A 72,089-nucleotide genomic window follows, 5' to 3' on the forward strand; every position below is an offset into this window, starting at 1 on the left:
TTAAAGTCATGATACATAGCCAATTATTCTTGAAAAATGTAATATATAACTGTCTTACCCCATCAGAACTTGAAATACAAGCTTATTTTACCCCTTTGTTTGTAAACAATGCAATTGTAAGCAAACACTGTATAGTCTCAAACTATAAATGTGATATCATGGATGGTCAGTCCTGGCATCCATAGCTCTGTCTATGAATTTCAGAATGGTCACATTTCTCCAGTCCAATCCCTCAGCTATTTAATCAGTGGCAGAGTACCCACTTTGTTGTTGTTGTTTGAACTACAGATTTCCCCTTTAAACAGTTTACCACTCAGCTTGGAGGGTAGTGTTTCAATAGTATTATTTTTTTAGATGGATTGTCAAACATTACGCCCATGTATCATTAACTCAAATCAAATTGTGTTTGTCACATACACATGGTTAGCAGATGTTAATGTGAGTGTAGCGAAATGCTTGTGCTTCTAGTTCCGACAATGCAGTAATAACCAACAAGTAATCTAACCTATCAATTTCACAACAGCTACCTTATACACACAAGTGTAAAGGGATGAAGAATATGTACATAAAGATATATGAATGAGTGATGGTACAGACCGGCATAGGTAGATGCAGTAGATGGTATAGAGTACAGTATATACATATGAGATGAGTAATGTAGGGTATGCAAACATTATATTAACTGGCATTATTTAAAGTGGCTAGTGATACATTTTTCACATCAATTTTTCCATTATTAAAGTGGCTGGAGTTGAGTCAGTATGTTGGCAGCAGTCACTCAATGTTAGTGGTGGCTGTTTAACAGTCTGATGGCCTTGAGAGAAGCTGTTTTTCAGTCTCTCGGTCCCTGCTTTGATGCAGCTGTACTGACCTCGCCTTCTGGATGATAGCGGGGTGAACAGGCAGTGGCTCGGGTGGTTGTTGTCCTTGATGATCTTTATGGCCTTCCTGTGACATCGGATGGTGTAGGTGTCCTGGAGGGCAGGTAGTTTGCAAACCTCACTACCCTCTGGAGAGCCTTACAGTTGTGGGCGGAGCAGTTGCCGTACCAGGCGGTGATACAGCCCGACAGGATGCTCTCGATTGTGCATCTGTAAAAGTGTGTGAGTGCTTTTGGTGACAAGCCGTATTTCTTCAGCCTCCTGAGGTTGAAGAGGCGCTGCTGCGCCTTCTTCACCACGCTGTCTGTGTAGGTAGACCAATTCAGTTTGACTGTGATGTGTACGCCGAGGAACTTAAAACGTTCCACCTTCTCCACTACTGTCCCGTCGATGTGGATAGGGGGGTGCTCCCTCTGCTGTTTCCTGAAGTTCACGATCATCTCCTTTCTTTTGTTGACGTTGATTGCGAGGTTATTTTCCTGACACCACACTCCGAGGGCCCTCACCTCCTCCCTGTAGGCCGTCTCGTCGTTGTTGGTAATCAAGCCTACCACTGTAGTGTAGTCTGCAAACTTGATGATTGAGTTGGAGGCGTGCATGGCCACGCAGTCATGGGTGTACAAGGAGTACAGGAGAGGGCTCAGAACGCACCCTTTTGGGGCCCCAGTGTTGAGGATCAGCGGGGTGGAGATGTTGTTACCAACTCTCACCACCTGGGGGCGGCCCGTCAGGAAGTCCAGTACCCAGTTGCACAGGGCGGGGTCGAGACCCAGGGTCTCGAGCTTGATGACGAGTTTGGAGGGTACTATGGTGTTAAATGCTGAGCTGTAGTCGATGAACAGCATTCTCACATAGGTATTCCTCTTGTCCAGATGGGTTAGGGCAGTGTGGTTTCGATTGCGTTGTCCGTGGACCTATTGGGGCGGTAAGCAAATTGGAGTGGGTCTAGTGTGTCAGGTAGGGTGGAGGTGATATAGTCTCTCAAGCACTTCATGATGACGGAAGTGAGTGCTACGGGGCGGTAGTCGTTTAGCTCAGTAATCATAGCTTTCTTGGGAACAGGAACAATGGTAGCCCTCTTGAAGCATGTGGGCTGGTAATATTATGTATCACTATTATTAGTAAGATGCAATACTCTTTAACCAAGAACAAAGAGGATGGAGTGTTAAAACGGGCAAGGTGTAAATATTCAAAAAAAATCGATTTGGAGGGTTTTGAGAAGATGAAGGTAAAAGTTTAAACTACTGGAACACCTTTTATACACTCTGTTACACCCACTTTCTCTCTCTATCTCTCCAAGCACTCTCCTTGACTTGTATTTGTGGCTCCGTCTGTCCATCCTCCTTCTCTCCTCACCTCAAGGCATCCCTCTATCCTCCCACACACTCTGCATTCATCCCACCTTCTAAGGCCCTTAAGAACACTTGAGCACCTTGTGTTCGAGCTACAAAGACTCTCAACTACAAAGTGGTGGAGGAGAGAGAAGTGGAAAGGTCTCGAGATTGACTTGCACTTTGAGTGATTAACCCTTTCATTATCACACACACACACACGCACGCGCGTGCAAGCAGGCAGGCAGGCACACACACACACACACACCCACACACATACGCTGTACCAGCACCGTATCTGATCCATCAAGCTCCTTTGACGCAGAGCAAGAAGAATCATATGTCATAAAACATTCCGTGTTTTTTCAGTGGAGCTTTAATAATCCCCAAGTGATCAGTAGTTAAATTGTTCATTGTTCTATCGTTCCATTTGATAAACTCTGTAATACAATAGAGGATAAATCATAGGGAAAAAATCAGGCTACTTGAAATGTCTTTATCTTGAAAGGCTTTTGATAAATGTTGAAAACTTCTGACAAGGTGTTTGTCCCTGGTGATGTCTGATATCCATTTATCATGTTAGATCTGATGTGTCTTCACTGTACAGTACTGTTCAGTTAGACTGAGTTGGTCATAAGTTATCTGAGAATGTGTATCAGGTATCACACTCCTTATCTTCCTTCCTCATTTCCCAAAGAGAGCAACAGGAAATTGCATCTGTTTTTGAAAACCAAAATACTCAAAACAGACAGTAATTAAGTGTCCATCCATCGTTTTTAATCAAGCAAAAAATGTATATAAAGATCACGACAGCTGTGATGGAAACAGGAAGTTTCGGTGCAATTTTATAAACGCAGACAGATCATTTGTTCGGTTGACATGGTGTGATCTTTTTTGTCTAAAATTAATTAGGAGGAAAATGGAGGTGGAAACGCCTTTGTGAGCAAATATTGTTATAATAACCATCATATCCAAGAAAATTTGGAGTCACGCGATGATATGGTGTGTGGTCCTCCCACCACGACTCAGGAAACCACGCAGTTTATTAGGCTACAGATTAAATAAATGATTATGAATTTCACAGGGTGGTGAAAGTGCACAGTGAAGAGCTTGATTTTGCTTTCCAATAAGAATCTTATTCTGGTTACATGATGATTGATGCTTGACTGACGTTTGACAAATAAAAATATTCTCGCTCTTAACCATAATAATCTCATCATGTAGATAGCCAACCCGCACAGCCTGCCCGCACTGTATCAGGAGCTTCTTGGCTAGATCACAGGTGCCAAGACCAGAGTAGGCACATTTGCTATTTAACGCAACAGTTTTTGTGGCAAAACTATAGGTAGAGTTGAATATGCAATCGAAACACATAGAACTTTTGATTATTTTTGAAAAAGTACATTTTGTGTGCACTACTTCATTGCGCACTGATTTGTTGTTTGGTGTCTGTTTGGTGGAAACACCACTGGTGGGTGTATTTTCTTCATGCATATTTTTGAATATTCGCATGAAAATCTGTTGCCAATTGGATGGAAAACTATCTAGTGTAGACAATATTTTAACCATTTAGTGACTAACACGGAACCCAAACCGGCTGCGCACATGCGCAATCGTGCGCCATCGTGCAAACATTTATTTTGTCCCACCACACCAAACGCGATTACGACACGTAGGTTAAAATATCAAAACAAACTCTGAACCAATTACATTCATTTGGGGACATTTATGCCAATTTAGCTAGCTAGCTTGCACTTGCTAGCTAATTTGTCCTATTTAGCTAGCTTGCTGTTGCAAGCTAATTTGTCATGGGATATAAACATTGAGTTGTTATTTTACCTGAAATGCCCAAGGTCCTCTACTTTTTCTTCTCTTGACTTTATATTGCGATTGGCAACTTTCTTAAATTAGGTGCATTACCGCCACTGACCTCGTTCGACTTTCAGTCACCCACGTGGGTATAACCAATGAGGAGATAGCACGTGGGTACCTGTTTCTATAAACCAATGAGGAGATGGGAGAGGCAGGACTTGCAGCGCGATCTGGGTCACAAATAGAACTTACTTCTATTTTAGCCCTTGGCAACGCAGATGCTCGTTGGCATGCGCGAGCAGTGTGGGTGCAATGATTGAATAATATAGATTTCAAAATTTATTAAGAAACGCTCTCGCACGTGACGCGAGCGGTGTAGTCAGGGTATAAATCTACAAAATAAGTGGAAATTCAGTCAATGACATGCAGTTCGGTCAACAACCTCTAGGTTAAAACTAAACTGTCCAGGGCAACAGGAGGACATTGACAATATGTAATTAACCATATGTATTATGTTATTATATTTTTGTCTCTGTTCAAACAGTGTATTTCTTAGTCTCTCACTCTATGACCAGAGTTGCAGACTAAGTTATGTAACAGTTAGCCCCTGAAAGAGCTGTGTTTGAATGCTCTCTCTCCCCGTTTTCTAAACACTGTGCCTCTGCGTTCTCTTTACCTTACACTTAAAGTGATGTAGCCAACATTTCGGTCTCGGTAACTGCTCCAGTGGAATGCAGGGAACATGAGCAGGCCTTCCAGACACAAGCACACAAACGCGCTCACATCAATGCACACGTACGCATGCACACACATACTGTACATACATCCAGACTGGTTGCGCTATAGCCAGCCTCAAACTATCACATCATCCACAGCCCAGCACTGGACTGGGTAAAGACAAATCAGAAAGCAGACAAAGAAAACATCAACCTGTGAACAACAAATTTACAAACATACTCCATATTGAAGTCACAGGGCACTAGCTATTAGCGTTAAACTTTTAACCACCATTTGGCACAAACTTGCAGACACTTGTAATGCCCCGTATTGTAACTCCAAAGGACCGGCAAAGTCGGGTGGCACAGATAGCTCTGTGCTCATATAGCGTGGCGTCCAGTCTGCTAATAATCACACAAGGAACTAACATCGTTGAAGAGAAGCAGTTTGTGTGTATGTGTGTGTGTGTGTGTGTGTGTGTGTGTGTGTGTGTGTGTGTGTTGTGTGTGTGTGTGTGTGGTGTGTGTGGATGTGTGTGTTGTTGTGAGTGTAATTTTCACCCCAGTCATTGCCAGTCGGTTTCTTGTCATTAGCGCTATAGTTTTGTCTTCTAGTTCGCTCACTGCCTTCACTTCAAGACCCTTTTCTCTGTGGAGTGGTTGCTATCCTCTCTGGGGTAGGTGGGACGGAATCGGACAATTTCAAATGTTTTACTGAGTAACAGTTCATATAAGGAAATCAGTCGATTGAAATTAATTAATTAGGCCCTAATCTATGGATTTCACAACTGGAAATACAGATGTGCATCTGTGAGTCACAGATACCTTAAAAAATGGTAGGAGCGTGGAAAACCAATCAGCATCTGGTGTGACCTCCATTTGCCTCATGCAGCTCGACACATCTCCTTCGAATAGAATTGATCTGGCTGTTGATTGTGGCCTGTGGAATGTTGTCCAAATTCTCTTCAATGGCTCCACAAAGTTGCTGGATATTGGGAAAAAAATTGAAAACGCTTCTGTACACGTTGATTCAGGGCATCCCAAACATGCTCAATTGATGACTGGTAAGTATGCAGGCCATGGAAGAACTGGGCCATTTTCAGCTTCCGGGAATTGTGTACAGATCCTTGCGACATGGGGCCTTGTATTTTCAAGGTGGAACAAGAGGTGATGGCGGCGGATGAATGGCATAACAATGGGCCTCAGGATCTCATCACGGTATCTCTATGCATTCAAATTGTCATCAATAAAATGCAGTTGTGATTGTTGTCCGTAGCTTATGCCTACCCATACCATAATCTCACTGGCACTATGTTCACAACGTTGACATCAGCAAAGCATTCGCCCACATGATGCCATACACGTGGTCTGCGGTTGTGAGGACAGTTTGACGTACTGCCAATTTATCTAAAACTACGTTGGAGGCGGCTTATGGTAGAGGAATGAACATTTGATTATCTGGCAACAGCTCTGGTGGACATTCCTGCAGTCAGCATACCAATTGCACGCTTCTTCAAAACATGAGTCATCTGTGTCATTGTGTTGTGAGACAACATTTCAGAGTGGCCTTTTATTGTCACCCAGCACAAGGTGCACCTGTGTAATGATCATGCTGTTTAATAATCTTCTTGATATGCCACACCGGTCATGTGGATGGATAATCTTGGCAAAGGAGAAATGCTCAGGGTTGTTATTTGTACACAACATTTTGAGAGAAATAAGCTTTTTGTGCATATGGGAAATTTCAGGGATATTTTATTTCAGCTCATGAAATATGGGACCAACATTTTACATGTTACATATATATTTTTGTTCAGTGTAAAACAAAAGGGTAGACAGTTAATGTGAGATTTATTCTTGATGTGATATCCTGGATGTGATGTACTAAATCAATTTGTTTTATTTCTTCCTCAATTGGAATAGATTGTGTAATGAAAAATGTTTTAGTCAATACTATACTGTTACAAGAAGACGTAAACTGTGTTTGTCATTGATGTTGCTGGCTGTTCTTTGAGTGCTAACCCAGCTAACAACAAATGTTCCTAAACATTAGATAATGTTACCTTAAGATTCTCATTAGGTCATTACCTAATGTTTTCATAGGAATGTTACAGTGACGTGCAAGGACGGTTTCTAAGAGACTATTCTCTTAACACCTAATCATTCAAGGGATTTTCTTTATTTTTACTATTTTCTACATTGTAGAATAGTGAAGACTTCAAAACTATGAAATAACACATATGGAATCATGTTGTAACCAAATTTATTTTATTTTTTATATTTATATTTATAGCCACCCTTTGCCTTGATGGCATTCTCTCAACCAGCTTCAGAAGAATGCTTTTCCAACAGTCTTGAAGGAGTTCCCACATATGCTGATCACTTGTTGGCTGCTTTTCCTTCACTCTGTGGTCCAAGTCTTCAAAAAAACATCTAAATTTGGTTGAGGTCGGAGGATCGTAGCAGGCGCTCCAGCAGGTATATCTCACTGGTCAACCCCAAAGCCAATTCCTCCTTTGGTCGTCTTTCCTTACAGTTCTCTACTGCCAATGACTGGAACGAACTGCAAAAATCTCTGAAGCTGGAAACAATTATCTCCCTCACTAGCTTTAAGCACCAGCTGTCAGAGCACCATGGCCTTTTTTTGCCTTTACCTCCCTTATCTCAACTAATTTGCTCACATTGTATATATACTTATTTTTCTACTGTATTATTGACTGTATGTTTTGTTTATTCCATGTGTAACTCTGTTTTGTTGTATGTGTCGAATTGCTATGCTTTATCTTGGCCAGGTCGCAGTTACAAATGAGAACTTGTTCTCAACTTGCCTACCTGGTTAAATAAAGGTGAAATTGTGGAGGTCAGGTCATCTGATGCAGCACTCCATCACTCTCCTTGCACAAATAGCCCTTACACAGCCTGGAGGTGTGTTTTGCGTCATTGTCCTGTTGAAAAACAAATGATAGTCCCACTAAGCCAATTAATCACGGTACTCCATTCTGTTTATTTATTAATTTTATTTTTATTATTATTTATTTTTTATTTGTCGGCCCCAGCCGCGAACTCGGGCCCTGTGTGTAGTTAACCGACCCTCTCTGCCCATTCATCGCCATTTTACCTGTTGTTTTAGCTGGTTAGCTGTTGTTGTCTCACCCGTTGTTGTCTAAGCTAGCTCTCCAAATCAACACCTTTGATTACTGTATGCCTCGCTGTATGTCTCTCATATGTCAATATGCCTTGTATACTGTTGTTTAGGTTAGTTATTGTTTTAGCTTACAATGGAGCCCCTAGTTCCACTCATTATACCTTTGATACCTCCTTTGTTCCACCTCCCACACATGCGGTGACCTTACCCATTATAACCAGCTTATCCAGAGATACAACCTCTCTTATCATCACTCAGTGCCTGGGCTTACCTACGCTGTACCCGCAACCCCACCATACCCCTGTCTGCACATTATGCCCTGCATCTATTCACCCACGCCCAGGAGTCTGCTCCTTTTATTCTTTGTCCCCAACGCTCTAGGCAACCAGTTTGATAGCCTTTAGCCGTACCCTCATCCTACACCTCCTCTGTTCCTTTGGTGATGTGGAGGTAAACCCAGGCCCTGCGTGTCCCCAGGCACCCTCATTTGTTGACTTCTGTGATCGAAAAAGCCTTGGTTTCATGCATGTCAACATCAGAAGCCTCCTACCTAAGTTTAATTTACTCACTGCTTTAGCACACTCCGCCAACCCTGATGTCCTTGCCGTGTCTGAATCCTGGCTTAGGAAGGCCACTAACAATTCTGAGATTTCCATACCCAACTACAACATTTTCCGTCAAGATAGAATTGCCAAAGGGGGAGGAGTTGCAATCTACTGCAGAGATAGCCTGCAAAGTTCTGTCATACTTTCCAGGTCTATACCCAAACAGTTTGAACTTCTAATTTAAAAAATGTACCTCTCCAGAAATAAGTCTCTCACTGTTGCTGCCTGCTATCGACCCCCCTCCGCTCCCAGCTGTGCCTTGGACACCATTTGTGAATTGATAGCCCCCCATCTAGCTTCAGAGTTCGTTCTGTTAGGTGACCTAAACTGGGATATGCTTTACACCCCGGCAGTCCTACAATCTAAGCTAGATGCCCTCAATCTCACACAAATCATCAAGGAACCCACCAGGTACAACCCTAAATCCGTAAACATGGGCACCCTCATAGACATTATCCTGACCAACTTGCCCTCCAAATACACATCCGCTGTTTTCAATCAGGATCTCAGCGATCATTGCCTCATTGCTTGTATCCGCTATGGGTCCGCGGTCAAACGACCACCTCTCATCACTGTCAAACGCTCCCTAAAACACTTCTGCGAGCAGGCCTTTCTAATCGACCTGTCCCGGGTATCCTGGAAGGATATTGACCTCATCCCGTCAGTTGAGGATGCCTGGTCATTCTTTAGAAGTAATTTCCTCACCATCTTAGATAAGCATGCCCCGTTCAAAAAATGCAGAACTAACAACAGATATAGCCCTTGGTTCACTCCAGACCTGACTGCCCTRGACCAGCACAAAAACATCCTGGATCGGACTCCAATAGAATCGAATAGACCCCGCGATATGCAACTGTTCAGGGAAGTCAGGAAACAATACACGCAGTCAGTCAGGAAAGCAAAGGCTAGCTTTTTCAAGCAGAAATTTGCATCCTGTAGCTCTAACTCCAAAAAGTTTTGGGACACTGTAAAGTCCATGGAGAGCAAGAGCACCTCCTCCCAGCTGCCCACTGCACTGAGGCTAGGTAACACGGTCACCACTGATAAATCCATGATAATCTAATATTTCAATAAGCATTTCTCAACGGCTGGCCATACCTTCCTCCTGGCTACTCCAACCCCGGCCAATAGCTCCGTCCCCCCCCGCAGCTACTCGCCCAAGCCCCCCCAGCTTCTCCTTCACCAAAATCCAGACAGCAGATGTTCTGAAAGAGCTGCAAAACCTGGACCCGTACAAATCAGCTGGGCTAGACAATTTGGACACTCTCTTTCTAAAAATATCCGCCGCCATTGTTGCAACCCCTATTACCAGCCTGTTCAACCTCTCTTTCGTATCGTCCGAGATCCCTAAAGATTGGAAAGCTGCCGCGGTCATCCCCCTCTTCAAATGGGGTGACACTCTAGACCCAAACTGTTACAGACCTATATCCATCCTGCCCTGCCTATCTAAAGTCTTTGAAAGTCAAGTTAATAAACAGATCACTGACCATTTCGAATCCCACCGTACCTTCTCCGCTGTGCAATCCGGCTTCCGAGCCGGTCATGGGTGCACCTCAGCCACGCTCAAGGTACTGAACGATCTCATAACCGCCATCGATAAAAGACAGTACTGTGCAGCTGTCTTTATTGACCTGGCCAAGGCTTTCGACTCTGTCAATCACCGTATTCTTATCGGCAGACTCAATAGCCTTGGTTTTTCTAATGACTGCCTCGCCTGGTTCAACAACTACTTTGCAGATAGAGTTCAGTCTGTCAAATCGGAGGGCATGTTGTCCGGACCTTTGGCAGTCTCTATGGGGGTGCCACAGGGTTCAACTCTTGGACCGACTCTCTTCTCTGTATACATCAATGATGCCGCTCTTGCTGCTGGTGAGTCTCTGATCCACCTCTACGCAGACGACACCATTCTGTATACTTCTGGCCCTTCGTTGGACACTGTGTTAACCTGTCTAGCCCCAGCGTTCCGCTAGCGGAACTCCTCCCACATTCCACTGAAAAGGCAGAGCGCAAAATTTAAAAAATATTTTTGAGAAATATTTAACTTTCACACATTAACAAGTCCAATACAGCAAATGAAAGATACACATCTTGTGAATCCAGTCAACATGTTTTAAAATGTTTTACAACGAAAACACCACATATTTATGTTAGCTCACCACCAAATACAAAAAAGGACAGACATTTTTCACAGCACAGGTAGCTTGCACAAAACCAACCTAACTAACCAAGAACCAACCAAACTAACCAAGAAACAACTTCATCAGATGACAGTCTTATAACATGTTATACAATAAATCTATGTTTTGTTCGAAAAATGTGCATATTTGAGGTATAAATCAGTTTTACATTGCAGCTACCATCACAGCTACCGTCAGAAATAGCACCGAAGCAGCCAGAGTAATTACAGACACCAACCTGAAATACCTAAATACTCATCATAAAACATTTCTGAAAAATACATGGTGTACAGCAAAATTGAAGCAGGCATCTTGTGATTCCAGCCATATTTCCGATTTCTTAAGTGTTTTACAGTGGAAACACAATATAGCATTATATTAGCTTACCACAATAGCCAGAAACACAGCCATTTACCAGCAGCAAAAGTTAGCGATCGTAACAAACAAGCAAAATATATATAATGTTTGACTAACCTCGATAAGCTTCATCAGATGACAGTCATATACATCAGGTTATACATACACTTATGTTTTGTTCGAAAATGTGCATATTTAGAGCTGAAATCAGTGGTTATACATTGTGCTAACGTAGCATCTTTTTCCCACAACGTTCGGATATATTTTCTGACACTCACATATTCTGACCAAATAACTATTCATAAACATTACTAAAAATACATGTTGTATAGGAAATGATAGATACACTAGTTCTTAACCTTTCACGAGCCTCTACCCCGGATCCGGGAGCACCCCCACACCCCCCCACACTAATTAGCATACCTAGCATAGCTTCAAAAGTAGATAGTAGCATCTAAAATATCATTAAATCACAAGTCCAAGACACCAGATGAAAGATACAGATCTTGTGAATAAAGCCACCATTTCAGATTTTTAAAATGTTTTACAGGGAAGACAAAATATGTAAATCTATTAGCTAAACACGTTAGCAAAAATACACCACTATTCTAACTCCATCAGTTCTTTACTCTTCAGGTGCTATCACCAATTCGGCTCAACTAAGATATTGATATCCACTAACCAAGAAAAAACCTCTTCAGATGACAGTCTGATAACATATTCATGGTATAGGATAGTTTTTGTTAGAAAAAAGTGGCATATTTCAGGTAGAAATCACAGTTTACAATTGCACCCACCATCACAAATCGACTAGAATTACTAGATAGAGCAACGTGTATGACCAATTTACTCATCATAAACATTTCATAAAAATAGACAAAGCATAGCAATGGAAAGACCCAGTTCTTTGTGATTTCAGACCATATTTCAGATTTTCTAAGCGTTTTACAGCGAAAACACAATAATCGATAAGTTAGCATACCACATGAACAAACGTTACCAGAGCATCGATTCCAGCCAAAGAGCGCTATAACGTAATCACCGCCCAAAATATATTAATTTTTTCACTAACCTTCTCAGAATTCTTCCCGATGACACTCCTGTAACATCATTTTACAATATACATATACAGTTTTGTTCGAAAAGGTGCATATTTAGCCATACAAAACCGTGGTTACACAATAAAAATACTAGGAAATCAAGCCTCAATATGTCTGACGTCATCTATCAGAGTGATCTAGTTTAATTGAAAGCTAATCATATACTTGACTAAAAAATACAGGGTTGACAGCAATCGAAAGACAAATTAGTTCTTAATGCAACCGCGGATTTACATTTTAAAAATTATCCTTACTTTTCAATACAGGTGGTTGGCCAAGTGAAGCTATACCAAACAAAATGGCGAATTATGCGTTTAAAATATTTCGACAGAAACACGGTTTATCAATATTAAATATTGCTTACTTTGAGTGTTCTTCCATCATATTCTTGGGCATGTATCCTTTCTATGTTATAAACGTCTTTTGTCGATAGATGTCCTCTGTCCTTCGAAATGTCCACCACCAACGACCGACTCCCTAAAACGTGTGTCCAAACTTTCAGAACGCACAACAAAGAAATTCCTAAAATCGCACTAAACGGATATAAATTGATATAAAACGGCTCAAATTAACTACATTATGATGTTTTTAACAACTATAACGACTGAAAACATGACCGGAGAAATATTGCTGGTTAGAAAAGATTTGGAACGAGGCAGGTCCGATGGCCTTCACGCTTGAGGCGCACGTTGAAAAGAGGGGTCTCTGTCATTTTTGTCATTTATAATGGCTGTGAACGTCCCATCGACTTCATTGAAAACGTGATGACGTACAGACACCCAGAAGGAAGACGTAGGCAGTGTCGGTTTTCTTATAGCATTCACTGTGGCCTTATAAACAGACCCCAGATCAGAGGTAAAAATTTCTGAAATCTGAACCCTGTCATGAAAAGTGCTGTAGAAATTGTTCTGTACCACTCAGAGACAAAATTCCAACTTCTATAGAAACTAGAAGGTGTTTTCTATCCAATAATAACAATAATATGCATATTGTACGATCAAGAATTTAGCACGAGGCAGTTTAATTTGGAGACACAAATATGCTAATGCGGACAGCACCCCCTATAGTTGCAAGAAGTTAATGCAATCGCCGTGTTAGAATTCTAAAATGAACTTCATTAGGACATGCAGTTTACGTTATGGCGAGAGCGTGCCCAAAATCTGGGCGCAAACTACTAGTTCACATGTTCTCATGCTCTCATCCAACACTTCCCACACTGCCCCTACTCGGATGGTATCCGCGCCGTCCCAACCTTCGCTCTCTCTCCCCCGCTACTCCTCTCCTCTTCCATCCTATCATCTCTTCCCTCTGTCAAACCTTCTCCACCTATCTCCTGATTCTGCCTCCTCAACCCTCCTCTCCTCCCTTTCTGCATCCTTTGACTCTCTATGTCCCCTATCCTCCAGGCGGCTCGGTCCTCCCCTCCTGCTCCGTGGCTCGACGACTCATTGCGAGCTCACAGAACAGGGCTCCGGGCAGCCGAGCGGAAATGGAGGAAAACTCGCCTCCCTGCGGACCTGGCATCCTTTCACTCCCTCCTCTCTACATTCTCCTCTTCTGTCTCTGCTGCTAAAGCCAATTTCTACCACTCTAAATTCCAAGCATCTGCCTCTAACCCTAGAAGCCTCTTTGCCACCTTCTCCTCCCTCCTGAATCCTCCTCCCCCTCCTCCCCTCCTCCCTCTCTGCTGATGACTTCGTCAACCATTTTGAAAAGAAGGTCGACGACATCCGATCCTCGTTTGCTAAGTCAAACGACACTGCTGGTTCTGCTCACACTGCCCTACCTGTGCTTTGACCTCTTTCTCCCTCTCTTCCAGATGAAATCTCGCGTCTTGTGACGGCCGGCCGCCCAACAACCTGCCCGCTTGACCCTATCTCCTCTCTTCTTCCCAGACCATTTCCGGACCTTCTCCCTTACCTCACCTCGCTCATCAACTCATCCTTGACCGCTGGCTACGTCCCTTCCGTCTTCAAGAGAGCGAGAGTTGCACCCCTTCTGAAAAACCTACACTCGATCCCTCCGATGTCAACAACTACGACCAGTATCCTTCTTTCTTTTCTCTCCAAAACTCTTGAACGTGCCGTCCTTGGCCAGCTCTCCTGCTATCTCTCCTCAGAATGACCTTCTTGATCCAAATCAGTCAGGTTTCAAGACTAGTCATTCAACTGAGACTGCCTTTCTCTGTGTCACGGAGGCGCTCCGCACTGCTAAAGCTAACTCTCTCTCCTCTGCTCTCATCCTTCTAGACCTATCGGCTGCCTTTGATACTGTGAACCATCAGATCCTCCTCTCCACCCTCTCCGAGCTGGGCATCTCCGGCGCGGCCCACGCTTGGATTGCGTCCTACCTGACAGGTCGCTCCTACCAGGTGGCGTGGCGAGAATCTGTCTCCGCACCACGTGCTCTCACCACTGGTGTCCCCCAGGGCTCTGTTTAGGCCCTCTCCTATTCTCGCTATACACCAAGTCACTTGGCTCTGTCATATCCTCACATGGTCTCTCCTATCATTGCTATGCAGGACACACAATTAATCTTCTCCTTTCCCCCTCTGATAACCAGGTGGTGAATCGCATCTCTGCATGTCTGGCAGACATATCAGTGTGGATGACGGATCACCACCTCAAGCTGAACCTCGGCAAGACGGAGCTGCTCTTCCTCCCGGGGAAGGACTGCCCGTTCCAATGATCTCGCCATAACGGTTGACAACTCCATTGTGTTCTCCTCCAGAGTGCTAAGAACCTTGGCGTGATCCTGGACACACCACCTGTCGTTCTCACTAACATCAAGGCGGTGACCCGTTCCTGTAGGTTCATGCTCTACAACATTCGCAGAGTACGACCCTGCCTCACGCAGGAAGCGGCGCAGGTCCTAATCCAGGCACTTGTCATCTCCGTCTGGATTACTGCAACTCGCTGTTGGCTGGGCTCCTGCCTGTGCCATTAACCCCTACAACTCATCCAGAACGCCGCAGCCCGTCTGGTGTTCAACTTCCCAAGTTCTCTCACGTCACCCCGCTCCTCCTCTCTCTCCACTGGCTTCCAGTTGAAGCTCGCATCCCGTTATAGGACCATGGTGCTTGCCTACGGAGCTGTGAGGGGAACGGCACCTCCGTACCTTCAGGCTCTGAATCAGGCCCTACACCCAACAAGGGCACTGCGGTCATTCCACCTCTGGCCTGCTCGCCTCCCTACCTCTGAGGAAGTACGTTCCCGCTCAGCCCAGTCAAAACTGTTCGCTGCTCTGGCACCCCAATGGTGGAACAAAACTCCTCACGACGCCAGGTCAGCGGAGTCCATCACCACCTTCCGGAGACACCTGAAACCGCACCTCTTTAAGGAATACCTAGGATAGGATAAAGTAATCCTTCTAACCCCCCCCCCTTAAAAGAGTTAGATGCACTATTGTAAAAGTGGTTGTTCCACTGGATATCATAAGGTGAATGCACCAATTTGTAAGTCGCTCTGGATAAGAGCGTCTGCTAAATGACTTAAATGTAAATGTAAATGTAATGTTCGACAGATATATGACATAGCATCATAAAATGATATTTACTTTTGATGATCTTCCATCAGAATGTTGTACAAGGGGTCCTTTGTCCAGAACAATCGTTGTTTGGATTTAGAATGTCCTCTTCTCCAGTCAATTAGCACGGAAAGCTAGCAAAGTGGCGCGAAGCTCTCCTTCCTGAACATACGCAGACAAAGCAACACGCCTAACGTCCCGAAAAAATTTCAATAATCTAATTAAACTATATTGAAAAAACATACTTTACGATGATATTGTCACATGTATCAAATAAAATCAAAGCCGGAGATATTAGTCGTCTATAACGACAGCTTTACAGAAGGCAATACCAGGTCACTTCTCGCGCGTTCCAGAAAACAGGAAATTGGGGTCACGTCATGCCAAGGGCTTTTATTTGACCTCAGATCATGTATTACACTCCATTTCTTCTCTCACTGCCTGTTGACATCTAGTGGAAGGCGTATGAAGTGCATGTATACTAATAAATATCAAGCACATTTATAGGCAGGCCCTAGAACAGAGCATCGATTTCAAATTTTCCACTTCCTTTCAGGAAGTTTGCTGCAAAATGAGCTCTGTTTTACTCACAGATATAATTCAAACGGTTTTAGAAACTAGAAAGTGTTTTCTATCCAATAGTAATAATAATATGCATATTGTACGAGCAAGAATAGAGTACGAGGCCGTTTAAATTGGGCACGATTTTCCCCCAAAGTGTAAATAGCGCCCTCTATCCTCAACAGGTTAACTTCTTATGGCTGCAGTCCTGTTAACGGGATCGATATGACAACAGCCAGTCCAAGTGCCGGGCGCAAAATTAAAAAAACAGAAATCTCATAATTAAAATTCCTCAGACATTCATATGTCTTATATCATTTTAAAGGTAATCTTGTTGTTAATCCCACCACAGTGTCCGATTTCAAATAGGCCTTTCAGCGAAAGCACTACAAACGATTATGTTAGGTCACCACAAAACCACAATAATCACAGCCATTTTGTCCAGCTAAAGATAGCTTCACAAAAATCAGAATAGAGATCAAATTAATCACTAACCTTCGATTATTTTCATCAGATGACACTCATAGGACTTCATGTTACACAATACATGCATGTTTTGTTTGATTAAATTCATATTTATATCAAAATATCTGAGTTTACATTGAGGCGACTAGATTCACTAGTGGCAAAAACATCAAGTGACTTTGCATAGCCACATCGTTTCAACAGAAATACTCATAAATATAGATGATAATACAAGTTATACACATGGAATTATAGATATACCTCTCCTTAATTCAACCGCTGTGTCAGAATACAAAAAACTTTACGGAAAAAGAAACCCACGCTATAATCTGAGACGGCGCTCAAAAGTAAAACACCACAGCCGCAAAGATGGCGTCAACATAAACAAGAAAATATATGATAAATATTCCCTTACCTTTGATGATCTACATCAGAAAGCACACCAGTAATCCCAGGTCCACAATAAATGTTTGTTTTGTTCGAAAAAATCCGTTATTTATGTCCAAATACCTTCTTTTGTTAGCGCATCTGGTTTACATATCCAAACGCTAATTCTGGTCAGCGATATATCGGACAAAAACTTCAAAAAGTGATATTACCGGTCGAAGAAACATTTCAAACTAAGTACAGAATCAATCATTAGGATGTTTTTAACATATAGCTTCAATATAGTTCCAACCGGAGTATTCTTTCTTGTCATCGTGAGCAATGGAACGCAAGTGAGTACCATGAGGAAAAAGCATGATCAGAAAATGGCTGCTTGATGGTCACCTGACTGATTCTGCTATCATTCTCTCCCACAACATCATAGAAGTCTCATTATAATTTATATTGATGGTTGACATATAGTGGAACCCCTAGGCAGTACACAATCATTCATATCTCAAGGGGATTTCATTAGGGACCCTGGTGAATACAGACAAGCTCAGATTTCTGACTTCCTGTTTTGATTTCAACTCAGGATTTTGCCTGCCACTATGAGTTCTCTCACAGACATAATTCAAACAGTTTTAGAAACTTTAGAGTGTTTTCTATCCAATAATAATAATATGCAAATATTAGCAACTATGACTGAGGAGCAGGCCGTTTGATATGGGCACCTTTCATCCAAGCTACTCAATACTGCCCCTTCAGCCATAAGAAGTTAACCTCTCTAGGGTATGTGGGACGGTAGCGTCCCACCTCGTCAACAGTCAGTGAAACTGCAGGGCGCCAAATTCAAAACAGAAATCCCATAATTGAAATTCCTCAAGCATACAAGTATTTTACACCATTTTAAAGCTACTCTTGTTGCAAATCCTGCCAAAGTGTCCGATTTCAAAAAGGTTTTACGACAAAAGCACACCAAACGATTATGTTAGGTATGAGCCAAGTCACAGAAAAAGACATTCATTTTTCCAGCTAAAGAGAGCAGTAACAAAAAGCAGAAATAGAGATAAAATGAATCACTAACCTTTGATAATCTTCATCAGATAACACTCATAGGACTTCATGTTACACAATACATGTATTTTTTGTTCGGTAAAGTTCATATATATATCCAAAAATCAGAGTTTAGGCAAGATGCTACTGTATCACTTGGCAAAAAGCCTGAGAAAATGCAGAGCTCCAAATTAAAATGAATTACTATGAAAATTACTATAAAATCAAACTTTCATTAAATCACACATGAAAGATACCAAATTAAAGCAACACTGGTTGTGAATCCAGCGAACATGTCAGAATTCAAATAGGCTTTTCAGCGAAAGCATACGATGCTATTATCTGAGCATAGCTCTTATAGTAAACAAACGAGAGAAAACATTTCAGCCCAGCAGGCGCGACACAAGACGCAGAAATAAACTATAATTCATGCCTTACCTTTGACGAGCTTCTGTTGTGGGTACTCCAATATGTCCCATAAATATCACAAATGTTCCTTTTGTTCGATTAATTCCGTCGATATATATCCAAAATGTCCATTTATTTGGCGTGTTTGATCCAGAAAAACACCGGTTCCAACTTGCTCAAACGTGACGACAAAATATCTCAAAGGTTACCTGTAAACTTTGCCAAAAAAATTCTAACTACTTTTGTAATACAACTTTAGGTATTTTTAAATGTTAATAATCGATAAAATTGAAGACGGGATGATATGTGTTCAATACAGGATTAAAACAATATGTAGCATGCCTTCTGTTTGATTGAAGCGCATGTCCAGGACACCTGGAGTGCCTCGACTTCAAGATGGCCGTATTTCTTCATTACACAAAGGAATAACCTCAACCTATTTCTCAGGACTGTTGACATCTAGTGGAAGCCGTAGGAACTGCAAGCAATTCGCTTAGAAATCTGGTTTCCCAATGAAACCTCATTGAAAAGAGAGTGCACTCCAAAAAGAAATTCTGAATGGTTTGTCCTCGGGGTTTCGCCTGCTAAATAAGTTCTGTTATACTCACAGACATGATTTAAACAGTTTTAGAAACTTCAGAGTGTATACTTTCCAAATCTACTAATAATTTGCATATCTTATATCCTGGGGATGAGTAACTGGCAGTTGAATTTGGGTATGCTTTACTTTATGGATTACTTTAGATTTATAGAAAGTATTTTAATCAGTTATTTCGTTCAATGGTGAGCTCACCCGTGATGTGATTCATTGTAAATAGTAATTGCTATTAGCTAATTCATAGTGTAGTTTATGTAAGCCGAGAGTTATACAAATATGACCGCTTGTGTTATGTCAATCTTTCCTCAGTTAGCGCTAGAACGAAATGTAGCTTACATTTTTCCTGTTTGGATGATATTGTTATGCTGTAGCTAATTCTGTGAATGTCTGAACATTGCATCCAAAAATAAACTGCTCACATTCTGGACATAACTTTGTAAGGACTGTGTTTGTGCAAAATGTTTTTCAGAAAAAAGTGTGACCAGCTCAAATGCTGATTGTTGTGTCATACCGAAACTGGACATTCTAAATAAGTGTTCTAATCACACCGGTTTGATCTTACGCTACAGGGACCACTGTAGAATGATCACACTGGTGGGTTGGTACATCTGAAAAGGTTAATGTGTTTTTACAAGTGTGTCCGGGAGAGAGGGAGAGAGAAAGTCGAAACAGCAGGTCTGGGACAAGGTAGCATGTCCGTTGAAACGGGTAAAAAAAATCAGTGGAAAAGCAATTCCACACCGATTCCATTTATGGATGGGTGTATCTTTGAATTCTCGGGAACACCAGCCCGCTCCCGCAAAGTGACCGGCACTCTCTCTCTCTTTGAGCACTCAGGAGAGTCGGCTGGGATGGTCCTGGAGCCAGTTAGAAGTTACACAAATCATTGTAGGTAATCTCTCTCTATATGTCTACATGCCATTATCTAGTAGACTTACCATTGGCACAGCGGTCAACGATGCCGTGTAGGAGCTCAGACCGGAAACACCATGTCTTCTCCTCCTTGATAGGTTTCACCACAAACACCCTGGGGGTCTTGGACAACTCTTGCTTGAAATGGAGCTCTCCCTCCTTTGTTGCAGCCTGCGGTCTGTCCACTGAATAATTGTGGTCCAAGGCAGCTACTTGGAGTCTTGCGACCATCCCCTGCTGGCTGAACTTGTTCCTCTTGGGCATGTATTTAGTGTACAGGGCATGTACACTCTCGAGATCACCTGTCTGTACACACTTCGTCAACTACAAAAGAAAATATTGAATTAATGTAACTCGAGATGAATAAGTAGGCTACTACAATTATACTGTTACTGATTTTATTAAATCAATTGGTTGTTTTTATTCACACAGGAATGCAGGTCCTGCTAGCTCGAGCTGACACACCCTTCCTCTTAGGGACATGGAGCCACTTCTTCAAATGTTGTGGGTCCTTGGGCAGCCGATGGTAGCTTGTCGAGGAATTATTTTGTAGCCAATTCCTACAGCCTGGTGCTATACAGTTAATGTTGAATTACTACGTTTAGTTGCCGTCTTTGTTGTCCTAACCTCACTCTCTTCGATTCACTCTCTGCGCAAAGACTCAATACCACAGACAATTTAATGATTCCTGCCAGGGAAACACTGGCATCAGTCATTACTATGGCAATTTAAAATGGCGCTGACCATAGCTCAAATAACCCTGGTCGACAATAAAAATAGTAAATATAGAGATTTCTTATATTAAATGCACATGTTTAGTATTAGTGGATTGAATACATCTCTTTGCATAGATGTACTTCGTAAGGTGTTTCCAGTCCCCTTTAACTACCAGCAACGTGGGAAGGTCTCATTGCCAACAATAGCAAAGCAGGCATTGTGACAACCACAGGCTGGGAATAGAACATTCGGAAGGTGAGTTGGTGCCACGGTGCTCAAAATAACTAATACGAGCTGGTAGAGTGAAAAATGCCCTAAAGTAAGGCCAGTTTTTTGTGATTGCTTCAAATCTACGGCATGCAGCTGGGACATATGGTAATATACACAGCAGATGCAATGATCTAGTTTTTAACAGAAAAAACACACTGTTAAAAATGTCCAGCCTACCATTGCATGCTTTGTAAGGTAGCAGTGTGACAATTTGCTCATAGTTTGGTGTTGGTTTTGAACTGATGTAGCTAGCTAGCTAACTAGCTATGTTTTGTGGAAAAATGTAGGACTGGCATTTGGACGTTGCTTGACCCGGCGTTAGAACTCTAAGCTTCAGCTGAAATAAATGTTAGCATTTTTACAAACTTTGTCAATCTCAAGTCCAATGGTCACTTTATGGATGCTATAATCTCCTTTTAATCCGACATCTAGAATTTAAGGTAGGTAGGGGCAGAAAATACCTTGACAACTAAATTGCTAACGACCCTGTAAAAAAATTTATGTAGTTTTTGGTAATGCCAGGCGGCTCATGACGAGAGGTGGGGGTGAGTGTGTTGTGTACCTTCCAATCAAATTGATTTGCAAATTTTCATCAACATTGCTGTTGGCTAAGATATGAGCTTGACTACGGTAAGTAATTATGTCTAGCAGAAGTAGCACCACTTCCATTCACCATCATTACCTCACAAATTAGTGGCAGGACCAGCAGCAAAACATTTAAGATGAGTCACATATACAGGATTGCAGGGTACATTGGAAATCTTAGGCTTTGAACTCCAACATGCAGGACTAGTGAAATAACATTATGAAAATGGTAATACAAATAGAAATAGCACTATATACATAAAAACAACTGTGGCAGTGATGAATAAATACATTCCAATTGGGGTGGAGGCAGACTAAAGATTGTTGAGGGGGTGGGGTAGGATGGGGTGGAATGACCATAGGGGGAGCAGCAACATGACCATTGAGTGAAATAAAAACAAAAAAAGTAATAATATACTAATTAACAACTGCAACAGTAATTAATGTCATTGTGTTGGTGTCAGAGTAAATTATTTTGGGGGTCTGGAATGTCCATATGGGGAGTAGAAGGGGGGGGGGCTGACTAGTGGTGTCTATTCAGCAAGCTGATGGTCTGAGGGTAGAAACTGGCCAGTTTTTCAGTTTTTGCCATGAAGCTCCTGTACTACCCACGTCTGAGTGATTGAAGTGGGTGTTCTGTAGGGCAGGCAGTGTGCACCCAATGGTGCGTTCGGCTGCACGTATCAGCCTCTGAAGAGCCTTGTGGTCCACGGCGGTGGAGTTGCTGTACCAGGCTGTGATGCAGCCCGACAGTATGCTCTTGATGGTGCTCTTGTAGAACACTGAGGGCCCTCAGGGACAAGCCAAATTTCTTCAGCATCTGAGGTTGAAGAGTTGCTGTTGTGCCTTCTTCACTACGGTGTCCTGGGGGTTAGACACTACGGTGTCCCGTGGGGTTAGACATTTTCAGCTTCTCTGAGATGTGTACGCCAAAGAATTTGAAGTTATTGACTGTCTCCATGATGGCCCCGTTGATGAGGATGGGGGCGTGTCCAGCCTGGTTCCTCTTGAAGTCTACAATCAGCTCCTTTGTTTTGCTAATGTTGAGGGAGAGGATGTTCACCTGGAACCACACCGTCAGAGTGCCTACCTCCTCCCTGTAGGCTGTCTCATCGTTGTTGATGATCAGGCCTACTACTGTCATGTTGTCAGCGAACTTGATGATGGAGTTGGAACTGTGTGAGGCCACATATTCGTGGGTATAGAGATAATAAAGGAGGGGACTGAGGACGCACCTTTTTGGGGCCCCCGTTTTGAGGATCAATGTCGAGGAGGTAATGTTGCATACCTTACCGACGTGGGGGGCGGCCCGTCAGGAAGTCCAGGACCCAGCTGCATAGGAAGGAGTTAAGACCCAGGGCTTAGAGCTTTGTAATGAGTTTGTAGGGCACTATGGTATTGAAGGCCGAGCTGTAGTCGATGAACAGCATCCTCACATATGCATTCATTTTGTCCAGGTGGGTAAGGGCAGTGTGTAGTGCAATGGCGATTGCGTCATCCATGGTTCAGTCAGGGCGGCACGTGAATTGGAGAGGGTCGAGTGTGTCGAGGAGGGAGTAGATTATATGGTTTTTGACTAGCCTCTCGAAGCAATTCATGATGACGGAAGTGAGTGCTACTGGTCGGTAGTCATTCAGATCAGTTTATTTTCCTTTCTTGGGCACAGGGATAATAGTGGACATCTTGAAGCAGGTAGGTATAGAGGCTTGAGCTAGGGAATAATTGAACATGTCAGAGAAAACAACAGCCATTTGCTCTGCACATGCTCTGATTATCATGACACAAGGCGAGACCCAGATGCAGACACAGGAGGCAGATGGTTGGAGTTTAAGATGTTTAATAATGCAAAAGGAGTAGGCAAGAGAATGGTGGTGGACAGACAAAAAGTCAATACCAGTTCAGAGTCCAGGAGGTACAGAGTGGCAGACAGGTTCAAGGTCAAGGCAGGCAGAATGGTAAGGCAGACGGGTACAGAATCCAAAAACAGGCAATGGTCAAAACTGGGAGGACAAGAAAAAGGAGAATAGCAAAGGCAGGAGTACGGGAAAAAACGCAGGTTGACTTGGAGCATACAAGACAGGAAACACAGGGATAAATACACTGGGAAAAACAAGCGACATCTGGAGAGGATGGAGACAATAACAAGAACAGGTGAAACAGGTGAAACAGTACCCACCCCCCAGGGGCACCACCTGGCATCTTAACTGGGCGCATACCGGGGTGTCGGCGGTGAAAATCGGCAATGAGGGCCAGGTACAGGATGTCTTTAGCAGGGACCCAGCACCTCTCCTCCGGGCCATAACCCTCGCCATCACCAGGTACTGGAAACCCCTGCCCCGTGGTTGAACCCTCAAGAGGCGTCTCACCGTATACGCTGTCTGGCCATCGATGACCCGGGGGGAGGGGTGGGCCTGGAAATAGAAGACAAAGGACTGTGAGACACAGGCTTAATCCTAGACACATGGGAAGTAGGGTGAATACGGGGGGTCCGGGGTAACACAAGATGGGTAGCAGTGGAACTCAGGACTCTGGAGATAGGAAAATGACCAATGAAATGGGGAGACAGCTTGCAGGACTCTACCCAAAGGGGCAGATCTTGAGTGGATAGCCATACCCTCTGCCAAATGCAGTGGCGGGGACCTGGGGTCCGGCGACGGTACGCTTGTCGACGATACCCTAAGTTGGTCTTGAGAATAGCCACCCTGGCTCTTCTCCAGGTATGTCGACAGCGGTGGACAAACATCTGGGCCGAGGGTACGCTGACCTCCTGCTCTTGTTCCGGGAAGAGTGGAGGCTGATACCCCATGGAACACTCGAAAGGGCAGAGTCCGGCGGCAGTACAGGGAAGCGTGTTCCGGGCATACTCCACCCAAACCAGTTGACGGCTCCAGCTAGTGCGATTGGTTGAGACCAGGTATCTTAAGGTGGTCTCCAGGTCCTGATAGCTCACTCCGACTGGCCGATTGGGGGTGGAATCCGGAGGATAGACTGGCCGATGCCCCAATAAGGGTGCAGAATGCCTTACAAAACTGAGATGAGAAGTGATGACCCCGTTCGGAAACCGTATCCACCGGGAGACCATGGATCCGGAAGACGTGCTGCACCATGAGCTGGGCCGTTTCCTTGGCAGAGGGTAGTTTAGGGAGAGGGATGAAATGAGCAGCCTTAGGAAACCAATCCACCATTGTCAGAATGACGGTTTTGCCATCAGACGGGGGACCCCAGTGACAATGTCCAGAGAGACATGGGACCAGGGATGATGAGGGACTGGTAGTGGCTGAAGAAGGCCAGAAGGAGCTTGCCGTGGAGTCTTGTTCTGGATGCACACCGTGCATGCACCAGAGATGTCAGAGATGTCAGAAACCATTGTGGGCCACCAGAAAGATTGTCGAAGGAAGGCTAGGGTATGGTGGGAACCAGGATGACAGGTTAGCCTGGAGAAATGAGCCCATTCATGGACCAGGGACCGGACTGAGTTAGGGACAAACAGCCGGTTGGCCGGGCCCCCTTCAGGTCCAGGCTGGGAGCATTGTGCCTTGCGAACCAGGGTCTCAATACCCCAATCCACAGCGGCTGCTAGGCAAGAGGTAGGGAGAATGATTTCGGTGACCGAGGGTGTGGCAGAGCAACTGTATAGGCAAGAGAGAGCGTCAGGCTGCACATGGACTCTGGGCGTTAGGAAATGGTGAAGTTGAATCTGGTTAACAACAGAGCCCACCGGGCCTGCCTAGAGTTAAGGTGCTTAGCTGTACGGAGATATTCCAGGTTTTTAGGGTCGGTCCAGACCAAGAATGTCTGTTCTACTCCTTCCAGCCAATACCTCCACTCTTCCAACGCCATCTTGACCACCAGGAGTTCTCGGTTACCTACATTGTAGTTACTCTCTGCAGAATTGAGAAGATGGGACAGGAAGGCACAGGGATGAAGGCAGGCAGAATGGTCAGGCAGGCGGGTACAGAGTCCAGAACAGGCAAGGGTCAAAACCGGGAGGCCAAAAAATAGGAGAATAGCAAAGGCAGGAGTACGGGAAGAAATGCTGGTTGACTTGGAGCATACAAGACGAACTGGCACAGAGAGGAAACACAGGGATAAATACACTGGGGAAAACAAGTGACACCTGGAGGGGGTGGAGACAATAACAAGGACAGGTGAAACAGATCAGGGTGTGACACTGAGGGCACGGCTGGAGATGCCATCTGGGCCGGCAGCCTTGCGAAGGTTAAACAGTACAAATATGACTTACGAAAGATCGATCAAGATGGTGAAACACAAGTATAGAGACAAAGTGGAGTAGCATTTCAGCAGGTCGGACACAAACTATGTGGCAGGGGCTCCTAACGATCACAGATTACAGAAAGAAAGCCAGCCACATCAATGTCACCAACGGCACCTTACCAGACGACAAAACTCATTTTTCTTAAGATTCGAGCACAATGACCCTGAGCTGCTGAGGAGAGCCCCTGATGACAATGTGGGCTACACACCGTCTCCACTGAGGATGTATGTAAATTGGACTTGTTCCGCTAGCGGAACCCCTCGACAACATTCCGCTGAAATGGCAGCGCACGAAATTCAATTTTTTTTTCCCGAGATATGTAACTTTCACACATTAACAAGTTCAATACAGCAAATGAAAGATAAACTTCTTGTTAATCTATCCATCGTGTCCGATTTCAAAAAGGCTTTACAGCAAAAGCACAACATATGATTATATTAATTCAGAGTCAAAAAAACACACAGACATTTTTCCAGCCAAAGACAAGAGTCACAAAAAGCACAAATAGAGATAAAATTAATCACTAACATTTGATGATCTTCACCAGATGACACTCATAGGACTTCATGTTACACAATACATGTATGTTTTGTTTGATAAAGTTCATATTTATATAAAAAGATCTGAGTTTACATTGGCGCGTTACATTCACTAGTTCCAAAAACATACAGTGATTTTGCATAGACACATCGTTTCAACAGAAATACTCATCATAAATGTAGATGATAATACAAGTTATACACATGGAATTATAGATATACCTCTCCTTAATCTTGTCAATAGGGGGGTGCTGTTTTCAGTTTGGGAAAAATCGTGCCCAATTTAAACGGCCTCGTACTCTGTTCTAGATCATACAATATGCATATTATTATTACTATTGTATAGAAAACACTCTGAAGTTTCTAAAACTGTTTGAATTATATCTGTGAGTAAAACAGAACTCATTTGGCAGCAAACTTCCATACAGGAAGTGAAAAATCTGAAAACGAGGCTCTGTTTCAGGGCCTGCCTATTCAAATGGCTTTTATTTATCGATATGTATGCACTTCATACGCCTTCCACTAGATGMCAACAGGCAGTGGAAGGTMGAATGGGGTGTCTAGCTTGATCTGAGGCCGAACAAGAGCTTTTGGAGTGACAGGTCCGGTATTTTCTTTGTCTTCGACGGCGCGCGAGGGACCTCGACATTTTCTTCTGAAAAGCGTTCGGTATACACGGCGAATATCTCCGGCTCTGATTTTATTTGATACATATGATAATAACATCAAAAAGTAGTTTTTTTCAACCGAGTTTTATCAGTTTATTCAACGTTTATTGGGACTTTTGGAGTTTTCCGTTCTTTGCGCCAAGAGAGGATGGGAATGTTAGCAACCTTGGCTAGCATTGTGGCGCGAATTCGACAGAAGAAATGGACATTCTAAAACCAAACAACGATTTATTCTGGAAATAGGACTCCTTGTACAACATTCTGATGGAAGCTCAGCAAAAGTAAAACAACATTTATGATGTTATTTCGTATTTCTGTGTAATATGTTGATGCCTATTCTCCGCCGTGTTGGTGAGCGCTGTCTCACAATAAGTTATTTAAAAAAATCTAACACAGCGGTTGCATTAACCTCTACCGCTTCTCTCTCCCGGATCCGGGATCCTCCTCATCAAAAAATTGACTAGCATAGCCTAGCCTAACGGGACAGGGATATCATATAATATAATTTTCATGAAATCACAAGTCCAATACAGCAAATGAAAGATAAACATCTTGTGAATCCAGCCATCATTTCCGATTTTTAAAATGTTTTACAGCGAAAACACTATGTATTTCTATTAGCTAACCACAATAGCCAAACACACAACCGCATATTTTCACCATGTTTCCACCGCATAGGTAGCTTTCACAAAACCGACAAAATAGAGATAAAATTAGTCACTAACCAAGAAACAACTTCATCAGATGACAGTCTTATAACATGTTATACAATACATTTATGTTTTGTTCGAAAATGTGCATATTTAGACCTGCAAATCGTGGTTATACATTGTGAATACGTAGCAACATCTCCGGACATTCTGGGGAAATATTTTGGACACTCACCTAATCTGATCAAAGAACTCATCATAAACTTTACATAAAAATATTTGTTGTATGGCAAATGAAAGATACACTGGTTCTTAATGCAACCGCTGTGTCACATTTCAAAAAAACTTTACGGAAAAAGCAAACCATGCAATAATCTGAGATGGCGCTGAGAACAATAGTCAAATTGGTCAAACAGAAACCAGAAATTACATGATTAATGTTTCCTTACCTTTGATGATCTTCATCAGAATGCACGCCCAGGAATCCCAGGTCGACAATAAATGCTTGATTTGTTCGATAATGTCCGTTATTTATGTCCAATTAGCTACTTTTGTTAGCACGTTTGGTAAACAATTCCAAAGTCACGAAGCGTGTTCCCTAAAAGCTGACGAAATGTCCAAAAGTTCAGTAACACTCAGTAGAAACATGTCAAACGATGTATTGAATCAATCTTTAGAATGTTGTCAACGTAAATCTTGAATAACGTTCCAACCGGAGAATTACATTGACTTCAGATGAGCGATGGAACTGAGCTCCCTCTTATGTGAACGCGCATGGTGAAAGCATGGTCAGGTCATGGCAGACTTGACTAATTCCTCTCTCATTCGGCCCCTGTTCACAGTAGAGGCATCAGACAAAGTTCTACAGACTGTTGACATCTAGTGGAAGCCGTAGGCAGTGAAAACGCACTCACTCGCTGTAATTGCAATGGGATCTTGGTTGAAAATCGACCAGCCTAATAATCTCCACTTCCTGTTTGGATTTTTTCTCCGTTTTTTGCCTGCCATATGAGTTCTGTTATACTCACAGACATAATTCAAACAGTTTTAGAAACTTCAGAGTGTTTTCTATCCAATACTAATAATAATATGCATATATTAGCAACTATGACTGAGGAGCAGGCCGTTTACTCTGGGCATCTCTGTGTACCTTTCATCCAAGCTACTCAATACTACCCCTGCAACCACAGGAAGTTACCCAAACTATTGTCCCCGGTCACCTTTCCATGTTTATAAGCAGCATCTCTCTCTTTCAGTTTTCCTAAAAAGATGCTATCAATCCAAGGTTTTTGGGTACAAAAATGGGTACATTTTGATGTAAATATTGCACTTTTTAAGGTTTCTACTAGATGTCAATAGTCTTTAGAACCTTGTTTGACGCTTCTACTGTGAAGAATGAGGGAAGTAGAGCTCTTTGAGTCAGGTGTCTGGCATGAGCTGATCACGCGCTCTCCCATGACAGCGACCTTTCTGAAGACAAAAGAATTTTCCGGTTGAAACATTATTGAAGATGTATGTTAAAACCCTCTTAAAGATTGATTCTATACATCGTTTGACATGTTTCTATGAACTGTAATGGAATTATTTGACTTTTTGTCTGACATGCGCGTCATCAATTTGGATTTTGACCTAAACGCGCGAACAAAAAGGAGGTATTTGGACACAAATTATGGACGTTATCGAACAAAACAAACATTTATTGCGGAACTGGGATTCCTGGGAGTGCATTCTGATGAAGTTCATCAAAGGTAAGTGAATATTTATAATACTATTTCTGACTTCTCTTGACTCCACAACATGGCGGATATGTGTATGGCTTGTTTGGGCTCTGAGGGCTGTACCCAGATTATAGCATGGTGTGCTTTTTCCGTAATTTTTTAAAATCTGGTTGCATTAACTTCTTTAGGGTACGGGGCAGCATTTGGAATTTTGGATGAAATGCATGCCCAAATTAAACTGCCTGCAACTCGGGCCCAGAATATATTTCATGCATATAGAATCTGGTAGATTTGGATAGAAAACCCTCTAAAGTTTCCAAAACTGTTAAAATAGTGTCTGTGAGTATAACAGAACTGATTTGGCAGGCAAAAACCTGAGAAATATACTTCCTGAATGGATTTATTTTTTTGGTTTTGTAGTTTTCTATTCAATGCCAATACAGTATCCATTGACTTAGGACTCAAAATGCAGTTTCTATGCCTTCCACTAGATGTCAACAGTCTTCAGAAAATGTTTCAGGCTTGTATTCTGAAAAATGAAGAAGTAAGAGCAGTCTGAATGAGTGGACCCTGCCGTGTCACAGAGCTTTTTCCTGCGCAAGACCGAGAGAGTGTTTCTTGTTTACATTTTATATTGACAACGTTATTGTCCGGTTGAAATATTATTGATTATTTAGGCTAAAAACAACCTGAGGGTTGAATATAAACATCGTTTGACATGTTTCTATGAACTTTACGGATACAATTTGGATTTTTTTGTCTTTCCGTTTTTACTTTGTTTGAGCCCGTGGATTACTGAAGAAAACGCGAACAAAACTGAGGTTTTTGGGTATGAAGAGACTTTATCGAACAAAAAGAACATTTATTGCGTAAATGAATGTCTGCTGAATGCAACCATATGTAGATCATCAAAGGTAAGGGATACATTTTATCTCTATTTCTAAATTGTGTAACTGTTCTACCTGGCTGGCTACTGTTTGTAATGATTTGTCTAGTGGCTATGTTCTCATAATCGTAATGTATGCTTTCGCCGTAAAGCATTTTTAAAATCTGACACCGTGGTTGGATTCACAAGCAGTTAATCTTTAAACCTATGTAAAATATGTTTTGTTTTCTGAATGTTTTTAATGAGTATTTCTGTATTTGAATTTGGCGCCCAGCAGTTTTACTGGCTGCTGTAGAGGTGGGATGCTACCGTCTCACGTGCCCAAGAGAGGTTAAGGAGAAGTTTATCTAAAGTTCCATGTATAATACTTGTATCTTTTATCAATGTTTATTAGGATATAAATATGAACTTTATCAAACAAAACATACATGTATTGTGTAACATGAAGTCCTATGAGTGTCTTCTCATCAAAGGTTAGTGATTAATTTTATCTCTATTTCTGCTTTTTGTGACTCCTCTCTTTGGCTGGAGAAATTGCTCTTTTTCTGTGACTAGGTACTGACCTAACATAATCGTTTGGTGTGCTTTTGTTGTAAAGCATTTTTGAAATCGGACACTGTGGCTGGATTTACCACAAGTTTATCTTTAAAATGGTGTAAAATATTTGTATGTTTGAGGAATTTCAATTCTGAGATATCTGTTGTTTGTATTTGGCGCCCTGCACTTTCACTGGCTATTGTCAGGTCGATCCCGTTAGCGGGATCTCAGCCATAAGAAGTTTAAGATGGCATTGTGTCAAGAAACAGAGCATCTTGGTTGGGTTGTGTTTCTTAGTACGCACGGATCTATACCTCGCCTCTTCCCGGTCCGTACAGGAGTTGCAGCGATGAGACAAGACTGCAACTACCAATTGGATACCATGAAATTGGGGAGAAAAAGGGCTACATTTTCTTTTAAATAACAAATGACTAAATAATAGATTTTCTTTTAAAGTTGGTTCATTAATGATTGGACATTGGCGAGTAGTATGCTCGGGAATGGAGTCTTAATCTACCACTTATGCCTCTCCATCAGCGTCTTCGTTTCATACTCTCCAGTAGGACTCCCAAGCTGCTTGGCTCCTCGCCAAAGAAGCTAGTCCATTGTTCTGCTCTCTCAGGAATGTGGGTAAGTCGGATGGACGGTGAGTACCCTGCAATTCGGATTAAAAAGTTATATCCGGGTGTGTGTAGTAAAAACAAACTGATTAAGAACATTTGAAAAAAAGAACAGAAAAAACAACATGTAGAAAACGGCAATATTTTAGCAGAGCTCGAGCGAGGTGCACTCTGTCGACGCCATCTTGACTTGCTTTCGCCGTTAATCTTCCTTGTCAACATTTTTAAGAAACAAAAAATGTTACCAAAAAGTTCTTACTCTATCGATATTAATCGCCTCAAATAATAAGGTGTCAGAGAGATCAGGCCAACTTGAAGCGAGGCGGGTAGAACACACCCACACACAAGCATGCACACACACAGACACACACACACACACGGACAGCCATATCCTCAGATGCCCGTTGGCATGTTCATCTAGTAAATGTCAATTGGGTTCAAATTTCTGGGACTGGGTGATCGACTCATTAGTTTTAATGAACACATTCCTCACAAAGAGGGTTATGTCAAACGCTCCAGCCCTCTACATTAATTTCGAATCAATCTTATCACTGCCACAGATGTCTTCCTACCCCATCCCTCCTCTTTTTATTTCTACTATTCTCTACTTTCTGTCACTCCTGTCTTATGAAACAGTTGGAGTAAAGTTTGGAGCCGATAGTAAAGTTTGGGAGCTAAAGTTAGTGAAGTTTGGGAATCATCGACAGATGTCAGTCATAGCTGATTTTTTGTCACTACTATATGTTCATTTTTCTTTTTCATATAATGAAAGAAGAAAGAAAGAAGAGTGCTTTTATTTTCATATATTGTTTGAGAAAATGTGCATCTGTTTCCAAGTTAAGATTGAGGTCTTAGTGGATTGCCATTATGGCTTTCCTTAAATTATCCATTTAGATACAATTTAACATAATTTCAACAGAATGTTCTAGATCAATGAGAACAGTAGCAGAGTATAGACGTGCGCACATCACACCGAATGTGGATCTAATGGTCACCTGCCAATCATTTTAGCTCGCTATGTTTTAGCAATTCTACATGTAAAATTGGTGCACATTCGGTTCGCAGATTATGTTCAGAGGTGCTAAGTACTCTAGGCAAGAAAACACTATTGTTGTGTCTGAGCCCTAAGGAGCCAAAAAACGAAGCTGTTAATATATCACTTGTATTGCGTACTGGGGAAATTATCAATATTTTTTTTACTAAACTGTTTTGAGTGTCAGACTTCCATGTGGGTTCCTTTAAGCTGAAGGTCAGATCGATAAAGAGAATCAAAGTATTTTGGGGTTTCTCAAACATAACTCAAAACTGGACATACATTTCCTGAATGTACAGGACACCTCTTCAGCACTGTACACATCACAATGAATCAAATACACTGTAGGACCAAGCTAAAGAGAGTTTACATACAAGACTGCCAGAAAGAAGGATTCATGTTCTCCTCAAACATAGTCAACACTGACCTACAGTGTGTACATACATGAATCGCCAGATCAGGGTTAGAAGTCTAGTGAAAAGCATTAGGTCTAGGTCTACTGCTCTTGCAGCATGTTTAATAATAACGGCCTTTAAAATTACAAAAGCAGGTACGTACGATAGAATAGAAGCTTCTCCTCAGCACGACAACCGGCCCGACAACCATGGGGACCGGGCTTCACCATCCACTGAGGAAGAACACCGACTAAGTTGGAAAGCTTGGAGCAATTAGACACATCAAAGCCACAATCTGAAAATGAATTGTTCTCTCTTTCTATAGGAGCATTCACTCACTAGCTATGCTATTTAGCATTGAGCCATCGATACATAGATGCAGGTGTCCCGTGTCTTTGCTGATGAGAGTCCCTTTTGGAACATGTTGTTCACTATTAGTTTGTGATCTGGGCCCCCTTTAAGGCAGGAAGACGCAGACAGAACTGGATCTCCAAGATACATTTTGATATTTGTATCATCGTTAGAAAGTAAAATTCTTGAAAATTGGGAGAAGTACATTTGTTTTTGTAGTTCTCAGTCATAAGTGAATATACAGTATTATGGTTAAGTTATACAGTTAATTTCCACTGTGACTTCATACCTGACTAATTTATGAAGCAAACAGTGGGAGGAGTATGAGGGAACCTTTTTATTTTCAGAGGAACTAAAACCAGAAATGTGAACGCTATTAACGTTCTCTCTCGTCACAGAAGGTCACGTTTCCACCACAATGTTACAATTTTGTAACTTTACGGCTTGAGTTTGTTTCACTAAGTATCAAAATGCTTCCGGTAGGAACTTGCTCTCTGATGCGTTAGACACATTAAAGGGACTTAGGGTCTCCTTGTTAACTTTTAATGTTAAAGAAAGCGCTGACATTCACTGAACTCGACGGTCGTTTTCCGAGCTTCATTAGCCGTTCACTCCCAATCCTGTTTTGCTGTGTGAAGTGACATCAAAGGGAAATCACATCACATTCGGTCTAATGAAGAAGCTCCTTCAAACACAAGCGCTCATTATTAATGACACCTGATTTTAAATGTGAGTTGTATTATGTTTATTACACATTATAATGTTTCCTTTCCAATAAAACATAGGAGTTTTTATTAGTTTTGTACTATTTCTTTAAAATTACCTATGGTTGCTCGTGTATTTGCTTCAAGTTAGATCTTATGTCTAATGGGTATGTACAGCAATACTGATGATAATAAATATAAAATCAAATTTCACCTCAAGAAAATGGAAGCACCTTTAACAATGCCTTAACATACCTTATATTGATCTGTAATGTGACACTCCTTGTCTCTCCTGTTAACCTGTTTCTTCAATATAATACTAATTAGTTTCTTCTCAACCTCTGCTGTGTGCAGATTAATGAAGTTGAATACGTTCCTCCCTTCAGGGTGAGTTTTGATTAATTATGTAGAGTTTGCTTGGTGTCACAATGCTTGAACAGGGAATGTTCCAATTTAAGGTACGTTTAAATGACTTAACTCATATCCCCACAAACATATGTTAGCATGCCAGGCTAATGTTTAGAGGTGGAGATGTGATACTGTACAATGGTTACATTTGGACACAATATATTGATGGAAAAGTGAAAAGATAGCTTAAGTCCATGTTGCCATCACTTCCTAGGAATGCCTTTGTTATTACCCTACATTATACAAGATTATAAACTGGGTGGTTCGAACCCTGAATGCTGATTGGCTGAAAGCAATGTTATATCAGACCGTATTCCACGGGTATGACAAAACATTTAGCTTTACTACTCTAATTACTTCGGTAACAAGTTTTTCATAGCAATAACGCTTCTCGTGGGTTTGTGATATATGGCCAAATACCACGGCTAAGGGCTGTGTCCAGACACTCCGCATTGTGTCGTGCTTAAGAACAGCCCTTAGCCATGGTATATTGGCCATATACTACACCCCTGTGTGCCTTATTGTTTAAATATAACACCTATATGACATACACTGAGTGCACAAAACATCTTTCCATGTCATACACTGACCAGGTAAATCCAGGTGAAAGCTTATTCATATTACTTGTTAAAGCCTCTTCAACCAGTGTAGATTATTCAGACGAAGACAGGTTAAAACCTGTTGAGGATAGAGGGCGCTATTTTCACTTTGGAGAAAATTGTGCCCAATTTAAACGGCCTCGTACTCTATTCTTGCTCGTACAATATGCATATTATTATTACTATTGGATAGAAAACACTCTCAAGTTTCTAAAACCGTTTGAATTATATCTGTGAGTAAAACAGAACTCATTTTGCAGCAAACTTCCTGTCAGAAAGTGAAATATCTGAAATCGAGGCTCTGTTCCAGGGCCTCCCTATCAATTTGCTTGAAATGTATGACTATACATGCACTTCATACGCCTTCCACTAGATGTCAATAGGCAGTGAGAGGTGAAATGGGGAGTCTAGCTATATCTATGGTCAAAAGAGAGGTCTTGGAATGACAGGACCCCAATTTCCTTTTTTCAGGAAGACGCGGGAAGGACATCAGCTTTGGCTTCTGAAAAGCTTTCSTTATAGACGGCTAATATCTCCGGCTTTGATTTTATTTGATAAATGTGATAATATCATCGTAAAGTATGTTTTTTCAATATAGTTTTATCAGATTTTTGAAATTTTTTCAAGAGTTTTGGCGTGTTCCGTTCTCTGTGTTTGGTGACGATGGACAGCTTCGCGCCACTTGGCAAATTTTGGTTGCTAATTCGAGAGGGAAAAAGGACATTCTAAAACCAAACAACGATTGTTCTGGACAAAGGACCCCTTGTGCAAGATTCTGATGGAAGCTCAACAAAAGTAGTACCCATTTATGATGTTATTTCATATTTCTGTCGAAAATGTTTACTATTAGTTTCCGCCCAGATTTTGGGCGCTCTCTCGCTATAACGTAAGCTGTATGTCGTACTAAAGTTATTTTTAGAATTCTAACACGGCGATTGCATTAAGAACTAGTGCATCTATCATTTCCTGTACAACATGTATTCTTTAGCAAAGTTTATGATTAGTTATTTGGTCAGAATAGGTGAGTGTCAGAAATATATCCCGAGATTCTGGAAAAGTGTTGCTACGTTTTCACAATGTATAACCACGGATTTCAGCTCTAAATATGCACATTTTCGAACAAACCATATATGTATTGTGTAATATGATGTTATAGGACTGTCATCTGATGAAGTTTATGAAGGTTAGTGAAATAAGTAATATCTTTTGCTGGTTTTGTCGCTATCGCTACTGTTGCCTAGAATCAATGCTGTTGTGTGGTTGGCTATTGTGGTAAGCTAATATAATGCTATATTGTGTTTTCGCTGTAAAACACTTAAAAAATCGGAAATATTGGCTGGATTCACAAGATGTCTGTCTTTCATTTGCTGTACACCATGTATGTTTCAGAAATGTTTTATGATGAGTATTTAGGTATTTCACGTTGGTCTCTATAATTACTCTGGCTGCTTCGGTGCTATTTGTGATGGTAGCTGTGATGGTAGCTGCAATGTAAAACTATGATTTATACCTCAAATATGCTAATTTTTCGAACAAAACATAGATTTATTGTATAACATGTTATAAGACTGTCATCTGATGAAGTTGTTTCTTGGTTAGTATAGTTGGTTCTTGGTTAGTTTGGTTGGTTTTGTGCAAGCTACCTGTGCTGTGAAAGAAATGTCTGTGCTTTTTTGTATTTGGTGGTGAGCTAACATAAATATACATGGCGTTTTCGCTGTAAAACATTTAAAAAATCTGACATGTTGACTGGATTCACAAGATGTTTATCTTTCATTTGCTGTATTGGACTTGTTAATGTGTGAAAGTTAAATATTTCTCAAAAATATTTTTGGAATTTCGCGCTCTGCCTTTTCAGTGGAATGTGGGAGGAGTTCCGCTAGCGGAACCCCGGGGCTAGACAGGTTAAATAAGGATTTTTAAGCCTTCAGACAATTGAAACATGGATTGTGTATGTGTGCCACTCAGAGAGTGAATGGTCAAGACAAAAAATAGAAGTGCCTTTGAACGGGGTACCGTAGTAGTTACTAGGCGCACCGGTTTGAGTGTGTCAAGGATTTCAGCGCTGCTGGGTGCTCAACAGTTTCCTGTGTGTATCAAGAATTTCCACCTCCCAAAGGACATCCAGTCAACTTGACACAACAGTGGGAAGCACATGAGGCAGCATCCCTGTGAAACACATTTGACACCTTGTAGAGTCCATGCCCTTTACGAAATGAGACTGTCTTGAAGGAAAAAGGGGGTGCAACTCAATATTAGCAAGGTGTTCCCAATGTTTTGTACACTCAGTGTAGAACACGTGCTGTTTCTAACACCTATATAACATATCACACGTTATGAGCTATGGATATCCTACACATATGACACATATGATCAAGTGGTGCAGAAAAATCAGTGCAATGGTGCAGACAAAGCTATGGAGAAAGGCCATATTTCAGAGGTTGTGGGGTTTGCTGTTCTAATCTGTCTCTTTCCGCCCTGTGACACATTAAAGGCCAGACAAAAGCTGCCAGGAGTTAACTGCCCTGTGGGGAGATCTTATTTACAATGTAACTGCCACTTTAACATCCAGCCACCTCTGTCTTTGCTACTGTCTTGCTCATGTGTGCTTCTTCTTTGGCTTTGACACCTTCCCTGTTCTTTTTTCTTTCTTTCGCTCGACTTTTTGTTCTTCACTCCATCTGCCTGTTTAGGGGACTTTAATTTCAAATTGCCGGAGCTGGAAATTCCATCTCACAGTTTTAGTTGTGAGTTGAAAGGCTTGGCGTTCAGGTGCTAGTTTCTGACTTATCGTTTAATGGAACAATTGTTCAATTTGAACTGTCCTGTGTTAAAAGTTGGGGATGAAAAAACCCCAGCTTCGGGGCAATTCCATGGAAACGGATTTACGCTTTGGCATAGATTTTTTACTTTAAAATGTATGCCAAACCAAAAACATTGATTTCAAAGTTTAACAAAACATACAACTATGCACAAGGACTACTTTGAACAATTTACACAGAACATTTCACAAAACCACAATTACGGGAAGAACTGTGCAGTTTAACAGAATTACGGGAAGATTCAAAGATGTCTGCATAGAGAATGGGTGTCAGCTATAATATGACACCTTGAGTTTGCAAAAACATATTTCGGTTATTGAACTACAGTAGGTGAAGTGGATTTACTTTCAGTAACATAATTACTGTAACGGAATTACAAAATGTGACCCTGATCTGTACTATACAGAAATGCATAATTATGGCAATTAATATCCTTCTCTTCATGGTATCCTGAATAGGCACATAAAGGTATAAATAGGGCATATGTTTATTTTGTGAATATTTGGGTATTATTCTACACACTAGCTATGATTGTAATGAGCTCTGCCCACAATCAAGACCATATTTGGTTGGTCCGGAACACAAGTTTGGACATAACACACAAAATATACGATGTCCGTAAAATGTATACAGGTTCAGAACTTTTGTGAAACACCACAGCAAAAAGTATATGGCAAATAGAAATCAAACTTGATGGTCTTCAGAAATAGATAGGTTGGGTTTAGGGTAGCGGAATTATAGGAGTAAAAACAAACAAAAGATAACTATTGCAAAATAGATTATGCCCGTAAAATGTATATACTGTAGTATGTACAATCTGGAAGTAGAAGCCTGCTGTGTTGTTCAATAGCTTACTCAAATTAGGGGAGTGGTAGTAGTGTGTATATATTGATTACAAAACAATCTATATTTAATACATTTTAGAATAAGACTGTAACAAAATGTGGAAAAAGGCAAGGGGTCTGAATATATATATATATATATTCAGACCCCTTGCCTTTTTCCACATTTTGTTATATATATATATATATACTGTATATATTAGAGGTCGACCGATTAATCGGAATGGCCGATTAATTATGGACGATTTCAAGTTTTCATAACAATAGGTAATCGGCATTTTTGGACACCGATTATGGCTGATTACATTGCACTCCACGAGGAAACTGCGTGGTAGGCTGACTACCTGTTATGCGAGTGCAGCAAGGAGCCAAGGTAAGGTGCTAGCTAGCATTAAACTTATCTTATAAAAAACAATCAATCTTAACATAATCACTAGTTAACCACACATGGTTGTGGTATTACTAGTTTATCTAGCTTGTCCTGCGTTGCATATAATCGATGTGGTGCCTGTTAATTTGTCATTGAATCACAGCCTACTTTGCCAAACGGGTGATTTAACAAGCGCATTCGCCGAAAAAAAGCACTGTTGTTGCACCAATGTGTACCTAACCATAAACATCAATGTCTTTCTTAAAATCAATACACAAGTATACATTTGTGAACCTGCATATTTAGTTAATATTGCCTGCTAACATTAATTTATTTTATTAACTAGGGAAATTGTGTCCTTTCTCTTGCGTTCTGTGCAAGCAGAGTCAGGGTCTATGAAGCAGTTTGAGCCGCCAGGCTCGTTGAGAACTGTGTGAAGACCATTTCTTACAAACAAAGACCGTAATTAATTTGCCAGAATTGTACATAATTATGACATAACTTTGAAGGTTGTGCAATGTAACAGCAATATTTAGACTTAGGGATGCCACCTGTTAGATAAAATAACGAACGGTTCCGTATTTCACTGAAAGAATAAACGTTTTGTTTTGAAATGAGTTTCCGGATTTGACCATATTAATGACCTAAGGCTCATATTTCTGTGGGTTATTATATTATAATTAAGTCTATGTGTCACGTCCTGACCATAGAAAGCCTTTATTGTCTATGGTAGAGTAGGTCAGGACGTAACTAGGGGTTTAGTCTAGTTTATATTCTCTATGTGGGGTTCTAGTTTGTTTTTTCTGTTGGTGTTTTAGTATGATTTCCAATTAGAGGCAGCTGGTTATTGTTGTTTCTAATTGGGGATCATACTTAAAGTGGCATATGAGCCAGTTTAACATGTATACATGTATTACATAAAGATGGCAAGATGCAGTAACACAGAGCTCGCTCTCACGTGAACGAGCTCAATGCATTCTGCCAGACCTCTGACTCATTCCCCTCTCATTCGGCCCCACTTCACAGTAGAAGCATCGGACAAGGTTCTAAAAACTGTTGACATTTAGTGGAAGCCTTAGGAAGTGCAATATGACCCATATCCTACTGTATCTTCAATAGGGAATGAGATGAAAAACGATCAACCTCAGATTTCCCAATTCCTGGTTGGATTTTTTCGCAGGTTTTTGCCCTCCATATGAGTTCTGTTATACTCACAGACATCATTCAAACAGTTTTAGAAACTTCAGAGTGTTTTCTATCCAAATCTACTAATAATATGCATATATTAGTAACTGGGACCGAGTAGCAGGCCGTTTACTCTGGGCACGCTTTTCATCCAAACGTGAAAATGCTGCAACCTATCCATAAAGAAGTTTTAACAGCTTCTGGCAGATTGGCAGATCTGAAGACCTGATAGTTGTTCCTCTGGCACTGCCAGCACAGGTCTGTCCTGGGCTTAGTGCTTGAGATGTGGTACAGCAATTTTCTCCACAGATACCTGAAGGAATACAGCCCAGCTACACGTACCTCTGGAAAATGCAGAAATAATGTGAGATCAATAAAAGTAGTGCCAATCATGTTGGAGGTAAATTAAATAATCAAAACGTGTTTATGCTTTACATACCAAGTGTTGTCATCGATTCCATTCTGAGATGCCACACTGCTGCTTTTGTCACATGCGATGGCAGCAGCAAGTGTTTGTGTCCTGGGTAGCTTCCTGGTAATACTATTGCATTATTCTCTGCATAGTTGTTGATAAAGTTCACCACTCGTTGCAAGTCCTCATGCTTCAGGTGTAACCTGTGCTAGTTTGGGCCAGCTCTTTTTTTTATGGGAGGCATTAGACCATTCTCCTTGTATGACTGGTGGAGGAGAGTCAGGCGTGTTCTAGTGATGCTGGAAAACAAATTCCAGATACAAATATTTTAGCATTATTATACAATAGATGTGAAATGGAATTCTGAGAACATCACTACACACAGGTCATCCAGGGGTTCTTCCTTTAAACATTTTGAGCTTATGCCGCGACCGTTAGTGGTAGATGGTGGCATTCTGTCATTGCGCCGCACTATCACAAGGGGGAGTTAGAACGCTGATGTCTCGGTAGTCTAATCTGTGGCACAAATTCACTATATTTTTTTTAATTAATGGAGGTGTTTTCAGTCTGAGAGTCTTCCTTGGTCCTGGATTAAGAGAGAACTTTGGTAAATACAAATGGGGGAAATACACTTGACATGTGGACTGACGATTTTCAAAAAATAGGCACGGTGGGCTTTTGGTTTCTCTCCCTCTAAAAACATAAATAAATAATTATAAATAACAAACTGGCTTTATTTACCACAGTGTGAAAGATTGATAGGCCTTCTGTATAAAGTGAATTTCTAAACATAAAGTCGCTCTTTTCTGATGTGAAGAAGAAATGGAATGAAAGAGTCCAGCGAGGATTTGTCAGCATAAAGCTGAGTGACTCACTCATTCATGGCTTTGGATCAAAATAAATAAGTACCAACATTCTTTCTGATAGTCTTTAATAAAGACTGTTTTGACCAAGTTAATCTGCTCATGTTGTGTGTGTTCAATTACTTGTCACATTGTGGTTACAATTAAGAATGTAAACAAAGTTAATCCTATTCATAATGAATAATCAGGTGCGTGATGCAAGCTTTATTTTTCAATTTTTTTGTACACATTTATTTTATCTCCAGCGCCGGCATCACTCTCCGCCTAATGAAGTGCTTTGAGAGACTGGTCAAGGACCATATCACCTCCACCCTACCTGACACCCTAGACCCACTCCAATTTGCTTACCGCCCCAATAGGTCCACAGACGACGCAATCGCAACCACACTGCACACTGCCCTAACCCATCTGGACAAGAGGAATACCTATGTGAGAATGCTGTTCATCTACTACAGCTCAGCATTTAACAGCATAGTACCCTCCAAACTCGTCATCAAGCTCGAGACCCTGGGTCTCGACCCCGCCCTGCGCAACTGGGTACTGGACTTCCTGACGGGCCGCCCCCAGGTGGTGAGAGTTGGTAACAACATCTCCACCCCGCTGATCCTCAACACTGGTGCTCCAAAAGGGTGCGTTCTGAGCCCTCTCCTGTACTCCCTGTTCACCCACGACTGCGTGGCCATGCACGCCTCCAACTCAATCATCAAGTTTGCAGACTACACTACAGTGGTAGGCTTGATTACCAACAACGACGAGACGGCCTACAGGGAGGAGGTGAGGGCCCTCGGAGTGTGGTGTCAGGAAAATAACCTCACACTCAACGTCAACAAAACAAAGGAGATGATTGTGGACTTCAGGAAACAGCAGAGGGAGCTCCCCCCTATCCACATCGACGGGTCAGTAGTGGAGAGGGTAGTAAGTTAAGTTCCTCGGCGTACACATCATGAACAAACTGAATTGGTCCAATCACACAGACAGTGTTGTGAAGAAGGCGCAGCAGCTCTTCTTCAACCTCAGGAGGCTGAAGAAATTCGGCTTGTCACCAAAAGCACTCATAAACTTCTACAGATGCACAATCGAGAGCATCCTGTCGGGCTGTATCAGCGCCTGGTACGGCAACTGCTCCGCCCACAACCGTAAGGCTCTCCAGAGGGTAGTGAGGTCTGCACAACGCATCACCGGGGGCAAACTACCTGCCCTCCAGGATACCTACACCACCCGATGTCACAGGAAGGCCATAAAGATCATCAAGGACAACAACCACCCGAGCCACTGCCTGTTCACCCCGCTGTCATCCAGAAGGCGACGTCAGTACAGGTGCATCAAAGCAGGGACCGAGAGACTGAAAAACAGCTTCTATCTCAAGGCCATCGGACTGTTAAACAGCCACCACTAACATTGAGTGGCTGCTGCCAGCATACTGACTCAACTCCAGCCACTTTAATAATGGAAATTGATGGAAATTGATGTAAAAATGTATCACTAGCCACTTTAAACAATGCCACTTAATATAATATATCACAGACCAGATTTTCCCTAAAGAAAAATGCCCCTTAGATATTAATTTAGAATACTCCAATCCTCTAAATTTAATTACATCGACAGGGACAATATATTGATCTGCAAGTATTTTCATTTAGAATCCACCTCTTAATGAGTTCAGAGAGCCGTGTCATACTGATTAATATTGGATTATTCACCATGGCAACCACTTGTTAGTATAAAATAGAAAATGATATGCGTTTAACATTATTTTGCAATTATTTTGCATTATTTTGCTACCACTGTAGATGCTGTGTTTTTATTTACAGTAGTGATGGACAGCTGGAGGCATTTTGTTTTTCACAAGCGTAGCAGGCTGTGAATTCTGCAAACAACGTTTCCATGATGGGCTATTAGCTGGACAATAGGCTCTTCATACTTTTAGAAAAGGATAGTCTAATAGCTTGGCTAGGTGTGAAAAAAAATCCCCCCAATTTGCAATGTATTAAGTACTCTAAAGTTTTACATTAATAACTCCAAACCTCATGCAACCGTAAAATGTTGGATCAAGCATATTCTATACAGTTTTTGTTCATCAACATCATTATGCTTTAGTTAATAAAATAATGACAAAAATACTCTTTCAGAATTCCAGATGTTTATATAAACTATCAGCAGGACAACAGGGAATAAAAATTATTGAATGACAGAGCATGGGGAATGGTCTTGATAAATCAATCAGATTTATTTGTAAATGTAAGTATTATTTTGCTCTTCACTCGCAGTCACTTAGTAGCCTAGGCCTACTCCTGACCGGTTCCGTTGTACAGCGCCATATTGTCCTAATGGAAAACACTTAGGCCTACATCGGCTACAGTAAGAAATGCATTTTTATTTTTCATGGAATAGAAACGCCATAATATTAATCAAATTAATTAAGCTACAGAAAGTTAAATATTGTCTGAGGGCAGAGATACAGGCAACAGCTGATGCATTGGTCCAGAGACGAGGTATTGGCGGAGAGTCACTGGTCATTGGTGGAGAGTCAGGAAGCATTGGCGAGGAGTCAGGCATAGAATGACGCCTTGAAGAGTGCAAGGAACGAGATGGAGTCACAATCCATGCCAGGCAGGCACACCTGTGAGCTCTGGAACTACAACAGCAGGACAACAGACTCAATAGACCCCACGTCTATGGACTTTAAATGTAGAGTATTAATGGATGTTTGCAAGGCATATCATTTCTCCCATCTCTTTTGCATAGCCCACCAAATGCACTGTTTTCTAATCAGATCTGGATGGATCCAATTACTATGGGAATAAATATCACTGAATGACAGAGCTAGGGGAAAGGTCTTTATAAATCAATCAGATTTGTATGTGGAAATGTAAGGATTATTTTGCTCTTCACTCGCAGTCACTTAGTAGCCTAGGCCTACTTCCGACCGGTCACGTTGTACAGTGCCATATTTTCTAACCAAAACCCTTAATTAAATCGCTTTAGCCGTGATTGTACATTTAGTCAAGGTTCCCTTTATTATTTAGTTTTATATCTAAAATGCTTGACTGTATTTAAAGACATGGATGACTTGTATGCTGTGTGAAGACATGCACAAATTAATGAGTGATTGATTGATGTACTGTATATTTAAGTAGGCCTTTATGCCAATGAGTAAGTTACGCTAAAACAGCTACAAATGCATTTTCATTTTTCTTGGAATAGAAAAACTATAGTATTCATCAAATTAACTAAGCTACATTTCTAAACATCTATCCCATATAGTCTGTTCTATTCAAGACTCCCTTTAACTCTTAGGCCTACAGGTCCATGTCATTTCAATAACTGAGCTTCTCAAAGATTCCCTCTGGTGGGCAAACTAGCACTAACTATTAATGGCAACAATGGCTGACACTTAAATAATCTGCACAGCCCGCAAGCTGTACTGCGCAGCCCGCAAGCTGTACTGCGGTATGACACAACTTTTTAAAAAAGTACCACATGTAATGTTAGCTAGCTAGCCAGCCACCTAACGTCAGCTAACGTTAGCTAGCTAACAGCAAGCTTTAATATGGTCTCTTTTGAATAGACATATAGCTATCTAGCTAGCTAGCCAGCTAAAGAATGAAACTATAACCCCAATCCAAAGAGGACTAGCAATACAACCGGATTATCATAGATATCTAAAGTTAACTTCTCTCCGCTATGGATCCCTTTAGTGGGATCATTTTCCTAAACAACCGCTGAATTGCAGGGTGCAAAATATTACAAAAAATATTTCTAATCATGCAATCACAAGTGAAATATACCAAAACACAGCTTAGTTTGTTGTTAATCCACCTATCGTGTCAGATTTTGAAAATATGCTTTGCAGCGAAAGAAATCCAAGGTTTTGTGAGTGTATCAATCAATGCTACAACAGCTAGCCCCAAATTAGCATGGTCACGAAAGTCAGAAAAGCAATACAATTAATCGCTTACCTTTGATAATCTTCGGATGTTTGCACTCACGAGACTCCCAGTTACACAACAAATGTTATTTTTGTTCGATAAATTTTACTTTTATAACAAAAAAACGCCATTTGGGTTGCGCGTTATGTTCAGAAAACCAAAGCCTTGCTCCGTTCGACGAAAATTCCCAAAAGTATCCATAATAATCGTAGAAACATGTCAAATGTTTTTTATAATCAATCCTCAGGTTGTTTTTAACAAACATAATCGATAATATTTCAACCGTAACCTATTCAATAAAAGAGAGAAAGAAAATGGAGAGCTACCCCTCTCACGCGCAGGAACTAATCAGAGGACACCTGACTAGTTTTGAAAAATCTCGCTCATTTTTCAAAATAAAAGCCTGAAACTATGTCTAAAGCCTGGTCACAGCCTGAGGAAGCCATTGGAAAAGGAATCTGATTGATACCCCTTTAAATGGAAGAAATACGGGCCAGGAAACACAGATAAAAAAAATAAAAAATCACTTCCGGGTTAGATTTCCTCAGGTTTTCGCCTTCAGAATCAGTTTTGTTATACTCACAGACAATATTTTGACAGTTTTGGAAACTTTGGAGTGTTTTCTATCCTAATCTGTAAATTCTATGCATATTCTATGATCTGGACCTGAGAAATAGTCAGTTTACCTTGGATACATAAAAAAAATATATATATATAAATCTGACCCCTAGCGTCAAGAGGTTACCCAAATATGTTCAATTTCACATTGCTAGTTAACATTAGGCTATAACTAACGATGTGAAATGGCATTCTGAGAAAACGTCACACACTGTTCATACACGTAAGTTAATGTTAGGTAGCTAACCAGCCATCGAACCTCAGCTAACGTTCATTAGCTAACAGCAAGCTTTAACTTCTTCTAACGTCTTTTCTTCAGACATGCAACGTTAACGTTAGCTATCTAGCTAAACAATTAACAATAATCCCAACCCATAGAGTACTAGCAATACAGATACAAGATAATCGCATGGTACGCTTTCGCCGTAAAGCCTTTTTGAAATCCGACACAGCGGTTGGATTAACAAGAAGTTCATCTTTAAGCTGATTTATAACACCGTTATGTTTTTTGAATTTTTATTATGACTATTTCTGTTTTTGAATTTGGCCGGATGTTGGCCAGGTGGGACGGTAGCGTCTCATAAAGCTCAGAGCTTGGGTGACTGGAGTGGATTGAAAGTTAAGAAACAAATAAATAATTCAAAGATCTTTGGGAAGGGGGTCTACTGAACTCATCCGACAGCATCCCCCCCACACACACACACACACATTTGTTGGTTAATAGGTTTGAATTAAACCCATAAAGTGGTGTCGTGTGTGATAAGCAGTCTCACGGGCCCTGTAAGGGACTGAAGGAGCTGTTGTAATGAATGGTTGGAGTGTTGCTGATAAACAGAAATCATAAACAGCCTGAAAATTACTCAGGGTATACCAGTTGAGGAAATGTGTGAGTGTGTGTGTGTGTGTGCGTGCATACTGGGTTGGGGAGTGGGGGGGGGGGGTGCATTAGGTGTGTGTATGTGTGTTTAAAACCTCCTTGTGTGCTCTAAAATGAGTTATACATTTCAATATGTACATCTTGCATAATGAAATGTATTACTTGTTTTAGAGGACAAAATATATTTTCAAATGACATCAAGGTTAAGTTTATGCCAAATGTAGATCAACCTTAATGGTGTCTTGCACAACCATCTCTCACAATCTCATATCAGAATTAAACATTCACCACCAAAGGACAATTTTTTACTCTAGTTTCAAAGCTTTTGATAATTCATTTTTTATTTGCAAAATCATACATTTCTCATAATATCCATAAGACAGAACCAATGACAGCAAAACAATAACTTTACCCTGCCTCAGTGGTGGTCAGTGACATTTATAATGAGGCAGTACTATTTTTTGTATGATCATGGCCTTCTATTACAGCATGTTGGATGACTGTCATTCATATTCCATTCACCCAGTTCAATGTAAAATTGACAGATTTAGGCTACTACATGATACTCAAATTTCCCTATACCCATCATGAGGTTGTTACAACCTAGCCTATGAATGAAAGTTTACATCGTAGGTGCACACAGGTCGAGAGACATTTTTGAAATGACAGACAATGACACATGGGCAGACAGTGACATATTCACTACCGCCATGCATATTCTAGCATGTATCTAGCTTATCTAGGGTGTAATCATTAGTCCAACAGTTTCAAAACATTTTTGGGAGGGACAAATTCAGATATGTTTGATCTCAGTTTCGCTTGCTTCCGTTGAAGAAGGTTTTTCAACAGAATTGACAGAATGAATACACCCCTGATCACGCATATATTCTTTCTAGCCTTTATGCACTCACCTCCTCTCACGTTTTCCCTTCGTTTGTGGACTTCAATGAACAACACATCAACTGGATGTGACCAGGTGACAAAACCTTTCCAAGCCAAACCACGTCATAACCGCTACACACAGCCTACATTGGTGTCCCCATATTAGCTAAATGAACGTCCTCGTCAACATAGCTAATAGAACTAATGTGTTAGTAAACATGCTGCAATTATGCCGTAATGTTACAGCCCCGGTGGCAATCAATTATTAAAACCAAAAGCTGACCTTGACTAGGAAGAGTTCCAGGGTTGTGTTGGATAGTCATAGCCGGCCAGCTAGCTAACATAGCATCACTCGGTATTAGCCAAAGTTTGAGTAACTAAACTAGCCAGTTGCATTTGCTAGCTAAGTAAGTGAAACTGAAATTGAAAGAAAATTATGAAATATTTCTCTCTATCTTGCTTCTCCTTTTTTGAAGAAATTAATTTGTTGAAAACTGTTCAACTATGTTTTTTCTTTGAGTCAACTTCAACACATTTTATGCACTGCAGTGCTAGCTAGCTGTAGCTTTTGCTTTCAGTACTAGATTCATTCTCTGATTCTTTGATACAGTATGTCAGTTCATGCTGCAAGAGCCCTGATAGGTTGAAGGACGTCCTACTGAAGTTGTCATAATTACTGTGTAAGTCTATGGAAGGGGGTGAGAACCATGAGCCTCCTAGGATTTGTATTGATGTCAATGTACCAAGATTAGGATGGAAGCTAGCTGTCCTCCGGCTACACCATGGTGCTACCCTACAGAGTGCTGTTGAGGCTACTGTAGACCTCCACTGCAAAACAGTGTGTTTTAATCAATTATTTGGTGACATGTAAATATATTTGGTATAGGTATATCTAAAAAAGGATCACTTTTTCAATGTTTATGAAATTCACTGAGGAGGACGGTTCTCCTCTTCCTCCTCTGAGGAGCCTCTACTGCCCTGCCTAGAGCACAAATTAAACCCATTACATTTAAAATCTAATTTGGACAAACTTCCCAAAGTCATATATGTACTCCTAATGTAGACAAATTCTACAATTCCAAATATATTTGTGTTCTTCTGGGTATTTCAGCACTGAGTAGCTTTTCTCACTTATCTTATTATTATTCATCCACTGTGTATCGTTCCAGCACCAACCAGAAGGAGTGATGTCTCCATGGAAACCAAACCCAACGACTGGCTTCAATGCCAAGTCGACATAATAGAATAATAAGAAGAAAGACAATGCTGCTCAAAAGTATCTCAAAACACACTAAATGATTCAGTAGCCTGTCTTGCACTAGGAAAACCAAGCATTAAGGCTTTAAGGACTCTATTGATATCGCTACCTCTCCATAAACACATATTTAAAGAGCGAGCCACACATAGTCAATCGGCAACCGCCACATGGACATCAAAGGAATCCAAGGAATACCATCACTTTTTGACTGCAAAACATTAGGAGTTTAACATTAAAAACTTTCGCATTTTTGATAGAGACACTTTTTGCTCTCTGATGTCATGCTATTCTGTTTTTGTTAACTTTTTTCATTGACCTTAGTAAAACATGAGAACACCTAACGACAGAAATACACCCAACAAAAAAGGTGAATAGAAGGCCTAAGTACTGTTTGAGTAAAAAACTCAGACGCATAGTAAAGCTCAAACCAAGTTTATTCACCCACTGGGTTATACAGCTGCATAAGACAAAGACATGTTTCCACCAGTGGTAGCATATCCCAATTTGGGTGGAGCATCCTCCTTCCTTCTAACCATTACATGTTTATTGCTAGACAGGAAGTTATGTGATGCGGGCAATAAACTGGTCCTTCTCCCTTAATGTGACCTAACCTGACCTCGGCCCCCATTCATCCCTAACCCACATCTCTCCACCCTTACCGGTGACTGCAACAATGTGATTGCCTTTCCTTTATTCAATACATTCCAAGCTTAATTACATCCACCATATACATTCCTCCTACAGATAACCATTCACTTCTGGTGTAGAAACCAGACTATGACACTCGATATTTCAATAGGATACCTGATAAAATATATATATGAGACTCAAAATTGAGCTCAGGTGCATCCTGTTTCCATTGATCATCCTTGAGATGGGATAACCTTCCAGAAGGACAACCATCTCTGCAGCGCTCCACCAATCAGGCCTTTATGGTAGAGTGGTCAGACAGAAGCCACTCCCCAGTAAAAGGCACTTGACAGCCCACTTGGAATTTGCCAAAAGGCACCTATAGACTCACAGACCATGAGAAACAAGATTAGCTAGTTTGATGAAACCAAGATTGAACTCTTTGGCCTGAATGCCAAGCGCCACGTCTGGAGGAAACCTGGCACCATCCCTACGGTGAAGCATGGTGATGGCAGCATCATGCTGTGGGGATGTTTTCCAGCGGCAGGGACCGGGAGACTAGTCAGGATCGAGGGAAAGATGAACGGAGCAAAGTAGAGAGAGATCCTTGATGAAAACCTGCTCCAGAGCGCTCAGGACCTCTGACTGGGGCAAAGGTTCACCTTCCAACAGGATAATGACCCTAAGCACACAGCCAAGACAACGCAGGAGTGGCTTTGGGACAAGTCTTTGAATGTCCTTGAATGGCCCAGCCAGAGCCCGGTCTTGACCCCAATCGAACATCTCTGGAGAGACCTGAAAATAGCTGTGTAGCAATGCTCCTCATCCAACCTGACAGAGCTTGAGAGGATCTGCACAAAAACAGGTGTACCAAGCTTGTAGCGTCATAGCCAAGAAAACTGGAGGCTGTAATCACTGCCAAAGGTGCTCCAACAAAGTACTGAGGAAAGTGTCTGAATACTTATGTAAATGTAATATTTACGTTTTTTTGTTTTAATACATTTGCATACATTTCTAAAAACATGGTTTTGCTTTGTCATTATGGGGTATTGTGTGTAGATTGAGGAGAAAAAAACAACAATTTGATACATTTTACAATAAGGCTGTAATGTAACAAAATGTGGAAGAAGACAAGGGGTCTGAATACTTTCTGAATGCACTGTATATTAGCTGCTGCTCTAGTTTCTTACGAGGGCTACTTTTACTTGAGTAAATTACAATCTAAGTAACAATACAGAAGTCTGCAGCTCAAACACACAATGTTTAAAAGGGGTTAGAAGTCCAAAATACGTCGACGTTACGGTTGGACTCATTAGGTTAAACTGCCTCACTATACTCCTCAATCACCTTGTGACTTCTATTCCATAATCCAATAGTCACTTTGTTGTTTTCTGTGAAGCTATTGAGATGATGATATTGGAGTGCTCTGCTTTGGAATGAATAGTTGGCAAGTTGGTCCTATGATTGAGAGCCCAAACAGCCATGGCTGGTCCACCCTGCCTTAATCTAGCGTGGGCTATTTGAATAGCTAGCGCCGGGCTGCGGCTGCAGCAGTAGGCAGGGGGAGTGTTGAGCTGCAGGGGAATATGGAGGGGTGATGCGTGAAATAGCAGATGAGAGAGAGAGAGTAGGGGAGAGAGAGAGGAGAGTTTCGAGAAGACAAAAGAGGGAGAAAGAGGGTGAGTGGGAAAGAGCAGAGTGAAAAAGAGAAGATGGACAGAGCAATGAGGGGAGAGCGAGAAACACGTACAATTAAGAGATAGAGGAGAGAAAGGGAGGGGAGAACCAAGAGGGAAAAAAACAAAGGAAAAGTGGGGTGTTGATGGGAAGTGGAAAAAGAACAAGATATGGGGTAGAGCGAGACATACACAGAAATATTAATGAGAAGGTAGACAGAAAAGCAGAGAGCAGAATCAAAAAGGGGAGAAAGGGAGGCTTTGCAAACAGGCATGCTGTGATGCAGGCTCCAAAATGGTAAGCTCTGTCTGTATATCATGTGTGACAGAACTTCAGAGAACTTTTTTCTTCCAGACAGAGGATTTGAAACAATATCTGAAGTTTGCTGTCATTCAAAATCTTATTGAGAAGCACCAAGAACCAGAGAAACGTGTGACATTTTCATACATTTATCAGAGAACCCAACTTTTATTCCCTGAATCAAATTAGAATTACAACTCTTGATAACTCCATAAGGAAATAATTGTATCCCTTGGCTTAAGTTAATGCTAAAATAGACTAGAGACAGGTGTCCCTCATTCAGGGGCAGGGCTCTCTCTCTCTGTCCTTCTCGTGGTCCGAATCACACATAGGACTATTGATAAATTACAAACTTCTTCAAATTATTAGTGTTTACATAGCCCAGTGAGGATGATCACGTCTCAGCAGGAAGTCAGAACAGAGGTCAGTCAGCCCTATTAAGGTTGTTTGTTTTTATATACCTCAAATATTTTTTAAATATATTTCAAACATTTTGTGTATCAGGTTTACATTGGATTTTTCAGTACATGTCTTATCAAGAGAATTTACATGTGTGCAACTAAAACTCTGACAATAGAAACTTCCTTTGTGTACAGAATCCTTTCTAACCCGTGAAAAACCCACTAAAACCAAATAAAAAGACCCCACACATCTAAATCAAACCTCACTAGGGTATGTGGGACGGTAGCGTCCCACCTCGTCAACAGCCAGTGAAACTGCAGGGCGCCAAATTCAAAACAACAGAAATCCCATAATTTAAATTCCTCAAACATACAAGTATTTTACACCATTTTAAAGATACACTTGTTGTAAATCCAGCCAAAGTGTCCGATTTCAAAAAGGTTTTACGACGAAAGCACACCAAACGATTATGTTAGGTTAGAGCCAAGTCACAGAAAAAGACTGCCATTTTTCCAGCCAAAGAGAGGAGTAACAAAAAGCAGAAATAGAGATGAAATGAATCCCTAACCTTAATTAATGCTCTTTATCAGATGACACTCATAGGACTTCCCGTTACACAATACATGTATGTTTTGTTCGGTAAAGTTCATATTTATATCCAAAAATCTGAGTTTAGGAGGGAACCTACTGACTCACTTGGCCAAAAGCCCGAGAAAATGCAGAGCTCCATATTCAAATTAATTACTATAAAAATTACTATACAAATCAAACTTTCATTAAATCACAGATGAAAGACACCAAATTAAAGCTACACTGGCTGTGAATCCAGCCAACATGTCAGAATTCAAATAGGCTTTTCGGCGAAAGAGAAACAATGCTATTATCTGAGGATAGCACCATTGTAAACAAAGAGAGAGAAGCATATTTCAACCCTACAGGCGCGACACAAAACGCAGAAATAAAAATATAATTCATGCCTTACCTTTGACGAGCTTCTGTTGTTGGCACTCCAATATGTCCCATAAACATCACAAATGGTCCTTTTGTTTGATTAATTCAGTCGATATATATCCAAAATGTCCATTTATTTGGCGCGTTTGATCCGGAAAAACACCGGTTCCAACTTGTGCAATGTGACTACAAAATATCTCAAAGGTTACCTGTAAACTTTGCCAAAAAATTTCAAACTACTTTTGTAATACAACTTTAGGTATTTTGTAACGTAAATAATCGATAAAATTGAAGACGGGATGATCTGTGTTCAATACAGGATTAAAACCAACTGTAGCTAGCTTTCTGGTCACGCGCTTCTAACAAACAGGACACTTTGAGTGACCCTCCTACAAGATACTTATTCATTACACAAAGGAATAACCTCAACCAATTTCTAAAGACTGTTGACATCCAGTGGAAGCGGTAGGAACTGCAAGAAGGTCCCTTAGAAATCTGGTTTCCCAATGAAAACTAATTGAAAAGAGAGTGACCTCAAAAAAACATTTAAATTGTTTGTCCTCGGGGTTTCGCCTGCTAAATAAGTTATGTTATGCTCACAGACATGATTGAAACAGTTTTAGAAACTTCAGAGTGTTTTCTATCAAAATATACTAACAATATGCATATCTTACCTTCTGGAGATGAGTAGCTGGCAATTTAATTTGGGCATTAAATTGTTATACTCACAGCCACTGTTAAAATAGTGTCTGTGAGTATAACAGAACTGATTTGGCAGGCAAAAACCTGAGAAATTCATTCAGAAAGTAGTTTTTTTTGTTTTGTAGTTTTCTATTCAATGACATGACAGTATCCATTGACTTAGGACTCAAATTGCAGTTCCTATGTCACGTTCCTGACCTTATTTCCTTTGTTTTGTCTTTGTTTAGTTGGTCAGGACGTGAGCTGGGTGGGCATTCTATGTTATGTGTTTCTATGTTGGGTTCATGTTCAATTAGCCTGATATGGTTCTCAATCAGGGGCAGGTGTTTTACGTTTCCTCTGATTGAGAACCATATTAAGGTAGGCTGTTCACACTGTTTGTTTGTGGGTGATTGTTTTGCTGTGACTGTTTGTTCACCTCACGGTACTGTTTCGTTTCGTTCGTTCGTTTGTTTGTTCCTGTTCGTGCGTTCATTGTTTTATGTGTTCTCATGTTCAGGTCTGTTAACGTCGTTTATTATTTTGTAGTTTGTTCAAGTGTATTTTCGTCTTCGGTATTATTATTCAAATTATGATGGATTCAACCCACGCTGCATATTGGTCCGATCCTTGCTCCTCTTCAGACGAGGAAAACGACCGTTACATCCTATGCCTTCCACTAAGAGCAGTCGGAATGAGTGGACCCAAAAGTGTCACAGAGCTTTTTCATGCGCACGACCGAGAGAGTACCTTTCTTGTTTACCTTCTATATTGACGACGTTATTGTCCGGTTGAAATATTATCGATTATTTAGGATAAAAACAACCTGAGGATTGAATATAAACATCGTTTGACATGTTTCTATGATCTTTACGGATACAATTTGGATTTTTTGTCTGCCTGTTTTGACTGCGTTTGAGCCTGTGGATTACTGAAGAAAACCTGAGGTTTTTGGAGATAAAGAAACTTTATTGAACAAAAGGAACATTTATTGAGTAAATGAATGTCTGCTGAGTGCAACCATATGAAGATCAAAGGTAAGGGGTTAATTTATCTCTATTTCTGACTTGTGTAACTCTTCTACTTGGCTGGTTACTGTTTGTAATGATTTGTCTGCTGGGCTATGTTCTCAAATAATCGTAAGGTATGCTTTCGCCGTAAAGCATTTTTTAAATCTGACACCGTGGTTGGATTCACAAGAAGTTAATCTTTAAACCTATGTAAAATATGTTTTGTTTTCTGCATTTTTATAATTAGTATTTCTGTATTTGAATTTGGCACCCTGCAGTTTCAATGGCGGTGGGACGCTACCGTCTCACATACCCTAGAGAAGTTAACTTCTTATGGTTGAAGGGGCAGTATTGAGTAGCTTGGATGAAAGGTGCACAAAGGTGCCCAGAGTAAATGGCCTGCTCCTCAGTCATAGTTAACGCTAACAAAAGTAGCTACTTGGACATAAATGATGGACATTACCAAACAAAACAAAAATTTATTGTGGAAGTGGGAGTCCTGGGAGTGCATTCCGACGAAGATCAGCAAAGGTAAGTGAAGATTTATAATACTTTTTATGAGTTTTGTTGACTGTACAATTTGGCGGGTAACATTTGTGGCTGAACGCTGTTCTCAGATTATTGAATATTGTGCTTTTGCCGGTAAAAAAATTGAAATCTGACACAGCGGTTGCATTAATTCTAGGTAAAACATGTATCTTTATGATGAGTATTTATGTTATTTACGTGGCTCTCTGCAATTTCTCCGGATATTTTGGAGGCATTTCTAAACATGGTTGTAACGCTCGTCATCCTCCTCGTCTGAGGATGAGCAAGGATCGGACCAATATGCAGCGTAGTGTGAATACATCTTGATTTATTTAAAGAAAGACGAACACGAAGAACACTTGACAAAATACAAAATAACAAATCGACGTGAACAGACCTGTACTTGAGAACATAAAACAAGAACGCACGAACAGGAAAGAACACACGAACGAACGAAACGAAACAGTCCCGTGTGGCACAAACACTGACACAGGAACAATCACCCACAAACAAACAGTGAGAACAGCCTACCTTAATATGGTTCTCAATCAGAGGAAACGTAAAACAGAGACAACGTAAAACACCTGCCTCTGATTGAGAACCATATCAGGCCAATTAGACAACCCTAAACCAATGAAACACATAACAATGAATATACCCACCCAGCTCACGTCCTGACCAACTAAACAAAGACTAAACAAAGGAAATAAGGTCAGGAACGTGACACTAAGCCTAGGAGCCCACACTTGCCTACACAGCTATACACACATACAATAAACACACACACCAAAAAACACATTAACACAACTTGTTTTTTTTTGCTAAAGTCGTCAGTATTAAATTACCCAGATAAAAAATACATTTCATACTCTTTAATAACAAACCCCTCTTTAATAACACCACTGCTCTGGCAAAATTTTATTTAGTAAAATAAAACAAAACTCAAATGGGAGAGCTGGTGTTATATCACAGAAGATCCATTACCTCTCCCTCTGTGAACATCAGATCTATTGGGCACCACACAAACCTCTTTCTCCCTCCTGTCGTCCTCCCCCAGCTCACCCTCCTCCTCCTGCTTCATATAATCCTACCAGAGGAGTTTAAATGACTACCTGTATGCTTGTTAATTCCATGTGTAACTCTGTGTTGTTGTTTGTGTCGCACTGCTTTGCTTTATCTTGGCCAGGTTGCAGTTGTAAATGAGAACTTGTTCTCAACTAGCTTACCGGTTTAAATAAAGGTGAAAAAATATCTATTTAAAAAAAATGTAAAAGTTAATTTTATGAGAATGCAATTTCATAGGTGCCCCGTATAGTAAATATTATTTGCGAAGCATCCTACACATTAACATGACAAAAGTGCCAGTCCGTGGTCCTCATTGCCAAAGCTCTCACTTGTATTATTGCCTGCTGAAGCACTTTTATTGGACGCTGGAGTGCCAACCCTGTACAGCAATGAAAGTTGTTGTGTAGCTGGGAGACATAAGAGGAGATGGAACGGGAGATAAAGCCGGCTTGGAAAGACAAACAGTGAACAGAAAACATTTATCACCAATAATTCAGTTTAGGTGTTTTCAAGTTCAAAGGTTTAGGTTCTCGAAGGGACTGATGTTGCAGTAAGTGACACAGTGCTTATAGAGCAGTTGTAGGTGACCAAGAGAGACTACACACATGACCCTGACTCGAAGAAACACTGTGTTCACTGACAAAGCACTAAACACCTCAGGTGCAGCCTCAGCAGCACTCAAGACGTCCAAGTCAACTCTGCAGTCACATACTTACACATCTTCAAAAAAGACCAAAGTCCGACTCAATCAACATTGGTGAAGCTCTAAAAGATTACACAATCAACCACTCACAATGTATTATACCTCTCTCAATTTTTACTTTGTCTTTATAATATAAATGTGTTCCCTAAGCAAAAACGTGGTTAACACAGGGTTTTTATATAGCCCCCACCTGCCCTTTCTCCTCTATGTTCCAAGCTCTTTGTCTGTGAGCCACCGGGGCAGATGGGTAGACTACAGGGAGAAGCTGTATGGTCATGTGACAGCAGCCTTTGATTTCATTAATGAGCTGTGATTGAGTTAACATCAGTGCCTCTGTGCCTCACTCCACGAGCTGATGGATGCTAAACATAGGTTTGTCGACGACCTCTGACCTTCCTCTGCCTTGCTGGAATGTAACTGTCATCCCCACACTGGTCTCCTGGTAGAGTCAGGCAGTCAAGTGCAATTACTGGGGTCAACAAACAGTATAATCAAGAGCTCACTGTGGTTTTCTTTGAGGAGATATTTAAAATGGCAAGAAAAAGTATTACCTGGATTTCTGCAGAACTTGCTCCTAAAATTTGATCTGATCTTCATCTAAGTCACAACAATAGACAAACTGTGTGCTTAAACTAATAACATGCTTTTTATTTATTTTTATTTTTTATTGTCTATATTGAATACATCATGTAAACATTCACAGTGTAGGTTGGAAAAGCTTCTCCAAAAGCTAATTGGAGTCAGGACTCAGCTAACCTGGAGTTTAATCAATGATACGAGATTGGAGACGTTGGTTAGAGCTGCCCTGCCCTATAAAAAAACCTCACAAAATTTGAGTTTGCTATTCACATGAAGCATTGCCTGATGTGAACCATGCCTTGAACAAAAGAGATCACAGAATACCTAAGATTAAGAATTGTTGGCTTGTATATAGCTGGAAAGGGTTACACGAGTGTCTCTAAAAGCCTTGATGTTCATCAGTCCACATTTTTATTGAACCTTTATTTAACTAGGCACGTCAGTTAAGAACAAATTATTATTTACAATGACGGCCTATCCCGGCCAAACACTAACCCGGACTACGCTCGGCCAATTGTGCGCCTCCCAATGGGACTCCAAATCACAGCCGGTTGTGATACAGCCTGGAACCGAACCAGGGTCTGAAGTAATGCCGCTAGCACTGAAATGCAGTGCCTTAGACCGCTGCGCCATGGAGAAATGGAGAAAGTTCAGCACTGTTGCTACTCTCCCTAGGAGTGGCCGTCCTGCAAAGATGACTGCAAGAGCACAGCGCATAATGCAAAATGAGGTTAAGAAGAATCCTAGAGTGTGAGCTAAAGACTTACAGAAATCTCTGGAACATGCTAACATTTCTGTTGACGAGTTTAGTAAAACACTAAACAAGAATGGTGTTCATGGGAGGACACCACGGAAGAAGCCACTGCTGTCCAAAAAAAACATTGGTGGACGTCTTCAGTTCGCAAAAGAGTACCTGGATATTCCACACCGCTACTGGCAAAATATTCTGTGGACAGATGAATCTAAAGTTGAGTTGTTTGGAAGAAACACACAACACTATGTGTTGAGAAAAAAAGGCACAGCACAACAACATCAAAATCTTATCCCAACTGTAAAGTATGGTGGAGCAAGCATCATGGTATGGGGCTGCTTTGCTGCCTCAGGTCCTGGACAGCTTGCTATCATCAACGGAAAAATGTATTCCCAAGTTTATCAAGACATTTCGCAGGAGAATGTAAGTCTATCTGTCTGCCAATTGAAGCTCAACAGAAGTTGGGTGATGCAACAGGACAGAATAAAAAATACGCTTTCTGGAGTGAACCAGTCAGAGTCCTGACCTTAATCCGATTGAAATGCTGTGGCATGACCTTGAGAGTGTTTCACACCAGACATCCCAAGAATATTGCTGAACTGAAAAAGGTTTGTAAAGAGGAATGGTCCTAAATTCCTCCTGACTGGTGTGCAGGTCTGATCTGCAACTACAGAAAACGTTATTGCTGCCAAATTTATGTAGAAATCAAGGTAATTCCAAAGGGTTCACATACTTTTTCTTGCCACTGTATGTCTTGTTTGACTGGATTAGAATAGGCGAACTGAACTGTAATACAAAAAACCTTGCTGTTAGTGCCAGAATGTGTTTGACTACATAACAGGACCTTAGCAGTTGTATAACAAATCCAAAAGAATCAATAGAGCAAGGTGTATTCTACATGGATTTTTGCTGAGTGGGGTTTTTGTGTAATAAATTGGCTTGTAGCTTCCACCAGGCCATTGTGCTCATGTCATTATGAACACATACCAGATTCATCATGCATAGAGGCTAAAAACAAAATCTGGTGTGGGAAAAAATCAATACTCCTGAATGAAAAACAAACTCTACAAATTTGAACATTACAGAACATTCTTAGTGTTCTTTCTTAGCATTGCATAATTCAGCACCTGTCAGGCAGCTTCGTTTAAGAAATGTATAAGGAGGAGAGAGAGAGAGAGAGAAGAGAAAAAAAGAAAGAAAAGTGAGCATGGGGAGTGGGTAACCTAAGCCCACAATCAAAGTTCAAAATTTGCTGTCGGCGCAGGTTTACAATGTTAACCTTCCGACGTGTGACATTATTTACATATAGGATTCAGGCTTCTTAGAATATTAATCATTGATGCGAGTGGTAATGAATGATTTATAATGAAAGCCAATCAAAAAATGCAGTCTCCCGGTGCCACCTGAGGTGTATTATATATTTATAACTCAAGGACATGCTGTCATTGTTTAGACCTAGCTACCAGCTATAGTAGAAAGGAGCTTTGTTCCCTTTCCTTTCATTGTACTTTCCCTTCCCTTCAAAGACACTGTCTATTGACTGTTCAGCACAAATGTCTTCTCCGTAGAAAAGTTGTGGAGGTGTCCTTATTTCAAGTGTGTTCTTGTAGTTACCTTCTAGCGTATGCTATGGCTTCAATGGCATCGTTCGTCACTTTTTGCTCACTTGTTCCTGAACCCATTTATTCAATGAACAAACAGGATGTGGCTTTTGTGTGTACACATTGGTTGTTTCTCAAAATTCATACTACAGGTGCTCCGAGCACGGAAATTGGAGCACAGGAGGGTCGGAGTATGAGTCTAAATCAAAGTATAGAAACGGAGCACAGAGGGCACTTCTCGAATGCGTACTCTGATTTTACAGTGGCTTGCGAAAGTATTCACCACCTTGGCATTTTTCCTATTTTGTTGCCTTACAATCTGGAATTACACAACATTGAACAACTTTGAAGGGTGGCTGAACTCTAAAGTTTTTTACTTGAAGTGACCTATGGTTTCAAATCTCTTGCTCACTTTGCATATTCAGTGCTTATTTTATAGGCCTAAAAAATACTGTCACCCACTCTATTAGAACAAAAATGTCAAAAAAAGAGAAGAAAAACGATCAGTGAATATTGTCTATTCAAATAAAATTTGGAAAGGAGCCTGATCTACAGTGCCTTGCAAAAGTATTCAACCCCCTTGGCATTTTTCCGTTATTGTTTTCTTACAACCTGGAATTAAAATAGATTTTTGGGGGGTTTGTATCATTTGATTTACACAACATGCCTACAACTTTGAAGATGCAAAATATTTGTTGTGAAACAAACAATAAATAAGACAGAAAAAACATTAAACTTGAGCGTGCATAATTATTAACCCCCCCCAAAGGAAAAACTTTGTAGAGACAACTTTTGCAGCAATTACAGCTGCAAGTCTCTTGAGGTATGTCTCTATGAGCTTGGCACATCTAGCCACTGGGATTTTTGCCCATTCTTCAATGCAAAACTGCTCCAACACCTTCAAGTAGGATGGGTTATGCTGGTGTACAGCAAACTTTAAGTCATACCACATTCTCAATTAGATTGAGGTCTGGGCGTTTTAAAAACATGAGATGAGAGACATAGCATTTTCCTTGATGGCCAAAAAGCAACATTTGTCTCATCTGACCATTTTACCTTCTTCCATATATTTGGGGAGTCTCCCATATGCCTTTTGGCGAACACCAAACATGTTTGCTTATTTTCTTCTTTAAGCAATGGCTTTTTTTCTGGCCACTCTTCAATAAAGCCCAGCTCTGTGGAGTGTACGGCTTAAAGTGGTCCTATGGACAGATACTCCAATCTCCGCTGTGGAGCTTTGCAGCTCCTTCAGGGTTATCTTTGGTCTCTTTGTTGCCTCTCTGATTAATGCCTTCCTTACTTGGTCCTAGAGTTTTGGTGGGCGGCCCTCTCTTGGCAGGTTTGTTGTGCTGCCATATTCTTTTCATTTTTAATAATGGATTTAATGGTGCTCTGTGGGATGTTCAAAGTTTTGGATATTTCTTTATAACCCAACCTGATCTTTACTTCTCCACAACTTTGTCCCTGACCTGTTTGGAGAGCTCCTTGGTCTTCATGGTGCCGCTTGCTTGGTGGTGCCCCTTGCTTAGTGGTGTTGCAGACTCTGGGGCCTTTCAGAACAGGTGTATATGTACTGAGATCATGTGATACTTAGATTGCACACAGGTGGACTTTATTTAACTAATTATGTGAGTTATGAAGGTAATTGGTTGCACCAGATCTTATTTAGGGGCTTCATAGCAAAGAGGGATACATATGCACGCACCACGTTTCCGTTATTGTTTTTGTATTAAAAAAAATTAACAAGTTATTTTTTAAATTTCACTTCACCAGTTTGGACTATTGTATGTCCATTACATGAAATCCAAATAAAAATCCATTTAAATTACAGTTTGTAATGCAACAAAATAGGAAAAATGCCAAGGGGGATGAATACTTTTGCAAGGCACTGTACATATTGTTGATGCATACATCGATGCAAGCTTCAATGGAAAGTATGCAAAGAAATTTGACGCAACCACATGAAAAACTACATTTCCAAAACAAAAGTGGCTTTTATTTGAGCTGAAGCGAGAGAAAATACACTGACTTTGAAATGAAATATTGTCTATTCACATCTCATATGTTATCTGACGCCAATATTTTATCTTGATATGTTAATAAATACATGCTGTGTTAATTGTGGGATGTTTACCTGCCTACATATCGTAGATCACAAGCCCATAAGAAGTCAACAGTGCTAACTGGCTAGCTACTACTGTTAGCTAGCCAGTTAGTATTGGTATTGCGTTTTTTTTCAGGGTTTTATGATCTGAAGAAACCATTCCTTTATTATTCAGAAAAGTGACCCGGACACCTACCCATTCAACCCTTAAGAGGACTTAGAGAAGTTTTGGGTGGTTTCTCACCAGCATATACTATAGGTTTAAATTAACCACTAAGCATCTCATTTAGCAGTTTTATATCCCTGGCTCTCCACAGTTCATTGTCATCCTTTTCTAAGGCAGTTGAGGTGTCAGACTGATGAAGGAAGACAGGAAAAACGTTCCATCAGTGACATCATAATGTTAGGCCAGAAAGACATATCGGGATAAATTGTGGAAGTAAATGCGTGTATTCAATCTAATTTATAGTAAATGTCAGTGAATGAGCGTTAAGGCGGGACTCCCGAGCCTCCAATGGCTGTGGATATGTAACCCGATACCCCAGAGTCATCTGAGGAAAACTACATTGAAACAGGAAAGCGCAGCTGTCAGACAGAACAATCGCGAAGCAATTTGGCCTAACAGAAGTTGATTTATAAGGGAATAACCTTGATACGCCTTGATAAAACCATTCAATTATAGCAAAAGTTCATAGGGGACTTAACATTAAGAGGTTTTAAATGTGTGAGAAGTCATTTGAATGCTTTAGTAGTCATCATAATGAATATAATCAACCTAACAACCAAGGGAGTCACATGGTGTATGGGGTGATATGTATTGTGCATACAACTAAATTAACCTCTGTTTCAATGTTGCTATGGTAATGTGCGGTCAGTGTTCACATAGCAACATGTCCACTAGAGATGATATGCTTGATCCATTTTTGCCGCAGCGCTCTGCCCCCGTTATTTCTGAATCGTTAACCCATATTTTATACCTGACAATTATATCTGGTACCATCCCCAAGGTTTGAAAGGCAACCCATGTACTCCCCCTTCACAAAGGTGGTGACCCTTGTGACCTAAATAATTAACGGCATATTTCAGCTTTAATATTGCAGATAGATTGTGGCTTCCATCAATGTAATTGTCTGCATAATTTACAATCACCCAATAGATATTTTCTCTTTACTTTTCTTCTTCATTGTTTTCCCCTAACCCTATAATCCTTACCCTAAATGGAGCAAACTAATGGACAACAAAACTAAGGTTTCTACTTCCAGCTTATACTGTACATACTACTGTATATACAGTACAATTTACAGACACAGTATACATTTACATGAATTATCTTGTTTATTTGTTATTTTTAATCACACCCTTCAACTCCCCTCAACCTCTGAGCAACACCCAGTTTTGATTTCTATTAGCCATATAAAGTATTTTAAAACTGTGATATGGTGTTTCACAAATGTCCTGAACCTTTGTACTCTCATAGTTTCTACAGATTACCATTTCAAAGGAAACACTGAAGTTTGTGGAAATGTGAAGTGAATGTAGGAGAATATAACACATTAGAGCTGATAAATATAATACAAAGAAAAATCCATGCGTTTTTTGTCTTTTTTGTATCATCATCTTTGACATGTAAGAGAAAGGCCATAATGTATTATTCCAGCCCAGGCGCAATTTAGGTTTTGGCCACTAGATGGCAGTAGTGTGTGTGTAAAGTTTTAGACTGATCCAATGAACAATTGTATTTCTGTTCAAAATGTTGTATCAAGACTGCCCAAATGTGCCTAATTGGTTTATTAATAACTTTTCAAGTTCATTACTGTGCACTCTCCTCAAACAATAGCATGGTATTATTTCACTGTAATAGCTACTGCAAATTGGACAGTGCAGTTAGATTAACAATCATTTCAGCTTTCTGCCAATATCAGATAAGTCTATGTCCTGGGAAATGTTCTTGTTATGACCTTTGGACTCATCCATTGCTCGTGTTTCTTGACCCAATCAAGTCTTTTCTTCTTATTGGTGTCTTTTAGTAGTGGTTTCTTTGCAGCAATTCGACCATGAAGGCCAGATTCACGCAGTCTCCTATGAACAGTTGATGTTGAGATGTGTCTGTTACTTGAACTCTGTGAAGAATTTATTTGGGCTGCAATCTGAGGTGCAGTTAACTCTAATGAACTTATCCTCTGCAGCAGAGGTAACTCTGAGTCTTCCTTTCCCGTGGCGGTACTCATGAGAGCCAGTTTCATCGTAGAGCTTGGTGGTTTTTGCGACTGCACTTGAAGAAATGTTCAAAGTTCTTGAAATTTTCCGGATTGACAGACCTTCATGTCTAAAAGTAATGATGGACTGTCATTTATCTTTGCTTATTTGAGCTGTTCTTGCCATAATATGGACTTGGTCTTTTACAAAATAGGGCTATCTTCTGTATACCACCCCTACCTTGTCACAACACAACTGATTGGCTCAAACGCATTAAGGAAAGATATTCCACAAATTAACTTTTAACAAGATAAACCTGTTAATTGAAATGCATTCCAGGTGACTATCTCATGAAGCTGGTTGAGAGAATGCCAAGAGTGTGCAAAGCTGTCATCAAGGCAGCTTTGACTACTTTGAAGAATAACACTTTTTTGTTTACTACATGATTCCATGTGTTATTTTGTAAGAAGACCGATTTTCGGGATGTCTCATGGTCTGACAAACATCGCTCTATCACTGTCACCTTTCACCGCAGATGTGGAAGAGCAACATCGGCGGAAGTTGTAGATTGAGAAATATCTAGCTTAAACTGACAGATGTTTATGGTGATTTTGTTATTAAGCTATTTGTTATTCGATTTCTGTGGGAGTACGAACATTGACTCACAGACAATTTCTGTATATTACATTTACAACCTCTCACATTTGCATGAATGCATAATTAATGTATGTATTCATAAGATTATGGATCCCATTATGATCCAGATAGAATAATAATGTGAAATAGAGAAACATTTATGATCTTATTATGGGTGCTAAAGAACACGCTGAAGACCTGTGTGGCATAGTTCAATGCTACACTACATCCAAAGTGGTTTGTCCATGTCCTCCACTCATTTAACAACCTCCAAATCACTGGGAGGATTTATTGCTGGAGTGATCCCGGACTTTTTCAACAATAGGGATAACGTACACAGAAGACAGCAATGCTATAAACCTGCCCATCTCATTCGCTCACCAAGGCTAGCGAACGCAGCCCCACTCTCTTACACACTAGCACACAGTGCCTGGCTGTGAATTATCCTCCTACTCCTACCACCTACACATTAAATAGGCTATTGAGAGAGGGGAGCCTCTTCCCTTTGTGTGGGGTTAGCAACTGAAAGAAAATATGAAAAGCCGACTAAAAGAGCTTCAAACATGATTCTTGTTGCTGTAGGGTTGCACTGTGGCCTTCAGCGATGGTATTTAGGCAGTATGAAATACGTATTTCTATTTCATTCAACATGCTGTCTCTCTCTCTACTATATGTGATGCATCGACTTAAATAATGTATTTATAAAGTGTAGAATAAAAGCTGTGTGCATATTGGAGATTAGATGATAACCTGCTGAGAAGAAACAATCTCCCATCAAATAAACCCATACATGTCTTGATATGGCTCTCTCATCCATTCATAAATCAATACTCATTCCGCAGCATGCTCATCTTTAGTTTAGGAGAATATTGCAGTGCTGCATGTTTCGCAAAATACAGTACAGTCTTAGAAAAAAGGGTTACAAAAGGGTTCTTCGGCTGTCCCCATAGCATAACCCTTTTTGGTTCCAGTTAGAACCCTTTTGGGTTCCATGTAGAACCCTCTGTTGAAAAATATTCTACATGGAACCAAAAGGGTTCTACCTGCAACTAAAATTGGCTCATCAAAGTCTTCTCCTATGGCAGGGTTCCCCAACTTGCAGCCCGCATGGGACCTCACTGAGGACCTTCTGTGACGAGGAGGTTATTGTTTTGGCCCGGATGAAGCCAAGCTGCAATCAGAAAAACTAAGTACCAATTCATTGTTCTGATGATCGAGCATTGTTTGAAATGAAGTTTTAGGGGATGGAGCAAATTACAGTAATAAGCGTAATTAGCACCACAAAATCGCGAGCGAGAGTCATCAGAAAATGAATTCTGATTTCAATGTAGCAAATTGCCTCGAGAGAGCGAGAGCGAGAGACAGTTATGGTTTTGCTTCCAATGAATTCAAATTAAGAGGAACACACAATCTTCAGTTTTTTATTTCAACCTGGTAAAACTTTTGTACTGTTTAACAACCACAACTATTATCCCTTGTGTCGCTCTCTACCTTAACATCTCATCTATCCCTCCTATCTGTGCCTCATAGGCTCCCACTACAAAGGGACTCCAGACACTTTCAAATATCTTCCACTGATCTCCTCCTGCAGAGACTGACCCACGTGGGATCCCTCTACTAATCACTTTCCAGAACCACTCTGGGGCTGGAAGGCAGAGCAATAAAGAGAGCCCCTGGCTTTACTCAGGCCTTACCGGGCCTCTGTCTCTGCCTTAGCAGTGAGAGACAGAAAGGGGCTTCAAAGTGGGTTTGAAATCGCCTTTTGTCAATCTATAGAATATTATCCTTCAGTCTTACCATCCTACTGTCAATCTGTTGACCTATAATGTGAGCATTATAGGAAAATATGACTGGAAAATCACCTTAATGCATTGTACATTGTGTTTCATTTTCTCGCCAAAGTAAACGGTGGTGGATGTTGTTTTACCTCCACTATCTCCCATAGGGTTTAATATGTAGAGGAATCTGATGAATGCAGGAGCCCAGAGAGGCTGTCAATGGTGTGCGTACTGGGAGCGGAGTCAGGTGCAGGAAGCAGAGAGTTGTGAACAGGCGCACACTTTATTTAGGCAGGAGAAACCAACAGACGGACGCCACTGTGTCGAAACCTCCAGCAAAAACGCGCAAACAGTCACAACAATAAAGTACAAACAAATAAACATACCTCGTGAATATAAAACACGGAATAAATGCACACCAGAAATAGCGCGTCAAAAATGACACGTAACACGAAACAATCACACACAAAGACATGAGGGGGGAACAAAGGAATAAATACATGTAGTGTGATTGGGGAATGAAAACCAGGTGTGCAGGGAACAAGACAAAACGAATGGATGAATGAAAAATGGAGTGGCGATGGCTAGAAAGTTGGTGATGTCGACCGCAGAACGCCGCCCGAACAAGGAGATGAGCCGACTTCGGCGGAAGTCGTGACAGAGGCCAGTTTCTCGTAGATGCTCCGAATTTACAATTAGACATTTCATTACCATTTCACTTGCCTGTGTATCTTGGAGCATCTTCTGTTGTTGCATATACTCCCCGTACATAATCATGTGGGTCCTGACAGGGGGAAAACGAAAACAGACAGGTGCTAGGGTAGGGGGACAGTTGTAGGTTGACAGATGGTCCATGTTTCTGTGTGCACACACATGTCCATGTCCGTGCATGTATGTGTGCCAGCATTTGTGTTTGTGTGCATGCTGTGTGTTTGCTATGCATGTACTGTATGTATGTGTGCCAGAATGCAGCAATATTTGTGCATGTATCTACATATGTGTGTGTTTGTGATTAAGATAGAGGTGAAAGCATTCAGTGATGGTGCCCACAAGGTTTTCCCAGCAGCACACAGCACTCCAGTCTGGATCTTTTAATGTCTTCTCTTCAGACTTGACTGACACTCTCCTCCGTGAGCCTGCCAAATCCAAATCATGAATTAATATTGTAGGCATATGTAACAATGACTTTCACAGATAAGACGGAGGGACGAGGTGAGTGCGATTAAGGGTGTGCACGTGTGTGCATTGAAGAGAGATATAGGAGAAGTGTGTGCTCGTGTGTGTGTGTGCGTGTGTGTGCGTGTGTGTGCCTGTGTGTGCCTGTGTGTGCCTGTGTGTGCCTGTGTGTGCCTGTGTGTGCCTGTGTGTGCGTGCGTGTTTACCTGTGTATGTGTGTACATACATGTCTGTGTGTGCGTGTCTGTGTGTGTGTGTGTGTGTGTGTGTGTGTGTGTGTGTGTGCGTATGTACAGTTGCATTCAATAAAAATAACATTCTCCCTACAATCAAAGATGGGAGAGTTTTGATACTGCTGTGGGGTTGCTTTTGCTCCCTTTGGCAATAGGGGCCTTGCACGTACGCAAGGCATTATGAAATCAGCAGATAATCAGGTGTATTTTAGTCCAATGATCAACCTAGTGTCCAGAAACGGTATCTCTGTTGAAGGTTGTGGACAACAACCCCAAACACACATCAAAAGCACCCAGGAATGGTTCAAGAAGAAATGCTGGAGTGTTCTGGAGTGGCCAGTGAAGAGTTCAGATCTGAATCACATCCGTAACGTATGGCTTGAGCTGAAAACGGCAGTTGCTGTAGGGCACTGCTCAAACACTGAAAACATTTGGGTAGTTTGCTGCTGAAGATTGGGCTAAAAAGGCCAGTAGAAAGTTGCAGCACGCTAATTGATGGCTACACAAAGCATTTGTTGGCAGTTATCTTTGTCAAAGGCTGTGCAACCAAGTACTAGCTCCAGAGTTCCAATAATTTTGTCCATGCCATGTCTTTATTTTCTCAATTAATATTGTAAAATGACGTTTTTTGAGATGAATTTCAACGTATTTCAGAAGAAATAGGGAATTATTTAAGAAAAATGCAAGGGTATCACCATATTTAGCCATAACTCTGTGTGTGTGTGTGTGTGTGTGTGTGTGTGTCCGTGTGTGTGTGTGCGTGCGCATGTGCCTGTGTGGGTGTTTGTGTTTACCTGTGTGTGCGTGTGTGCACGTAGATGTCGTAGAGTAGATGTCTCTGTGTGTATCTTTGTCGTTCTGTGTGTGTGCGCGTTCGTGGAGGGTACCATTCAAACCTCGAAGACTTAGAGCAGTTTGCTGCTGAAGAGTGGGCCAAATCGCCAGTAAAAAGATGCAGCATGCCCATTGATAGCTACAATAAGCATTTGTTGGCAGTTACGTTGGTCAATGTCTGTGCAACTAAGTAACAGCTCCGGGGTGCCAATAATTTTGTCCATGCCATGTCTTTATTTTCTCAATTGAAATTGTAAAATTACATAAATTAAATTGGTTCTGCAATGTTGAAAATCCAATAACAAGGTGTGGAGACGACAAATGTTTTTCAATTTCAACTTATTTCAGAAGAAATAGGGAATTATTTAAGAAAAATGCAAGGGATTCAATATATTTTGGCCACAACTGTGTGTGTTTCATAGGGGCCTGCAGTTCTGACAGGTGGAAGATGTATCGCGGCATAGAGGAGAATGAGGATCCATTCATTTCAGGCTGAGGCTGGTCATTACCGAGGTTGGTGTTGACATTGGAGGCATAGTGTTATTTTGATTGACTGCCTATTACAAGGTGTAATTAATGGATTAGAAGGTGCACAACTGTATACTTCAATTCTTGGTACATCAGCAATTGACGAGGAGAGGGTTAGACCCGTGGGGCTTTTTTCCACAAGGTCACAAAAAGTTATATTTCTATACTAGCCAGGTCACACCAGATCCACTGCAGTATTAGACGTTTGTTCAGGTACCAAGGCCTGCAGGAAATGCCTTCAATACCATCCACTAGGAGCAACGTGAGCACCTATTACTATCTAGTAGGCTCGCAGCTAGCGAGGGAGTTGTGGATAGGGATAGAGGAAGAGCTTGAGTCTAATCCATCAGTTAAAGCTAGATATACTGTATCAGGTTATTTTTGGGCTGCATCTCAATCCACCGCATCCGCCGATGCCACCCTTCCGCAGCTGCGGTGAAAGGTGGCAGAGCTAGAGCGGTGTTTGTCAGACCATGAGACATCCCAAAAAATTGGTCTTCTCACGAAAACATCGGTAGCATCCAAACTTTTTGGTCCCGTTTTGCTCTACGACCCCGACAAGCTTCGGGACTTGTCTAAAGTCAGTACATCCGATCTGCCAACTTCTGTCTCTACCGTCCAGACAGTTTGGGCTACAGACTAGTATGACCCCTATGGAAAGGTGAGACTCATGAACACGTACATGTAGCCGTGTACCAGTATTCAGACTTCTTTATTTTTCCCACAATTTGTTACATTACAGCCTTATTCTAAAATGGATTAAATAAACATTTTAACCGTCAATCTACAAACATTTCCCCATAATGACAAAGTGAAAACAGGTTTCTATACATTTTTGCCAATGAAATATGTATTTTTTTTTTTACATAAGTATTCAGACACTTTGCTATGAGACATGTAGGTAGAGTTAAAGTGACTATGCATAGATAAACAGAGAGTAGAAGTAGAAGGGGAGGACAATGCAAATAGTCTGGGTAGTCCATTTGAATAGCTGTTCAGGAGTCTTATGGCTTGGGTGTAGAAGCTGTTAAAGCGTCCAGGTTAGAGTCCCGCTCCTTGAAAGTGGCAGCTCTACCCTTTAGCTCAGTGTGGATGTTGCCTGTAATCCATGGCTTCTGGTTGGGGTATGTATGTACGGTCACTGTGGGGACAACGTCATTGATGCACTTATTGATGAAGCCAGTGACTGATGTGATGTACTCCTCAAGGCCATCGGAAGAATCCCGGAACAAATTCCAGTATGTGCTATCAAAACAGTCCTGTAGCTCAGCATCTGCATCATTAATCAGGTATTTATGGTAGTGTGGCCAGACGGAAGCCACTCCTCAGTAAAAGGCACATGACAGCCAAATTGGAGTTTGCCAAAAGTAACCTAAAGTACTCTCAGACCATGAGAAAGAAGATTATCTTATCTGATGAAACCAAGATTGATCCCTAAAGTGAATCATAGTCTTGGAAGCATCATGCTGTGGAGATTTCTTTCAGCGGCAGGGACTGGGAGACTAGTCAGGATCGAGGGAAATAGCAACAGAGCTAAGTACAGAGACATCCTTGATGAAAACTTGCTCTAGAGCACTCAGGACCTCAGACTGAGGCGAAGGTTCAACTTCCAACAGGACAACAACCCTAAATCTTTGAATGTCCTTGAGTGGCCTAACCATATCCTGGTCTCTGGAGAGACTTGAAAATAGCTGTGCAGTGACGCTCCCATCCTACCTGACAGAGCTTGAAAGGATCTTCAGAGAACAATGGGAGAAACTCCAAATACAGGTGTGCCAAGCTTGTAGCGTCACACCCAAGAAGGCTGTAATCACTGCCAAAGTTGCTTCAAAGTACAGGGTCTGAATACTTATGTAAATGTGATATTTCATTTTTTTAAATTTTGTATACATTTGCAAACATTTAGAAAAACCTGTTTTTGCTTTGTCATTATGGTTTATTGTATGTAGATTGATGAAGGAAAGAAACGATTTAATACTTTTTAGAATAAGGCTTTCATGTAACAAAATGTGGAAAAAGTCAAGGGGTCTGAATACTTTCCGAATGTGCTGTAAACTGTATATGGAGATAGTTTAGTTCCTAAAATAACTGGTTCAATTCCTTTATATACTGTATTTTTTAACTATCTGTTGTATGAAGCTGTTATTCAATGTATTTCTATGGGCTAATAGCAGTGAGGCCAAATGCAATGTTTTATCCCCCAAAAAATGTGTATTACATTTTTTTGATACCTTAATGGGTCCTAAAATTCTAGATAAAATACCAAATCCTTGGTATGAACCTCTTAAAACAATTCCATATGTTAGCTTAGTAAAAACCCAGACACCGCCACTGGCATAGACTCTTAAGGATTAAACCGCAAGCTACGGCCCAAGGACTGTGGGTTCAATCCCAGAATTAGGCACTCGTGTGAGAGATCTTGTGAGATCTTGTTGATCTGGACACACACATGGGTAAATGCTCACACACACAAAATAACATTCTAGATTACATTGTATGTCAGTGTGGGTAACATCTGCCCCTTCAGAAGCTCCAGCCTCTCTTTGTCTTTATTTACAGTATATTGCCCATGTTGATATGGGGAGAGGAATCATATTTCCAGTCTGATGCCCCCCCCCCCCCTCTATTCATGTGGAAAAAATTACTAGGGTGACAATCCGGATCAAGAACCTTTGGAATCGCATGAAAGCTTATGTT

Source organism: Salvelinus sp. IW2-2015, linkage group LG37 (genome assembly GCF_002910315.2).
Source record: "Salvelinus sp. IW2-2015 linkage group LG37, ASM291031v2, whole genome shotgun sequence".
NCBI classification, from domain to species: Eukaryota; Metazoa; Chordata; class Actinopteri; order Salmoniformes; family Salmonidae; genus Salvelinus; species Salvelinus sp. IW2-2015.